General features: G+C 48.2%; 1 protein-coding gene across 1 annotated transcript; it reads left to right on the top strand.

The window, feature by feature from the left end:
- The first annotated feature begins 24109 nt into the window (after positions 1-24109).
- On the top strand, positions 24110-59926 carry Lzts1 (leucine zipper tumor suppressor 1). The gene is made up of 4 exons (XM_090354269.1): positions 24110-24254; positions 51526-51992; positions 53729-54532; positions 56781-59926. Exons 2-4 carry the CDS (start codon positions 51648-51650, stop codon positions 57441-57443), a joined length of 1812 nt encoding a protein of 603 aa, XP_090210395.1. The 5' UTR covers positions 24110-24254; positions 51526-51647; the 3' UTR covers positions 57444-59926.
- Positions 59927-71296: the final 11370 nt, after the last annotated feature.

Here is a 71296-nt window from a genome sequence, read left to right as displayed (position 1 = left end):
TGAGAATGCAGAGAGCTGCTCTGGAGGATTTTTACTCCATCCTTCCCCTTATCAGACTATCCTTAGATGTCAACAGAACGTCAATAGTATGCATGGTGCCACCATCCCTAGCTTACCTCAAAAGGTTTGTTGTTTTGTTGGGTTTGAATGGGGTTTTTTTTGTTTGTTTGTGTTTGTGTTACTATTGGGGCTTGAACTCAAGGCCTTGAAGTCTCTACTCCAAGCACAACTGACACTACCACTTGAGCCATAGCTCCAGTTCTACACTTTTGCTGGTAAATTGGAGATAAAAGCCTTGTGAATTCGTCTGTCTGGGCTGGGTTGAACTTCAATCTCCAGGTTTTCGCCTCCTGATTAGATAGGATGGTAGGCTTGAGCCAGCAGCCCTTAGCTGACCTGATCTATTTAGTGGATGGTTTGCTGTTTGGGAAAGTAATAATAATAACTGAAATTGAAATACTCACACAAATTGATAGTTCAGCATAAGAGAACTCGGCTCTCTTGGGGCTGGGAGTTTGGCTTAGTGGTAGAGTGCTTGCCTAGCATGCACGAAGACCGGGGTTCGATTCCTTGGTACCACATACGTAGCAAAAAGCCGGAAGTGGTGTTGAGGCTCAAGTGGTAGAGTGCCATCCTTGAGAAAGTTCAAGGACAGTGCTCAGGCCCTCAGCCCAAGTCCAGGACTGGCAAAAAAAAAAAAAAGAGAACTCGGCTCTCTTTACAATTTTAATTCGTTTTCACTCAGCATTCTCTCTGCAATGAAAGCTAGCACTAAACAATAGAAAATTCACAATAGCCAGCATTGCTAGGTAACTGGAGGACTACAAAGAAATTTATAAACTAGGCCTTGCAGTCAGGAAGCTAAGAAGTTAGGACATCATGATGAACACACTGGCAACACAAATAACCATGCAATCTCAGTGACTCAGGATGCAAATGTCTCCCCATGTACAAGCACAGACACACACGCTATTTCACTACTGAAACTGCCACAGACCAGGACCAAAAGGATTATTTATTGTTTAGGATTATTTGCTATAGAAAATTGGCAGTTGCCAGTTCAACAACAACAACAAAACCTTGCATTTCTGAGCTATTGGCCAATCCCTGTCTTCCGTTGTGTCTGTCCCACTCACAAGGCCAAATGACTGGTAAAACTGTTCCATGTTCTTGAAACACAGGATTTGGAGGGGAGCTAAGATCCTTAGAAGAGGAGGAAAAGGAGGAGGCCACTTGAAAAGAACCTGTATTGGGAAGTAAAACACTCTTGTGCTAGTGCTCTTACCATTAATTTACTGCATTGTGTCCAGTACAATGCTATGTTGTGCCAATACCTCTGAAGAGAAGGTAGGTAGGGAAAGTTTAAACTCAACATTTGTTATAAGTATCCAAGGAAATGCCCTGCTCCCCTGAGTGCCTGTGGACAAAATTGGAGCCCAACATTACAGTGTGTGTGTGTGTGTGTGTGTGTGTGTGTGTGTGTGTGTGTGTACCAGTACTGGAACTTGAACTCAGGGCCTCACGTTCTCATTTGGCATTTTTGCTCAAGGCTGGTTCTCTGCCATTGGAACCACAGCTCCATTTCCAGCTTTTTGGTGGTTGCTTGGAGATAAGAGCCTCACAGACTTTTCAGCCTGGACTAGCTTCATACCTGGGTCCTCAGATCTCAGCTTCCTAAAAAGCTACAATTATAGGCATGAGCCGCCACCACCACCAGGCAGAACTCTGAATCACAGAACCCAGAGAATAAAGAGGGTAACATAACCTTCTGTTCCAACCCCAAGCCTCACTCTGACGAGATGGTCACCCACCGGTCTGACACATGGAAACTCTGAACATAAGTGGAAGGCAGTCCCCTAGGGTACTTGCTCAGGACCTTGCCCTGAACTTATCAAAACCCCTTCTGGCAGGGGCGTTGTGCATATGAGGTTGGCGTTCACAAGGCAGGCTCTGCACAGGAAGGAAATTTCCCACTGGAAGTTTACTGCTCAAAGCTGTGGGTTTGGATGGAATGTTACCCAAGGAAGAGTCCCCAGGCACCCAGCCCTCCTCTTCTGCCTGGGTGGATGACAAGAGGTCAAGTGTGACTCAAAAGAGTGCTATGAGCACAATGACCCTGGATGCTGGGGGCCTGAGATGTTTATTACATTTCCCTTTCATTCTGTGCTCGGCTGGGCTCTTGGGGAAGGGAAGGAAGGAAAGAAGCCCACGCCAGCTCTGCAGTCAAGAAATATTGATGAAGTGTTGTCCATGTTCGGTGCACACAAGGAGAGCGGGAGGCAGCTAACTGCTGTCTAGAGCTGCTTAGGGACTTGGTTAAAAGCCTGGTGTCCCAATTTCCTTAAACAAAGCCACAGGCTGGGAGAAGAAACACTGGCTGTTAGAGTGTGGGGGAGTGGAGAGAGGCTTCGATCAGAAAGCATGGAAATGTGTTCCTAGAACAGACCAGACTTCTCCAAGATGAAGCGATTTACCCAAGTGACCTGGGCCAAATAGGTGGTTTTCAAAAGAGGCAGGGATGAACGCGGAGAGTTTGGAACTGTACACTGAGCAGCCTTTTCTTCCCTCTTCAAGTTCAACCTAAACAACTCATAAACCTAGGAGGGTCCCAGTCACTTGTACTGCATTTGGTGTGTGTGTGTGTGTGTGTGTGTGTGTGTGTGTGCGTGCTGAGTCACTTAATCCTGGTGAACCTTTATTTCTCACGCTGGTACACAGAGATGATTAGAGCTCCCTGGGGTGGGTAGGATGTTGCCCAAGATTAAATGAGATGCTACACGAGGCCTTTGGCATGGTGGCTGGTTCCTGGTGAGTGGTCTGCAGTTGGTACTAGCTGTTTTATTTCTTCCTTAGATTGGGCAGGGTTGAGATGCCCCACAATACTGAGCCCAGACCCTGCCTGCCTGGAAGATGGAGCATCAGTTCCTGTAATTATGAGCAGAGAAGACTCTCTCAGTAGATTGCATAAACATGCGGTCCTGAGACAGGCACCAGCAGTTCCTGCCTGAGATCCCAGCTACTCAGAAGACTGAGATGGGAAGATCCCGGTTCAAAGCTATCCTGGGAAGGAAAGACTGTGGGACTGGTATCTCTAATTAACCATAAAAACAAAGCCAGGGCTGGGAGTTTGGCCTAGTGGTAGAGTGCCTGCCTAGCATGCACGAAGACCCGGGTTCAATTCCTCAGTTCCACATACATAGAAAAAGCCAGAAGTGGTACGGTGGCTCAGGGTAGAACACTGCCTTGAGGAAAGCCCAAGGACAGTGCTCAGGCCCTGAGCTCAAGCCCAGGACTGGCAAAAAAAAAAAAAGGAAAAGAAAACTTAAAAAAAAAAAGCCAGAAGAAGTGCTGTGGCTCAAATGGTAGAGTGCCAGCCTTGAGCGAAAATGCAAGAAGACAGTACACAGGTCCTGAGCTCAAGCCCTAGGACTGGCACAAAAGAAGTGGGAAGGAAGAAGAAGATGAGGAAGAAAAGCAAGAAGAGAAGGAACAAGAAGAGGAAGGGGTGAGGAAAGATGAGGAGAAGGAGGAGGAGGAAGAAGAAGAAGAGATGAAATCAGTTAGCATGTCCTTGCTCCAGAGTTTCATTGATATGCTCCACCTTGTCCAGAGAGAATTGAAGATTGAGGCAGGACCCATACCCCTGTACCAGGGTGAGTACTGGCGACAGTAACAATGAGTCCATAGACACAGAGAAGGCAAGGTGGGTCAGTCGTGCTGGCCTGCACAGAAGCCCCAGGCACAGAGAAGATGGACTGGCCCTTTGTGCCGGCTACTCTTGCTATTTCTGGAACCCATCTTCTCCAAACACCTAAGTGGCAATAGAGAAGAATGAGCCCGGACAGGAGAACTCTACCTCTGACCAGTGCCATCTTTGAAAAGCCCAAGCTCTTGTTTCCAGTGCTCTCACACCTTGTTTGGTCAGAGGTGAGTGGTGCGTGAAGTTGGTGTTGATACCTCTCTCTCTGTTCTGAGTGTATTCATCGCACACGGAAGTATGGAACATGCTCTCTGCCGTCCAGAAACATGTGATTTCTGTTGGAGTTGCTTTGTTTTTCGAGAGCTATATTGAGATATGACATACCATATAATTCACCCAGCTAAAGTGAAGCATGCAGCGTTTCCAGTACACTCACGTAATTATGAGTCCATCACCACAATCAATTTTAGGACATTTCATCAGCCTTAAAGAAACACTATATCCATTAGCAGGCACCCCCACCATTTCCCTTCACATCACCATACACCCCCACTACCCAGTCCTAAACAACCACTAGTCTACTTTCCATCCTCATTGATCTGTCTCTTTGGGGCATTTGGCATAAATAGGATCATAGAATAAATATGTTATCTTTTGAGACTGATTTCTTTCACTTAGTATGTATTTTCAAAGCTTATTTGTATTGTAGCATACATCATTCCTTTCAAATTTCATTCTATATATTCAGTGTGTGTGTGTGTGTGTGTGTGTGTGTGTGTGTGTGTGTGTGTGTAATAGAGCTTGAACCCAGAGCTTTATACTCTTGCTTAGCATTTTTTGCTCAAGACGGGTGCCCTACTACTTGAGCCACATCTCTGCATCTGGCTTTTTTTGGGTAGTTAATTGGAGAAAAAGGATCACCCCAATTTGTGTGCCCAGGCTAGTTTTGAACCTTGTTCCTCAGATCTCATCATCCTCTTGTATAGGTAGGATTTCAGGTGTGAGCCACCAGCACCAAGCCATTCATTCATTTTTGTTTTTTTTAAACAAATCATATCCCATGATATAGATCTATATATCCTCCTCCCTTTAATTTACCCTTCATCCCTCCCTAGATACATGATTTATCGCCACCTTTTGGCCCCTGTCAACAGGGAATGCAGACAACAAAACTGATTTACAAATTCTTCTGTGGATGTAAGTTTGCATTTCTTGGAGTATATACTTAGAAGTAAAGCTTCTTTATGTAATAACTCTATATAGAGCTTTCTGAGAAACTAACTGCCAAAGGCTCTTTTCTTAAATGGCTACGTCATTTTAACCTTCTCCTCAGCAATGTAGGAGATATTAATTTATCTACATCCACACCAGTGACATCTGTCTTCTTTTATGTAGCTATCCTAATCAGTATAGTATCTGATCACATTTTAATTTATATTTTCCTAATGAATGAAGATGTTGAATATCTTTTCACCAGGGATTTTTTTCTATATCTCTTTTAGAAAAGATCCCCTGGACCTTCATTTTTTTAAGAAAAATACTGGGTTTGGTTTTTTTTTTTTGCCTACTCAGGGTTTTTTATTGTCATTTTGTTTTTTAAAATAGTCTTTGTTGGCTGGGAGTTTAGCCTAGTGGCAGAGTGCTTTCCTAGCATTCATGAAGACCTGGGTTCAATTCCTCAGTACCATATATAGAGAAAAAAGCCAAAAGTAGTGCTGTGGCTCAAGTGATAGTGCTCTAGCCTTGAAGAAGCCCAAGGACAGTGCTCAGGCCCTGAGTCCAAGCCCAGGACCAGAAAAAAAAAAACTTCAGACAAAATTGTCTTTGTTGTACAAGGGAGGAGCCATATAACAAAGAAGTTTATGAATAAATGCTTTTTGACCATATCACTTCTTCAACATTCTCACTCCCCGTTAACCTACCTGTCCCCTTACTTTTCTTAGTTTTGTGGTATATACAGTAAGTTCTTGATCTTTTAGATCTTTTGATGAAGTCATTTGTCTTTTTATTATTTAGTTGTAAAAGTTCCTTACATATTCATAGTTTGACATCTTCTATCTCAAATATTTCCTTCCATTCTGTGGATTTATCAATTTGTTTTCAAAAATCTCATATAACACAAAACTTTTCATCTATTTTAATCAAGTATGTGTCAGCTTTTATTTCATTACTGTGCTTTAAGTATCATATGTACACAATTATGTCCTATATTTTCTTCTAACAGATTTGAAGCTTTAGTTCATACATTTAAATCTATTATATATTTTGTGGGGTATGGTATGGTATAAGGCAAAGAGCCAACATGTATTTCCACATAGATACCTACTTGTCTATTTTATCTGTATAATATACATATATATATGTGTGTGTGTGTGTGTGTGTGTGTGTATATATATGCATGTATGTATCTCCTTCCCTGTTGAACATCTTGATGCCAGAATTATCCAGTGTTTTACCACTATTACAAAATATCTCAGATAACTTAACTGTAGGTGAGGAAAAGGTATATGTGGTTCACAGTTTGGGAAGTGCTGCAATTAAGATGAGTCAGTTCAATGGTTCAGTCATTGGTGAGCCACAGAAAACACAGAAGGCTGGGTGGGGCCAGCCTTTTATGGCATTTTTCACTAAGGAAATCTACATCTACAGAGTCAGGACTCAATTATGAACTTATAATCATAGCTATTCAAAAGGTTCATTGAGATCTGATAATCAGTGTTCAAAGCCAACTTGGGTAGATGAACTTTCAATGTTCTTTTCTCTCCAACTAACCACCACCAATGAAACAAAACAACAACAAAAGAAAAAACAGAAGTGGAGGTGTCGCTCAAGTGGTAGATTGCCAGTCTAACAAGGGTAAGGGCCTGCATTCAAACCAAAAGAAAGAAGGAAGGAAGGAAGGAAGGAAGGAAGGAAGGAAGGAAGGAAGGAAGGAAGGAAGGAAGGAGGGAAGGAGGGAAGGAGGGAAGGAGGGAAGGAGGGAAGGAGGGAGGGAGGGAGGGAGGGAGGGAGGGAGGGAGGGAGGGAGGGAGGGAGGCAGGGAGGACAATTGGCAGCAAGATGGGAGAGCAAAAGTTAAGGTCTCCTTGATCTCTCCACACTCCTCAGATAAAATGGCCCTGAGACAGCATTAAATGTTGGAGTCTGCAAAGGTCATTCTGCCTGAGAGAAGAACTGGAATTCACTGATGTTCCTAATTGGAAGCATGGGAGTACCTGATAATCTACGTGTCCTGATAACTGATCAAGCTCTTTCAAGCAAAGTGTCTGGCATTGGATTAAATTCTGCAGGCCCTAAAGGAATTACCCAATCTAGTGAGAACTTAGGTTGTGGCAGAAGAAGGAATCCTACCTCAACCCACCTATTGGGAACTCTGGCTTGAGTCTAAGCAGAATAAGAAAATGAAGAGCATGAATCTCACACTTTAATTTCCACTAACTTAAAAGTCATCAAAGCAAGCAAATTTGATCATGGAGATTAGCTTTCTTGAACTTTGACTTGGCATGGAAATTTGGTCTTTGAACATTAAATTGCCCTGGAAATTCAAGAATGAGGAGGAATTAATAATCAGATCTAAGATGCTCCTAAATTTTACATTTTATTAAGGACTTTTCTTCAGGCAGTTTTTAATTGGGAAATCTTTGTGGATTATTGAATTCCATTGAAAATTTAGCTGATATATGAGATTGACCAATTTAGTTACACATAATTTGGGATAGAAAAGGAGGCAATTTCCAGCCATAGGTACAGAGCACTTTGGAGTTTATTAATAAACTATTATGTCCCATGTTCCAGCCTGTAGGGTGAAATCAAGGTTGTCTTGAAAAGGTACTAGGAAGATGGTACCCAGAAACTGGGTCCGCTCTCCTGATTGGTTCTTGGCTTAATTACCACCACTCTCCTCTGCCTTCTGTGAGCGAGGATAGCCACCTAAGAGTTGTTAGGGAGAAATGCTTTGTACTTGTTCTTGATATTTCCTTCCATTCTAAGTGTGATGTTCCTTACTGATTTCTCCTTTTCTTCTTGGGAAGATTTGTTCAAATTTTTCAAATTTTCATGTACTTACACTGTTTTTCTCTTGTTGATCGACTAGTTTTAAGTAGTCTAGAGGCTGAGGCAGGAGAATCATTAGTTCCAGGCTAGCCTGGCTTAAAAACAAAGACCAAAGGAACAAAAGGCGCATGGTTTCCTTGATTTGTGGATGTTAGATCCAAATAGTAGAAGAGCAATGACTCAATATTCGAGTACCCAAGGTTATTGGCATGGTCTTGGAGATATACATATAACAATATAGACGGGGCCGAGAGTTTGGCCTAGTGGTTAAAGTGCTTGCCTAGCATGCATGAAGACCCGGGTTCGATTCCTCGGTACCACATACATAGAAAAAAGCTGGAAGTGGTGTTGAGGCTCAAGTGGTAGAGCTCTAGCCTTGAGAAAGTCCAAGGACAGTGCTCAGGCCCTAAGCTCAAGCCCAGGACTGGCAAAAAAAAAAAAAACAAAAAACAATATAGACGTAAAACATCTATGATGGGACTTATACTCTATGGACATAATGTTATATAGGTCGATATGTATCTATGACAAACAAACTCTCAGCTAAATTTTAATTATGTTCTAAAATTTATGCGCCAGTGTTTGCTTATAGAGATTCCCTTCTTGAATACTTGTTTGTTAGATGTGACATCTGAAATATGCTGTAAAAATCAGTATTAATAAAATCTTTTAATTAAAAAAAACAATAATAACAACAACAAAAAGCACTAATCTCCAAAAGTCCACTGTCATCAAACTGCACAGTAGTTCACAAGCCTCCTTAAGTGGTTAAAGACATTTATATAAATAGAACATATAATACATAATTACATAAATACATACATATGAAACTCATTTACAAACTTGCATACATGTGTATATGACACACATAAAATTTTGTGTCTTTTGCCGTTAGAGACATTTAGAATGCATATGTATTTTGCCCTTTACCTTGACCAGTGATATTTATTTGCAAAAGCAAAACAGGCTCTAGCTACTCAGATTGAGAGCCGCAAGGCTCCCACCTGAACATGCAAGACTTACTAAAGCCAGCCTAAGGGGGCGGGGACTGGGCTAGTGATTGATGGGGTGAAATCAATTGGAGTTCATTGTAAACATGCATGGAAATGTAACAATAAAATCCCTTCCCCATAACTAATGTAAGCTAATAAAAAACAAACAGTATTGATAGGGCCCACTCCCCAGGTTTCTCTATGTGCATAGGCCGCTCCCTGCGTGTATGTGGGGGGGGGGGGGCGGTGGGGGCAGTGTCATGGGTCTTGAACTGGGCCTGGGTGCTGTCCCAGAGCTCTTCAGCTCAAGGCTACCACCTTACCCTTGAGCCAAGCCCCCCTTCCTGTTTTCTAGAGGTTAATTGGAGATAAGTCTCAGTTTCTTTTGTTCCCTGGGCTGGCTTTGAACTTTGATCCTCAGATCTCAGCCTCCTGAGTAGCTAGGATTACAGGCATGAGCCACTGTGCCCGGCCTCCCTGAGACTTTGTACATGCGTGTGAGTTTGTGTGGACCATACAGCAGCTTCGAGGCATCATGAAATGTGTTCTCTGTGAATGCGGATGCCAGTGGCTTATCTACTCAAGAGAATAAGATCTGAGGATCATGGTTGAAGGTCAGCCTGGAAGGGAAAATTCATGAGACTCTTTTCTCTTATTAACCACTAAAAGCCTTGAGTGGAAAAAGCTAAGGTATAAGGCCCACGCTCATAGGATAGACAAATAAATAAATAAATAAAAGAAATAAATGCTATGCTCTAATTTCATACTTAGAGATCATCTCTACCATCTCAATCAATGGTGTGAGATTATTGCCAAGCTTAAAATGTTGGAGTCCAGGGCCAGGAGTATGGTCTAGTGGTAGAGTGCTTGCCTAGCATGCACAAAGGCCCGGGTTCCATTCCTCAGTACCACGTACATAGAAAAAGCTGGAAGTGGTGCTGTTGCTCAAGTGGTAGAGCTCTAGCCTTGAGAAAGCCCAAAGACAGTGCTCAGGTCCTGAGTTCAAGCCCCAGGACTGGCAAAAAAAAAAAAACATATGCTAAGAATCCAGCCATCGTTGACTCCCCCTTCATTCCTTGCTTTCAGGCAACTAGAGGAGCAGCTGTACTTCCTGTCTGAAGCTGGGGGTCTCCAGTGGACTCTTGGTCAGGTACCATGCAGAGTAGAAGTCCGTGGTTGTGTAGATCCTACAAGGCTCCGCTCAAGGAAAAACAACGCTAGAATGTGTGACTGCCCAAAGCACAGATGCACATACCTGCGGCCTCTCAGAGAATCGGCTTCTCTGAGCCTCCCCTCTTCATTCCTCATCAAAGGCTAGATGTAGAGACAAGAAGAGAGGGAATATTGCATAGAATGAACGACTGCCAATTCCGCCACAAGTTTGGACAATATCTTTGTTGATGCACAAGACATTCCTGTTACAACAGGCATCAATTAGATTAAAAGCAATAAATCTTCTGGGGTTCAAGTGACAAGTGTGGTGGGTCTCATGAATTTCCCTTCTAGAACACACAGGAAGAAGGCTGTAAGATGGCTCATTTTGCAAGGAGGTGCCAGGTCCCAAACTGAGATGAAACCCAGGAAGCCCAAAATAAAATGGGTACTAAAGCCTGATATAAATGAGAAGCTCATTGGGGCACTTGGACATTTTTAGTGCATTTCAGACATTCATCCACACCGCTCAGATGAGAAATTCCTTATGCGTCAGTGAGTGAGCTTGTCCCAACATGATGCCATAGTGCTGTCTATAGCTGATTAGATCAGGGACAGTGTCTGATTCAAAGGGCAAGGGCTATGCAGACACAATAGGCTGTCTGCCTGTCTTTCTTTCTTTCTTTTTTTTTTTTTAATTACCAGAGGTTAACCCTGGGCCCCATTCATGCTGAGCACAGCGCTTCTGTTTTGATATTTTGATTCTGAGACTTTGTCTCCTTACCCCTGCCTGGACTGGCCTGGAGCTTTCAGTCCTCCTGTCTCTGTCTTCCAAGTCTCTGAGATTACAGGCCCCCACTCCTGTGCCTCAGTGGGCCCAAGATTTTTAATATGTGTGACTGCCTTAATCAGATCTTCTGGACCTTCCAATGCTGCAAAAGCAACAGAAAGTATAGTGTCCAAATGAAAAGACACAAAGAAAAAAGCAGCAAGAAAAGATGAAGGGAAAGAAAGCACAGACCAAAGGGGAATCCTTTAGTGGCAGAAAGATCTCCAGGGTCTATCTCCTTTCAGTAGCTACAATCGCTGTTCCCTCCTGGCTTGTGTGTGTGTGTGTGTGTGTGTGTGTGTGTGTGTGTGTGTGTGTGTGTGTGTGTGTGTACTGAGGCTTGAACTCAGTTTGAACTGGGTGCTGTCCCTAGTCTTCCTCTCAAAGCTGACCATTTGAGTCACAGATCCACTTCCATTTTTGGGGGGGGGGGGTGGCTGTTTTGTTCTTTGATTTCTTTGGTGGCTAATTGGTGATCAGAGACTCCAAACTTTCTTGCTCATGCTGGCTGCAAAATGCAATCCACAGATCTCAGCCTCCTGAATAGTCAGTGATACCCAGCCCTACTTGGAATTAATACCGCAGGACTTGTCACTTGTCTTTACTCCTAGGAATTAAGATAACCTGAACATGTTTCTAGTTCTTTAAAGCATGTATTTAACAGGAACCAAAACAAAAAGTGATTGTTACAGACTAGAATATTGGACCAAGCCCCAAAAGATGAAAGTGGCAAATTGCTTCATTTTTCCATCAAGGCATCAAACTGTTCTGACTAGACAGTGGATGGTATGGGTTTTAGTGGACTTGGAGCTACCAGGAGTCCACAATACAATGCTTTTAGGGAAAAGCAACTGGGCTGTAACTTCCCTCCACAGCGGTTTACAAAGGGAGAAAGAGAAGAGAATGGTTGCTCTCTGTCCTGAGCAAATGATTGGAGTGCTGTGACCTCTTTAAAGGCCCAGAGTTTATGGAGGTCTTCACAAGACAGCCTGTGTCACTCATGTACCAAGGGGGTGAGGAGGGGCCCGAGTCAGGAGCTTTACCAGCCATGATCAGCAGATGGCCTTGTGCTCCCTGGAGTGTCACACTTGACACCCCCCGCCCCTTATTTCCTGCAGCTTGACTCTCACCATGACTATTTCATTTGTTCAATGGTTGTATGTCCTGGCAGATCATTTCCTGAACTTACATGAAGCATAAATCTGTCTCATTGATTCTTCAGATACTCAACGCTAATCAGAAGCGGTTCTCCCCGCCACACACTCCTGTGGCTTAAGCTCAGGGCCTGGGCACTGGGCAGCAAGACTTTCAGATGGAGGCGGCAGAGGTTTATTAGGGCTGCTCTAGTGAGTAGGTAACGTGATGTGGTAGGCTGATAGGGCCAGACTTGTAGCGGGGGCCCTGAGCTCATCAAGGTAAACCCATCCCTTACATCAGAGCCATCGTGACATCATTGCGAAGCTCTGCTTCATCACCAGCATTTAATGAACCACTGAGTGATGAGTCTGCTTTATTGGAAGTGAGTTTTTATTTTCCCTTCTTCAACACTCCCCAACATTTACAGATGTTAAAATTAGAACAGTCTGTCTGGGAACACAGTGAGTTCTTTGTTAATACAGATCTTCACGCAGAGTTCAATAACCACCTGCGGTGTGAGCTTTGGTGAGAATTCTTACGGTGGCCAGACCTTGGTCAGGATGACATTTCGTTTTATCCAATTCTAACTTTAGTCTGTGTGCTTCAATTTGGGTGTTAAGAATGTAAGCTCCAGAAAGAAGCAGTTTCTGCTTTATTCTGTGGTTTGGGAGGTATGTGACTTAACCTCATTGGAACCTCCATTTTCTCATCTGCTGAGGGTAATAACACCTGCCCTTCCTGTGTTAAAAGGACAGCCATGATACCAGGTACTGGAGACACACCTATAATCCTAGCTACTTAGGAGCCTGACATCTGAGGATTACAGTTCGAAGCCAGCCTGGGCAGGAAAGTCCATGAAACTCTTATTCTCCAATTATCCATTAAGTCTCTGCTACCTAGGGAGGAGAGAAATGTAGAAGAACATGTTTCCAGATACCCACATTGATATTCTAGAGATCTCAAACAAGAGTGTTTCCTTCCCAAACCCAGAAACCTCTCAGAGATCATTTGTTTCTCTCTCTTTCCCTGCTCAGTGATAATAGGGCTGTTAACTTGTTTTTTTTCCCCCAGTGGTGGTGATTTTGCTGGCTACATAAATGTCAAGTTCCACTTGACTAGAAGTTAATATAGAATGTCTCTTCTCTTTCCTCATGAGTACAATCCCGTTAAATTATCCCTTTATGTGCACATTGATTTTTTTTTTCCTTTTCCGTTTTAAGTCCTAAAATAGCATATTTCCCCCTAACTGCTTTACTGCTTTCAAGGCAATGAGGATGGTGCCAGGCATTGTGGGAGTTTAATGCAAATCTTACTGAAGTTGGCTGTGCTTCAAGATAACAAGAGTACTGCCATGGCATTTACCAAGGACAGTCTGACAGTCCCAGGGGTCTAAATTACCTCACATTTACAGCAGCTCATTCAGTCACCTATCAACAGAAAGAAGAGATGTCATTTATGATCCCCATTTTATTGAGAGGAAAACCTAAGAGAGAAAACAATTAAGTGTCTTTGCAAAGCTAACTCACCCAATCAGAGTTGATCCTGAGTTTCTTCTTGATGTATTTGCTACTGAATCTGCAGAGGGCACTAGAAAGATACTGCTTTTCCCATTGCTCAGTTCTACCCCAGCAAGGACCAGTATAAGCTAGATATGAGGGGAAAGGAGGCCCGGAATAAAAATGATACATCTACTCAGTGTCTTATGGGTCACCTCATTTGGTCTGGGAGGCAGCAGTGAGCTACACAGGACAGGGCTGGGGCATTCTCTCCACTGTACAGGTTAAGCCAGCTAATGTCAAATCATTTATTCATAACTCATGAATGTCAGAGCTATCCATGAACTCTGGTTTGCTGACAACATGGAGAGAATTCCATCTTGCTTACAGATTAATCAAGAATTTACTCTCAATAGTAGGATTAATCAGCTCAATACCAGTGGCTCATGCCTATAATCTTAGCTACTCAAGAGGCTGAGATGTGAGGATCAAAGTTAGAAGCCAGCCCTGGGGGAAAGTCCTTGAGACTCCAATTAACCACAAGAAAAACCAGAAGTGGTGCTGTGACCCCAAGGGGTAGAGCACTAAGCCTTGAAGGGAAAAAGCTCAGGTACAACCATCAGGCCCTGAGTTCAAGACCCACGACCAACAAAAATTAAAATAAAAATGAATAAAAATAGCAATATTAACCATCAGACCTATAACTCTCCCAATAACAGGGAGACATTTAGAAAAGCTCCTTTTGCCTACTCAGAAATAATTCCATAGCCAGGCCCTAGTGGTTCATATCTGTAATCTTAACTAGTCAGGATGCTGAGGTCTGAGAAACAGTGCTGAAAGTTAGAAAAATCCACAGCATGCTTATCTCCCAGCAAAATACCAGACTGGAAGCGTGGCTCAAGTAATAGAGCACCAGCTGTGAGCAAGGAAAGTCGACATGAGATCACCAGGCCCTCAGTTGAAGCATTAGTGCCATCCAAGGTAATGGTTAGAAAGACAGAATAATACAGAAGCCACCAACCCTAGCTGCTATTTATTCTCTGCAAAAAGCTGACTCCATTATTAACAAGTCCATTCACACCTTTTTCCCTTTGAGGGAATTCAGCCTGCTTTCCCCAGGACCTTACTCTTCTAAGAGAACTCCAAAGAAAGAATCTGTGACTATTTGTTCCTAGCTTATAAAACCTGCTCCACCTCCCCATACCCAAAGGGACTGAGGCTGTCCTAGCAATTACACAAAAGCCCCCTTAGGTGGTTGGGGTTTTTTTTAAGTGGGGGATCTCCACCCCTTTCCACTTCAAGAAAGAATCGCTTACCTTCCACCATATCTCTTCAGAACAGTCTGCCTGCCAGCTCACTCCTCCTGCCTTCTCAGCAAACAGCTTCTCCCTCCACCAGGGTCAAGCCAGGGCTCAGGGGAAGGGAGGCCTCAGTGGCCCATTCTTCTAAGAGGCAGGGACAGACCTCAGCAGTGGTCCTGCAGCCTTGGAGGTGGCAGAGGTGGCAGAGGTGGCCACAGGGAATTTCCTCACTACAAGTTGAAACAGGACTCCCCGCCTCCCCTCACAAGCAGCCCAGCTTTAAATAGGATTAATGAGAGAGAACAAGCTAAACACTGCTCTGAGAGGTTCCAGAACAGGCAGCCGGTTACTTCCTCTCAAGCTGCCATGTTGGATTGCTTTCCTTGGCTGCTTCCAGACCCCCCAACTTCCAGCAGCGAGGGCTTTTGCACTTAACCTTCCAGCTCCTCTCCAAATCTAACCTTGAGATTTCAAGGATGAGATGAAGTCCCATTGTCTTCCCTGATGTCTCCTTTGAATGCTGGGAAGTTTACTCTGGCCTTTGCTTTTATTTAACTCCCTTGATAACATTCTTAAGCCTGGAGGCAGGAGGAGGGAAGCTCGGAAGCATTAAGCTATCACACCCCTCCTCACAGTGGAAGCAATCACCATCTTGGAGAATTGTGGTCAGTCTCGATTTTAGACCACTGTGTATCTTTCCAGTATTCAATCCTGTGGAGTTTATGTTGTTAAAGGTACTAACAGGAACAAGAAATTGAGCAAATGACAGCAAGACCCAAAGCCAAGATCAAGGCTACTAATACAGGTTAGCAGAAAAGCAGGTCTCTGCAGCTTGCAAGATGGCCAGATAAGCTGATAAGCCAAAAGCTGCCAGACAAGAAGGTGGGGGCAGGGGCCACAAAAGAATGAGGAAGTAAGGATGCGATTCAAACTCCTTGGTACCTTGTAAGAAATATAAGGAGGCCCACCATCAGAAAGCTGTGTCCAGTTGTCACCCACTAACGCAAAGCTAAGCTGTGTATAGTGGCAGATGGCCACTAAGAAAGCAGAGATGGGCCATGAGGAGCTGAAGCGCTGTCATCTCCTATGGACTCCATGCCACATGCACTCTTCCTCTGCCATATTTCTTTCCAAACAAACACTTCTGTCATCTTCCTTATGCTCATGGCTTGCTTGAATTATTCTTTTGCGGGATGCAATGACTACCCTAAACTTTCTGGTAACTTATTAGCTGTGTTGGCCAGAAAGTTAGGGATGAAGCATGTCTTTTCTGACTCTGACTCACTGAAAAATTCTATGTCCAGAATAGAACTATATCCGTGCCTCCCACTCCAGGTCTACAGACTGGACAGAAATGTGCTTTTCTCACATGTGGGACATGAGCCCAAACCATGAGCCCATTTCTAAAGGGAAGAAACAGAGTATCAGGCATCCAGGTTTCTGACCAGTGTATGGGAATAGCAAAGAGAACAATTAACACTTGTAACAGAGCTTTCTAACCCACTGTGACAGCATCCCACCACTCTGGAAGCAAGAGGGTCATGAGCTTGAGACCAGCTTGGGCTACAGAGTGAGACTGTCTTATACACAGAGAGAGAGAGAGAGAGAGAGAGAGAGACAGACAGAGGGAGGGAGGGAGGGAGGGAGGGAGAGAGAGAGAGAGAGAGAGAGAGAGAGAGAGAGAGAGAGAGAGAGAGAGAGAGAGAGAGAGAGAGAGAGAGAGAGAGGCTGAGCAGTTTCTATCAATTCAGCACTGTTTGGCAGCTTCGTGGTAGTTACACATTTGAGGTCCACAGCAACACTGAGATAGAGATAGGTGCCAGGAATCCATTCCAAGACCCTCCAAGAATATCAGACTGCACAGATGCTCAACTCCCTCATATGAAATGGCATAGAATTTACATGTAACTTATGTACATCCTCCTGGGTACTTGACTTTCTGGACTACTTTGTGTGTATATATGTGTGCTGGTACTGGGGCTTGAACTCAAAGCCTAATAGGCACTGTCGCACTGTTCCTTAGCTTTTTCACTCAAGGCCATTTCTTTACCAGCTGAGCAACAGCTCTACTTCCAGATCTTGGGTGCTTAATTGCAGGTAAATCTCACAGACTTTCCTACCTAGGCTGGCTTCAACTCCGCAGATATCAGCCACAGGAGATTATTGACATAAGCCACCGGTGCCTGCCTTCTCTCTAGTTTTTAATAGCACCTAATACAATGTAAATCTAATTTTTTTAAAAGTTGCCCTACTGCTGTGTTTAGGAAAGCCTTCACATGAAAGTATGCACACCTTCAGTACAAAAGCAATATGTATTGTTTTTGTGTTTTCAGTCCACAACTGGTTGATGCCAAAGGACTTAGAACCTGCAAATGCAGACGGCTGTTTGTACAGTTACTAGAAAATGTCAAACAAAATGATGCTTCTTCACAATTCTGTCTCCACTGCACTTAGAAAACAACATGGGGGGGAGTTGGTGGTGGGTGGGGGGAGGGTAATGGGTACCAAGACATGTGAAAGGGTATCAGTGTATGTGAATTAATGCACCTTCTATCTGGCAAATATCATTAATTACAATAAAAATATATAAAAAAAGAAAAGAAAAGAAAACAACATGGGCCACCTTTAACCCAGAGCTCCTTTTGGATGAACTATTCAACCTGACCATGACAACTACTCCTTTCTGTCTCTTGGTTCCTGGGAAACAATGCTAGCAATGACCTCAGAGAGTCCCTCATGTAACTAGACACCAGGTCCTCTCGTCTGCCCCCTCAGGTGTCTACCCAATTTTCATAGGTGATCATATTGAGTACATTCTTGTAGAATAGGAGAGGAGGAACACAAGCAAAGGATATGGTCCCTAACTGCAAAGAATTTGATATCCCAAGTAAAGAGAATACATAGTTAACACCAGAAGACAGGAGAGACAAATAGAGGAAGTAGAGAGCTCAGTTAGAAAGCTAGGCAGGCTGACAAGAACATGAGTCCAGGGAAGTTTTCCCCATCCGCAAACTGCCAGCCTCAGATCCCATAATTCTTTCAGAACTGCACCAGCCTCTACCAGTACTCCTGGGATGGAGACCTGAAATGGGACTAAGTGAGCAAATTAAATTGCAGCACACAGGGCCTTTGCTATTTTTTTCTTCCCCCTAGGGAGAGAGAATGAATGTGCCAACATTCCCTATAGGGGAACTAAATGATTTTTCCAGAAGCCAGGGTCTCATATGCTCTATTTGTTTAAATGCATTTAGGGCTATGAGTAAATGTGAGCGTGACAGGTCTCATTTGCAAAAGGCCTCCCTCAGAATTGACAAGGATGGTGCCAACTTTTTTGTCTGCATGCCATTTCTGAGCCCTGGGGAGAAATTAGCACTAAGTCAATTAGTCCATTAGCCACCAGGCATGTGCTCACAATAGGCTGTCATTAGGGATGTGAAAATAAGAGGTGGTCTTTGCCCTCATTTATTCATTATGTGTTCCCAGAGTGCCTGCCATGCGCCAGGCTTTGAGCTCAGCACTTAAAATCTAGGAGGAAAGTAAGTTTCATTCGCCATAGTGTACAGACTACTAAGTGTCCAGTAAAGGAATGATTAGGATATGACATGCTGCTCAAAAAGGACTTCACTGGTGTTGGGGGTCAGAGGCACAGGAGGGAAAACAGAGCTTGAAGAGGTCCTAGAAAGAAACTGTGCAATTCTAACATGGAGTCAACGGTCACTTCAATGAAGTAGGGGACACAACGTGGGGTTCTGGACTAGCCATGACTGAAAAGACAGCTAGCACCCTGAGGAAATGGGAGACTTTTGAGAGCTGTGCTAAGCATTTGAAAGTTTTGTATCTTATTCTTTCCCTAGTCCCAGGAGATTATCATTTACTGAAGAGTGGGCTTTAGAAAGCCAGGAGAGAGCAGCGACTTTAGATAGACATGAATTCCAATCCTTTTTTCACTCTCTGATTAGTAATGGTAGAATGGGGATAAATAATTTAGATACTCTCTGAGTTGTAACTTCTTCCTTCAGAAGTTTGAGATGATGATTTCTATGATTTTTTTAATAAGGTATTACAGGTACATGTGCGGCAGAAATGGTATAAAATCTGTTTGCAGTGACTGTTACTTTGCTGCAGGCTATCTCACTTTCTGGAGGATAAAGGTAAGATGTACAGGTAGATTATATGCTAATCTCTAATCTACTCTGGAAACAATTGGATAAAACCAATCAGAGTAATTGCATTAGGTCTGGCCAATAACTGAGCTGTGTGGCTGAAGTTTCCTTGAATCTAAGAAAGAGATGGAGGCGTGGCTCAGTTGGTAAAGCACTTGCCAGTGAGCAAGTGTCTGGAGTTTGAGTGTTGGTCTCAGTGGAGAGAGAGGGAGAGAGAGAGAGAGAGAGAGAGAGAGAGAGAGAGAGAGAGAGAGAGAGAGAGAGAGAGAGGGGGGGGGGGGCTCTCTTCTTCTGTCCACCAAAGGTTCTGAAAATGACAACCTGATTGATAGTTCCAGCCCGGCATCCAGAAGAAAGAGAGCTGAGAGGCAAAGACCTGAATCCTGATGACCCTAATACCAAGTTACTAGCAAACTTGGGAGCAGATCTCCAAAGTCATTAACCACAGACGGTTGTTCTGTTGTTTAAGCCAGCTTGAATTGACCTTTTCTGTTCTTGTAAGGTGGAAAGACCACCATGATTCTCAATTTCAGACAAGCTTTTCAAAAATCACACTGGAGACACACTTCAGAACAGGTGACCTTTCTGAAACTGTATGTGGGATCACAAATGGCTTATCACATCCTATTGGAAGGGGGATGGAGAGGCAATCCAGAGTACTTCTTTCTCCCTTCTCTGTAGTCTGGTTCAATTCTGCATTTACATTGAAGGGCTTGCTCCAGGATGATCACTGGAGTCTTAACAGCCAGTAGCTGACAAAACACATTAGTACCATTTGAACCCTGGAACTGCATTAGCCAGAATGGCTAGTTCTCTGGTCTCTGCCGAGTGGAAGGCTGCTTACTTGTGGCAAGAGTTCTCTATCTCAAAGCACATGTAGGCACTGCATTAACTATACAGTTTCTGGGGCAAGTGTAAGGCCTGTGTTGTTAAACAAGGCGATCTAGCTCTGATGAAACTAGGCCTATTTGTGTGTATGTGTTCATTTGTGGAACTGAAGATTAAATTTAAGGCCTTGAGATTGCTAGGCAAGTACTTTGCCATTTGAGCTATGCTCCCAGTCCTTTTTTTTTTCCCTGTTAATTTATTTTTCAGATAGAGACTCATGCTTTGCATAGGTCAGAGTTAGACTGATGTCCTCCTAGCTCCATAAACCCAAGTAACTGGGGCCACAAATAAACCACTGAACCCAGCTCATTGCTTTTGTCTTACTGAGGTTTTAACTCGGGGCTTTGTATTTGCTAGGCTGGTGCTCTGCCACTTGATCCATGCTTCTAGCTCTGTTTTGGTTTGGTTTCTATTGTTTTGTTTGAGGTATGGTCTCATTAACGTTTCTTTTTTTTTAAAGAATTTTTTTTATTTTAATGTATAGAGGGGTTACAGTTATATTCACCAGATAGCAGGTGCATTAATTCTCATACATTGATATCCCCATTTCCCCCTCCCCTCACTAGCTTTTCTAATGATGCTGGATTTGAACCACAATCTAGAGTGGCTAGGGTAGATTACAGATATAAGCCACTGGCTCTGGCTTCAGCTTCTTTGGAGCTAGGATCTCAATAACTTTTGTCTAGTCCAACCTTGAGCAGCAATCTCTTTCCTGAGTAGTTAGGATTATAGGCTTGTGCCACCATGCCAGCCTCCTGAGTCAATTCCTTATCTTGTTCTTGGGTACAGTGTCTTTTCACTGAGTGAAGGGACAAATGTCCTAACAGCACCCGAGAGGACAAGGCTCCTGAGTAGATGGGTATTCTGATGTCAGAATGTACTCCCAGAGTACTCAGATGTATTTGTTCTGCTACAGCTGCTCTGGTCTCCCTAACCTGAATTTAGGTTAAAACAGTTCCAGATAATGATGGCAGTGATAATAAAGAAGATGATAAGCAAATGTTTAAAATTGAGCTATACTTCATAGGAAGGAAGAAATAACACTTGCATTTTATCTCATTTATCAAGCAAAGGAGGCAGGGTACCATTGTTTCCCCAATTTATTGCAGAGATAAGAGGCGCACTGTGGACTTACAGCTAAGAAATGTGAATTTTGGTTTTAATAGCTGCCCAATGGGCAGGACACCGGTGACATAGTCTCTAAGGCCATTAGGGTATAGCTTGTTCTACAGGAAAAAAAAAAACTAGACTTCCTTGTCCTTTCCTTGCAGATGCAGTAAATGCCACCTGTTGGTCCCTTCAACCTTCAGTGCTCCATGGCCTAATAATATTTCCTCACATGCTTTTTCAGCACCACTTAAGTGCAGTCAACCTAGACTAGATGCATGATTCAAATGGTAGAATGCCTTCCTAGCAAGCGAAGTGAAGCCTTGGGTTCAAGCCACAGTACTGCAAAACCAAAAAAAGAACAAAAACAAAAACAATCCGAATATAGTCAGCTTTCTCTTTGTCACCCAGTACAAAGCCTGGATTTTTATAGACATTGTATTTATACCAACTGCAAGTTTATGTGTGCTTTGTGGCATTGTTACCGGATAAAAAGGAAAATGTTTGATGCAACTGGGTCTCAAAAGTTTTGTGGCAATGCTACAAGTGTGCAGACCTGGGAATAGATGTGACTCTTCTAAATTTGTATTCCTCTCTCTATTATCACAATATTCATTCAAGTTGTCTACGTCTCAACAGCACCCTCCCCAGCTTTGAGAGAGGGTTTCGGTCTATAGCTCACACTGGTCTTGAACTCATAATCTCCATGCCTCTACATCCCAAATAATGAGCAGTGAGATGCCTTTTGAGGTCATGTGCCACCACTGTGGTAGATTCTGGCAATTCAGTGTCGAGTAACAGAAGACTTGGTCTTTGAACAAGAAACTTACACAAGAGACAAACAAGAAATCAACCAATTATTTCCATTGCCATAGGTAAAAACACACTGAGGAAAGCAGAGTTTATGTAATCCAGACAAGCTATTGGCTTAACTATTGGTCCATGGCTCTAGCCCTGTGGTAGGTTCTAAAGAAGAACGATGGATAACAAGCCTGCAGTAAGCCTTGTGTCTCAGAGGATGAATAGAGGATGGGTGGGGTGAACTTTCACAACAGAATACTTGGTGCTCCATCTTTCTGGTCCAGATTTGACACACACAAATGCATAAATGCATTCTTTCCATCATGGCTTTCATTCCTCACTCTTTCTCCTCACTCCCATTTGCAAGAGATTCTCTACTTTGTCTCTAAAGAGTCTCTTCCCCTAGGGTGTTCATGTTGTCTGATCATTTATTTCAGTTCCACACCAACACATTGCCCCCATGCTGCTGACCTCAGTCTTAAAAGGGCTGTACAACATGCAGTCAGGCGTGCTTAGTGCATATTTATCATCTCAGCGCTCCGTTGGCTGAGGTACAGAGATAAGGAGTTTGAGGCAAACCTGGACTGCATAGCGAGCCCCTATCTCAACAGATGAGGCCTCACAGGTTGCTCAAGAGAGATTAAAAATAGCCAGTAGCAGGGACAGAGCCAGAAGTAGGCTTTCAGGGCTCTTTACCCAGTTCCATGGAATGCATGACCTAAAGACACAAAGATGAGTGTGACTGAAGTCTGAAGCCCACACATTCCTTTATTCTACCTTCTACTGTTACCTGGAGGTGCTGCAATACCTCACAACAAAAATATCTATAGCTACCCATTCAGCAAAAAGCCATGACATTCCACCTGTGAGCTCATCTGTGCGGTGTTGGTGAGTGGAGCAGAGACACATAAAGCTTTTGATAAAGAAAGCGTCGTTCTCCTTACGGTTTTATGGGAGAAAGGTAGAAGCGTTGCAGTATAGCTTTTAGACTTTGATGAGTGGAGTTAGAGGAGCAGAAGATAAGTTTTGTTTTGTTTTTTAAACTGAATAACAGATGTATACAGAGGTGGGGGAAGGAAAAGGCTGAAGTGATTTTGTGGTTGACATGCAGAAGTTGTCTTATCACGTGTACATAATGACTGTGCCTACCAGGTGCCAGGGTTTCTCATCGAATCCTAGCAACACATCCAGACCCTAGGAACTCATTCATTTCACAAAACCTTATCAAATGCCTGCCACTGTGCCTGGTGAGATCTAAATGTGGAGGAAATGTCCACGCATAAAATAGACCAAGTTCTCAGCCATTAATGAGAGGACAAGTCTCTGCACTTCAGGAATTCATATCCTGGGAATTGTTTGTGGGGTGTGTGTGTGTGTGTGTGTGTGTGTGTGTGTGTGTGTGTGTTGCTATACTGGGATTAAGTTCCTGGCTCAAACGGTGATTATCAAGGTCTAATCCAGCTGTGTTCCTCAACCCCCCTCCCCCTCCCCAGTGAACAGCCTTCCAGAAAGCCTAGAGTTGAAGGCCCCGGGGTCTTGGGGAACAAGACCCAGAGGCACTATTGAAGATCACCTACCGGTAGTCTACCCCCCACCTTCAGGGGGGGGTGACGAGGAACAAAACGGTTTGCTTCCCTTTGGGCAGTCTTTCCTGGGTCTGATCCCCTCGGGCTCCCCGCAGGCCTCCTTCGGGGACCCAGGCTGACACCCCCCGGGGCAGAGTCCCCGCCTGCCACCCGGCCTGGCTCCAAGCACGGCGCCGCAGAGCCTGACGCCCTCCAACCCTGTCATGGTCCCTTTGGTCCGGGCCCAAACTTGTAGGCTCGGCTGCCCTTCTGGCTCAATTACCCAACCGTTCAAAGTGAGGGCGGGAGCGAAAGGGATAGGGTTAGAGCGGGGCTGAGGGCGGCTGGCGAGGCGGAGGGCCTCGGTCCTCACCTGAGCCCCCCCGGGACCGAGGTGGGAAGTCTGACTGGAGCGGGGTGGGGCGGGGGACGCCGCTGGGCCCCACTTGGTCTGGTCCAGTCCAAAAACTCAGAGATCCAGCCTTTTCCTAGGGCTACGGGGTGGAGAGATGGTCCCGGGGAAAGGAGACCGGGCAGAGGCCGGAGGGACCCCGAAGGGGTGCGGGCAGCGAGAAAGAGGGGTGGGGAGGTGGAGGAGAGGCGGCCACGAGAGGGATGAGAAACACTGAGCAGGCAGGGCTGCGGCGAAGGGGTCTGATGGGAGCGAGCGTGGAGGCGCGGGACAGCCGGGACGCGCGCGGGCCCGCGGGCACCCCGGAGCCCCGAGGTCGGAGCGGCCCGCAGCTGTCAGCCGGGAACAAAGGCCGAGGAGCTACGGGGGGCCGGGCGGCCCGCAGCGCCGACCAATGAGCGGCTCCGGCGCAGGCCACGCCCCCTCGGCCACGCCCACACGCCCGCCCCGCCCCGCCCGTGGCTCAGGACCCCGCGCCGCGGCCGGCGCGCAGCGAGCGGGCGAGCGGGCGGCGCGGAGGCCGAAAGTTTTTCTGGTCCAGCGAGAGAGAACGTGGAGCGGCAGCCGTCCGGCCCCGGAGCTCTGGAAAAGCAGAGATCGGGAGCTTACCTCAAAATACACCGGCGGAAAAGAAGCCGTCGCGAGGCGCCGGGGGCAGGTGAGGTGCGGCGGGTCCGGGGCTCGCCGGCTCCCGCCGAGGGTCCGCGGCGGGGCCGGGCGCCCGGGCGTCGGGAAGGCTGCGCGCCCCGCAGCGCGCGGGTCCGGGCGTGGGGGGGCGGCGGTCCGCGCGTCCGTCGGGCTTTGTCTGTCTGTGTCAGTGTCTGTCTAGGTGTCTTTGTCTCTGGAACGATCCGTCAGGGTCTCCTCCCCTGCCACCGCGGGTGCCACCGCACCCGCCCCTGCCCCGTGCAGAAGGCGAAGGGGCCGTCCGTCCGTCCGTCCGTCCATCCGTCTTTGTCCCCCACCCCAGGCAGGCGCTCCCGAGCCCCGAATCTGACCTTGGAGACCCGTGTTAGGTGACTCAGGTATGGGAGGCGGTGAGGAAGGGGGCCGAGCCCTCCCTCCCCACCCCACCCCACCGCAGCCCCGCTCGAGCCGGAGGTCCGCCAGCGAGGACCGGCCGGCCACTGAACTTTGCTGCCTGGAACTTTGGAGACGGGGCCGCGTCCGCACCCGGCGTGGGAAGGCGCGGATGCCGTTGGAAGGCTTCGAATGTCTCCCTGGAGGGAGAAGTCGCTTGGGTTGAAGTGGCCAGGAAGGAAGGCGGCGATGAACCGGGGTGTCTACACGCACACGTGTGCACACGACACACACACACACACACACACACACACACACACACACACACACACGAGCTGCAGGTCGCCAGGGTTAATCCTGGAAATGTGCAATTCTGTCTCTGTCTCTCAGTCTCTCAATATCTCTCTCCCTCCCTCTTCCCCCCCCCTACACACACACACACACACACACACACACACACACACACACACACAGAATCATACACTCCCTTTCCTCACCCTTCACGGGCAGACAGTCCCCCCTCTTCCCCTCCTTCCTTCCTTCCCTTCCTCCTACTTCTCTCCCTCCCTCCCCCAGCCCACCCTACTTAAGGCTTAACTGGGCTTCCAGCCTGCCTAGCACACTTCTTGGCAGCAACAGGCACGGAGAAACACCAAGGGCCAGGTGATGTTTCTCTTTCCGGTTCCAAGTGGAAAGGATTGAATTCAGCTCGCCCACAAGTGTCAGGCTTGGGAAAATGCTGCAGACCTGATGTCCTCAATTTCCCAAGAACAAGGGAAGCGCTGGATCTGAGCACCTAGCCAGTTCCACTGTCCTGTGGGTACTGGACAGCCCTTGGTAGCAGCTGTTCCTCCAAAGGATTCCCCCAACTCCTCTTGGGGAAGTGATGATACTAGGCATTCTGGGAGGGAGGTGAGCTACCTGGCTTGCAACCTTTCATGTATGGAGGCTCTGAAGAGGAGGTTGTGGGTGAGAACATGCAGGGTTTGTAACCTGTGCTTTTTTTCCCAGTTCAAAAGCAATTTTCCCACAGGCATAGAAGGGAAAGAAAGATGTTTGAAAGGTGTATTCATATGAGCAGTGCGACGGGCATTTATACAGAAGAGTTTTTGTGTTTGTTTGGAGAAAATTGGGCCGGGTGCCGTGGCTCATGCCTGCAACCCTAGTTACTCAGGAGGCTATGATCTGAGGATCATGGTTCAAAAATAGCCCTGCAGGAAAGTCCGTGAAACTCTTACCTCCAGTGTACCACCAAAAAACCCAAAGTGGAAGTGGGGCCCCACTTGATCTGAAGCTAAGTTCAAGCACCAGTACTGGTGTATACACACACATTAACACACACAAAGTTTGGAGAGGAGAGTCTGTGGGTAGAGTCTGTGGGCAGCACATACACACTAATTAGGCGTGGCCCACACCTTGTGCTTATCCAACACCTTACTTCTGAGCACTTTCTGAGCATCATAGACGTTATCTCATTTGTTATCTCCTTTATCCTCACAGTGTAACTACCAGGCTGGCATGAGACATGTTTTACTCTCTGTGACTGCTAGTGAGGAAACTGAGACAGCCAAAGGAAAGGGTGTTTCTAGGGATGCCCCACAGTCCAAGAGAGAGGTCTCGGCTGGGTAGATGTGAGTGTGGGCACAGGGTTCTGCCCTGCAGTAGCTAAGAAGAAATCCAGTGGGTAAAGAATGAAGGGCATCTCTTGAAGGTGTCTCTGAGCAAATGAGAGGGAGAAAGGGATTTGCTGTTGCTCAAGATGACTGTTACCTAACACTTCTAGAAGGCACTGTGCACTTTGCCAGGGGGAACCTGCTTTGGCAATTGGATTTGTGTGCTTTGGGAGGTATCCCTGTCTGTGTGGGCATCAGTAGATGGTAGCAGGGACTGCCACAGACAAGATGTCCTAGGTAGGTTATGCTGGGGAATGCCAGTGCTTTAGGATTGTGTGAAGGTAAGATTTGCCCTTCAGTGCTAAGATGCCAGAGGCCTGCATGTGTGGGCGGGGGAAGTGGTAGATAGGTTCCAACCACATACAAATAAATGGCTTAATAAATCGTGAAAAGTTATTTACATGCCTTTGCACTTATTCACCACTCATTTAATAGCTTTTCATTGGGTGATCTGCTAAAGGCCTTGGATTGGGCAGTAAGGCTACATGAGTCTGTGGTTAGGGCACTTACAAATTGATTAGTGTAACAGACAGCACTGTAACAAGCTTTAATGCCATCCACTAAGTTCACTGTGTATCCAGTACTTTTTACTCAGTGTCTCCTTTCATTCTCACTGTGGCCCTACAGGGCATGTGTGACTTTCAGAGGAAGCTTAACTAAGTTGAGGAGATGAGAGGATAGAGGAGTGGGGATTTGAACTCAGGTCATTTGACTATAGACTCTGTCTCTTTCCACATTCTCCTGCCACCTTCAAACCCAGAAGAAATGCATTGACACATGGTTCCTTCCTTGTAGAGGATCTCCTTCCATTTTCCCAGTTAGCCCTCAAACCCACAGGGATTGACTCCTTCCAAGACATATCTCTGTCCTTTCCTCCAGTCTGGATACTGTATCTTTCTCTGAGTTCCTATCATGATCTGAAACCATGAATTCCCAGAATGGTGCTTGGCTGTCTGAGTAGGCCCTTAGAAAGTGATGGGCAAGAGGAGAGCTGCCCAAGACCATGGCAAAGAGCAGTGTTCCTATGGTGGCTCTCTGGCTGGGCCATCTTCCAACAACCATACAGGAACCTTACAGAAGCCTAGCCCCACCCTCTCCATCTCCTGGTCCATCTGCCGACAGAACAATTCAGTAAGGGAAAGTGCTAGACATGGTTTAGACTTGAGGCTTAGAATTGTGTGCTCAGAACTTCAGAGGCAGATGATTCTTGGGCAAATGATTAGGTACTTTTTGTCAACACAAAAAGTATGCAGTAAATGACCTGGTCTGGGGGAACTTTGCGCCATTTACGTCTTAGATCTTTTGACTTTGCTTTTGTGTGGATCTTGATGTCGATGCAGTTTGGACACTCGTGCTGCCCTGGAGAATGCTGTGGTCATCTGGCCGTGCTTTCTCCTGGCAGATGGCTGGCTCTATTTTCTTGCCTTGTTTCTCTAATGTGGTAGCCACGTGTTCTCTCAAGGATCTTGATGGTTTTAGATTTCCTTTCAAAGATGATTATTCAAGCTTGAAAAACTCTGCTTTTTCAGTATTTATTAATGGTCTTATCTAGATGAGTGATTAAAAATAACCCCCCCTAAAAAACAAAACCCTCCTAAGACCAGCTCTTATGAATCAATAACAAGCACTTTGAAATAGACGACACTAACTTGAATATAGCAGCTGCTCATCAAGAGGGAGGTGAGCTGGGGATGCCAGGGAGGAAATGATCCTTGGCTAAAGCTTGAAGTTGAATCTGAGGAGGGATAAAGAGGAATGGGCAGAACAGCAGCCAGTGTCAAAGCTCCCACATGCACACTGACAGCCCAGGAGACAAGGCTTTCCCTTCCAGCGGGATCCCTAGCAGGAGCTATCATTCCTTCTCGGACAGAACTGGTGACCAGAAAGTAGAAAGCCGCTCACCTTCTACTCTGCCAGCTCCCTATGTACAGATTGGGCCCAGGGAGCTCCTCCTCCAAGGATTAGAGGGAGAAGACCTTGACTCAATGACTCAGTGTGGTCAGCGTAAGCTCCATACACTGCAGTTTTCCACCCTGTCTCCCACCCTGGGCTTCCTCCAACCCAGACTTCCACTACTTAGACTTTCCAGAGTATATTTTAACAGCAATTTTTGTGCTGAGCTGTATTTACACTTTGACAGGGGACTTAGCATAAGTACCTCAACACTGAAAGATTCTTCTTGCCATCTGCCAGATAAGAAAACCCAGTGACCCCTGCTGGAGAAGTTTACCCAGGATTTTCAAAGGAATGCTGAGCTCCAGCTGGCTCAACTCTCAGTTGTAAATCCCAAGCTTTGGGCCCTATATCCCTCTCCTCTCTTCTCCCTCCTCTCCTTCACCTTTCCTTCCCCCTTCTTTTCCCCTCCTCCTACCTCTCTCTTTTCTCACTCATTCAGACAGCCCTCTCTCCTTCCTTTCCTTCTGGAGGTAGAACTCAGATCCTTGTGTTTATGAAGAACATATTCTGCTACTGAAACTACACCCACAGCCTCATTCATTAAACTCATTTGAGTCCACAGTTATTGACAACTGTTTGATAAGCATAATGAAGACATTTTTGAATTCACAGAACTCAGTTCCTTTCATAATTAGGATAGTTGGAACAATGGAATTCTGTGTGGCCATCAGAAAGAGTGACATCACTCTATTCCTAAAGAAATGGAAATACTTGGGAAAAATAATATTAAGTGAAGTAAGCCAGACCCAAAGGAGCATAGGCTCCATGGTTTCCCTTATTTGTAATAATTAGTACACATTTAGGACTCTTCTAGCAGAGAATCACAATAGCTCCAAAGCTATGTACGTATGGTCATATAGGATGAGACTGAGCAAAATGAACTCTATGATATGGAAACAAGAGGTTTACTTTGTGATTGTTGTTCTCAATGTACTATGTGCAGTTATCTCTTTTCTCTTTTTTTCCCCTTATGGTTAATCTCATATGGTTACTGTATCTGACTTTGTTATTGTCTATACATTTATTTGTTTATTTGAAACAGGGAAGGGAAGGGGGAAAACAAGATGATTGGGAGGGGTGGGGGGCAGGAAAGGGGGACAAAAACATGAGAAGTAATGCACCCACTACCTGATGAATGTAACTATAAACCCTCTATACTTTACTGGAATAATAAAAATTTTTAAAAATGCACTGAAGAATATAAAAAAGACAGTTGAAGCATGAGGAAGACATTAGAACTTTCTAGTTTTTCCATGTCTCCCTTACTACTAAGTACTGTCTGTCTGTGTATTTGTTTGTACCCACAAGCTAGGATGTCCAACCAGAGTTTGCTTTGAGGGAATGAAGCTCATCACATGTCAGTTCTTTCTTTGTAATGAATTCATGAGGTTTGCCATCTAGTCCACACTGAAGTTTAGAGCAAGGGAGCCCCCACAGTATCTGAATTAAGGACATTCTATCGGAATACCGAGCTTTCTTCCCTCATATGTTCTGCCTTGTAATGTTAGGTACATTCCAAACTAAAACAGGATCTCCTCCCTTCACTGAACTTACAAGATTGGTGGAAGCCATCCTTGGTAATTGAGGGTGCTGAGGGCCATATGACATGGAAGGAGGGGCAAAGGGAAGCCTAGGGAGAGAGGAAGGAGGCAGGACAGATAAGAGAGGGAATATTTGTGCTAGTTAACTGGAGCTAATCATTCTAATTAACCCAGCAGAGGGGTGATTTTTCCTGCTGAGTGACAAGGCAAATTGGTGTGTGAACAGATGCAGGTTGTGCCCAGTACCTGGGACAAAGACAGCAAAGAGCTGTCCTCGGCAGCTTTGTTTCCGGGTCAGCTAATCACTGTGAGAGGCAAGCCTTAAGTGTGAATGGCAGCATGTGCAGGACCAGAATTCATTCGTCTGCTGTCATTGTCTCTCACCCCAAGGTGTGCTGTCTTGTGACACCAGGCACACACTCACAAGTACATCCACAGTACAAACAGTCAGACTCCCAGACTGGAAGACCCACACCCCTGTCTGAACTGCCTCCCTAGTGCAGAATTTGAGGTATGCTCCAGCAGCCGCCCCAACACCCCAGAACTGAGCTTTAAATCCTCCCTACTCAAACAGCATCTACAAGGGATCAGCCTGACTCAGCTTGAGGACCTATGTTAAGCCCTGCAGCGGTGCTGGTAGCTCATGCCTGTAATCCTAGCTATTCAGGAGACTGAGATGAGGCTGTGGATGGAGGTTCAAAGACAGCCCCAGCAGAAAAGTTTGTAAGACCCCTATCTCCATTTAAACCAGCTAAAAGCCAAAGATGTGGTGTTATTCTTGAACAAAAGAACCAGCTGAGGTCAAGCCCCAGTTTTGACAGGAACACACACACACACACACACACACACACACACACACACACACACACCTACCCCTTTTCAAGGGTCATGCAAAGAGAGCTGAGATCTGCTTTGGGAAAAGGGGGTGGGGGAAGATTTGTCATCCAACACTGCCATGTTCCTGTGCGTGCATATCCCTCTGCAAACTCCAGGTGCCTTCCCTACCCCAGGCACCCAGGGCAGGGTTGTACTCTTGGCTCACTGGCCCCAGGCATTGGGGGCATCTTCTTTCCTCTTGCTGTTGCAAAGCTATTTGCTGCTAAATCACCCTCCTTCTGGCACCCTGGACTGCTAAATTGGTCTCGACTTGCTGTACTTCCACCCACCACCTTAGTCATTATTCGCTGGCAGTGTTCACAGAGTGGGTGTAAAGCAGCCGAACATTATATTCCTGCTGTAAAGAGAGAGAATTGAATATAGACGGGCTAGGAGAGGGGAGAGAGGGAAGAAGGAAGGGGGCAGGGAAGCAAGGCAGATTTACCAGCACCTTCCCCTGAGGACCCCCAGCCCCCGTGTCACTGGCTGTGGGGGGGATCAGAGTGGAGTGGGAGGACATCAGGATCCAGGTACTTCTCCTCAGAGGCTATACCTGGCTGATCTGGAAGGAGGAAAGGAGCCACCGGGAGAAAAGGAGCCCTCTCTCTCCTGTTCCTTGAACTCTGTAATGTGTGCCTGTCAGTCCTGTTGGGGATTGAGCTCTTCACCTGGATCCTCCCTCCCAAACAACATAAGGGCTCCTTGAGAGAAAGCCTGTCTTGTCCCCTTGCTCTCCCCATGTGTAGAACCAGGGCCTGGCTACAGTCAGGGCTGAGGCTTAATGCCTGGCGTTGTTGATGGTGAGGGCTGTGGAGGCCATCCCTACCTTGCTGTGTTGGAGGGAACATGGAACCCAAGCAGGCCAGAGAAGGACTCCTGAGAGAACTCGCTGGGCTTGGTTTACCATCCCAACAAGAAAAGAAGGGGGTTACAAACAGGACATGGAAGCTAATGAAGCAGGGACTGAGAACCTGCCACCCTGGTGCCCCCAGTGGCAGTGGTGGTGACCCCACTACCTAGGGCTTGGAGGTTGCCCAAGGTCTGGCAGGAAAAAGAGGTCAGGGTCAGTTCTCTTTTCAGGCTTCAGGCACATGAGGCAGGGCAGAGGAATGACCCTGAGTATCCAGTGCCATGTGTTTGATCACCCTGGAAGAGGTTGGAAGGGAAAGACAGCACCAACTTCAGCTGTCTTGGGAACCACTGTGCTCCCCAGCGGGTTTCTTTTCTCCCACCTTCTGCTTGAGGAAAGTAATAGGAAGCCATGAAAGCGAGGGAGGCAGGGACAGTAAGGGACAATGCTGAATCTGTCCAAGGATCATTGCAGTGTGTCCCAACGAGGCTGCCCTTGACCATCCATCACTCCTTAAGGGACAGCCCCATCCAGAGTGTCTGGATCCACCCCTCTCCGGAGTGGCAAGGCCAAGGGCAGCAGCAGTTCAGAGGATGGGGCAGCCCCCTGTTGAATGCAACCCTGAGTGACTCAACCCCTGCGTCTCCTAATCCCCCAAAGGCCACCCATCCTGCAGTGGAAGGAGGAGAAAGGATTGGGCTGCCTTCATTTCTTGAGGAAACAATGCTCCCTTTCCACTAATCTGATTCCCCAGTTCTAATGCCCTCATGGCTCCAAAAACCACACTGCAGGCAGGTGGAGACAATCTGAGAAGCCCCACAGAACTGCCCCCAACCTCCACCTGCTCTGGAAGGGAGCTGGCCACTGAAGGAGACCCAGCATGGAGTCTCCAGCTGGCTTTGGGCTCCTCCCCTCACCCGGCCCCCAGCTGCCCGTGCAGCTGGTAGGCAGGTGTGGGCAAATACATGACTTTTCCTGACACTAGCCTTTCTCCTTTTCTGGAGGAGGAGTGTGCCAGGCTTTCAGCTCCCCTCAGCCCTCTTACAGACATCCGTTGGCTTAAAAACCACTTGGTGTGGACTTGTTTCTATATCAAAGCTACTGCCTAGCACGCAAGTCTCAGGTTCCACCATTGATCTGGAAACTAAAGAGCCTGCATTGAAGAAATGTCAGGAACTTGGCAATAATCACAAGCTGCAAGGTTGAAAGGATCCTTAAATACCATTCTATCCACGGCAACCTCTCCTTTCCCCATCCCCACAAAGATAGGGCAGATGAGTGGACCCAGGAAAGGCTTCTTCAACTGGGGCTACATATTCCTTAAGAGGAACACTAGTACGAATTCCATGAAGCAAGTCTAGCATTTAATGTACCTTTACAAGAGCTAGGTATTATCTTCCTTAAAAAAAATTATTAGCATATGGGCTGGGAGTTTAGCCTATTGGTAGAAGGCTTGCCTAGCATGCACAAAGACCCGTGTTCAATTCCTCAGTACCACATACATAGAAAAAAGCTGGAAGTGGTGCTGAGGCTCAAGTGGTAGAGCTCTAGCCTTGAGAAAAAAGTCCAAGGACAATGCTCAGGCCCTGAGCTCAAGCCCAGGACTGGCAAAAAACAAAACTTACTAGCATACCTTATACGCTAGTATATAAGGAAGTCAAATGTGACATTTCCTTACAGTGCGTTTATACACTATATCCATCCAACCCCATACTTCTATCCTTTGCCATTGACTTTCTCTTTTTCCCTTTAGTGGAGGAAACCTTTCCCTGTTAATGATGTGGCGCTGAGTGTTGGGGTGACTTATTTAGAGGCACACAGCGATTAGGATGCCATCTGATGGCCACTGAAGTCCAGCAGTGCTTCCTTCTAACTTGATGGTGTCTCTGGGAGAGAGGGCGGCACCTCTGCCCCCATGGGGCTCCCTGGGCAGATGAGGGGTTAGGAGAGGGACGCTGTGGTGCTCCCAGAGGATCCTTCAGAGTGTCTGTTTGCAGATGGGAGTGGGGCTGCCTAGAAACAAAGAAGCCAAGGCCTTTCCCTCCAGCCATTCTCAGGCTTCCCCCCCTTAAATTATGGGGTGGAGGAAACGCCTACCTGTGGGATTGGAGCTGGAGTTCAAAGGGCTTCCCTCCACACAGTTCCAGGAACAGCTATTAAACTCCCACTTGACCTTGCTTCAGATTCCCAAGCTGAGGAGAGATGAGAAACTGGTTAAGGAAGCCTGGAATGCTTTCTGGAAGCCAGCCAAGACTGAGCAGCCTGTCTCCACACCGAGGGCCCCAGGGACGTGCACCCGGGACAGGAAACACGAAGATGGCGACAGGCCCACCCCCCTTTCTCCTTCCCTACTTTCCATGGGTAACTGCGTACTGCTCCTCTGCCCCCCCTTGGGCAGCTCGGGAGAGGGAACCGGAGGCAGGTGAGGATCTTCTAAGTGATGCCATTTGTGGGTCTGGCTTAATTGCAGGGCTGGTCTCTTAAGGCCTTGTCCAGACCTGTGCTTCACAGACTGCCAGGCCAGGAGTCCAAGGGGCAGATTGGCAGGAAGCCCGTAGCTATCTGCCACAGGTCTGGTTGGCCCCTCTCACTGGGAAGGTATTCAGGAGCTCAGTCTTCCCAGGTAAATCCAGTTCTACCTCCGGAAGAGATGGAGCCTGGTGTCTGAAGGTAGTGACTGCAGATTTCTCCACAGTCCACGTGAATCAGGCCCAGTACTGAAAGTCAGCACTGGTTGGTACAAATGAGACCCTAAGTGATATCTCCATCAGTCTTTCTGGCCCAGCCTCCAGAGGGAAGAAGAAACCCAGGGTTACCTCTCTTTTGAGTTCTTTCTGATCCAAAACCCAGATGGAAAGGACACCCTTGGGTACTTGTTGTAGGCTTTCTCAAGGAGAGGGTAGAATTTGGGGGTGATTTGTGAGGTAAGGAACCAAAAGGCTAGCCAGTCACTGGATGGGATAGCTCATGCCTGTAATCCTAGCTACTCAGGAGGCTGAGATAGAAGGATCGATGTTTGAACCAGCAAAAAGCTGGAAGTGGAGCTATGTCTTAAGTGGTAAAACAACAGCCTCAAGTGAAAAAGCTAAGGGATGGCAACAGGACCCGAGTTCAAGCCCCAGTACTAGCAAAAAAAAAAAAAAAAGGAACAAGAGGCCAACATCTTCTGTCATCTTCCCTCTCTGTGGGAATGATGTATCTATATCTGATCTTACTCATTTAGGGATGGGCTGCTGTTACCTGGCCAAGACTTAAGAATAAGTGGAAGGCAAAGAGAAGGCAGCGCAAACTCATAACTCAGATCTCTCCAGCCTCCAGTTCTGTGTGCCCTACATGCAGGAGCTGTTGGTGCTTCTTTCCTGTGGGTTCTTCCCCCTTCCTTCCACTTCCACAACAGTACTAGGCCCTGGACACTGTGCAGTGAACCAGGTCCGCAGAGCCCTGTCTTTGCAAATTTATGATCTATTTGTTAGATCACTGATTTAGGCACTTTAAGAGCAGTTCTTCCAAACTGCAAATTCTAATCTTTTATACTAATGCATTTTTGACACTAACATTTTTTTTTCCTTTTTCCTTTTTCTTGTTTGCTTTTTGAGTGAGTTTCCTTTCTAAAATCCCCAAATGTTCTAGATCAGAAAGACAAAATGTAGAGCCCAGGACTGGGTGAACCTGGGAAGCTGTAGAAAAATTCATCAAGAATTTGATCCCTCGCATCCCTTCTGTGTTGAGACACGAAGCCCCATATGTTGGAGGTAGACAGAGCTACCCTGAATTGAGCTCTTAATTATTTCCTGGTTCCTTTACAAATGAAATTTTACTCAGGACTTCCAAAACGCTACGAGGGAGGTACCACTGTTCGCTCTAAAGTACAGCCAGGAAACCGAAGCTTGGAGAGGTGGTGGGCTTGTTCCCAAGGCTAAAGGAGGTGCTTACAGGGATTACAGTGAGGGAGGCAGTGGGAAGGTAAACGAGGGCAGAGGCTAGAGGGTTTGTAGGAACTGGGAAGCCTATAGGAAGAGAACAGGGACCAGAGCACATCACCAGCTGATGGCTTCATGGCACTGTATGACTTACTTCACTGAGAGCTGTTGATTGTAGCCCATGTTCAAAGCCAGGCCATGTCACTTGCTGGGTGAAAAGTGTCAACAATTCAGGAGTTTGTGGAGAGGTTTCTGATCAAATGGTAGAACGATTCTTGATGAGACTGAGTGCTGAAATTAGCACCTGAAATGACCTTTGGACTGAACAGTTGGAGGCAGAGGAGACAAGCATGCCATCCCAGGAAGATAAAATATAAACAAAAATAATAAACTCTCGCCACCCTCAGCTGCTCTGTGGGAACGCTCTCAGACGTCCAGCTCTAGTCACACAGGGCCTTATTAATCCTCAGAAGGGCTTCTCTGTTTAGTTCTCCCAGACGTGACTGCTCTTGCCTGTGCCTTTCCGGTCAGCTTAGTCGTGTCATGCAATGACCCCTGTGTGTGTGGTGGGGGAGAGGCGGAGGGACATGCTAGTGTATGTGCACTGTTACTGGGGCTTGAAATCATTTGGATTTTTTTGCTCAAATCTCACCTGAGCTATACCTCCATTCCCACTTTTTGCTGGAGATAAGAGTCTCATAGAATTTTATGCCCAGGCTGGCTTTGAACCAGCATCTTCAGATCTTGACCTCCTCAGTAGCTAGGATTACAGGTGTGAGCCATTAGTGCCTCCCTTTTAAGTGTCTGGCCTGGCCTTGATATCTCAATGAGAGGATGCACAAGGGGTAGGCATCCCCTTACCAAAGCCTGTTCAGTTGCTCTTCTTACCTGAGCCACTTCACTGTGTCTAGACTAGGGAAAGTATACACTGCCACCCAAGAACAGCTAGTGAAGAAAGCCCCGGAGAGTATGACTCGTTCATCCACACAGCAAGTGGATGGTCCAGCAGCGTGATGCCAGGGCATCTGGTCTCTAGGTCATGTTTACTGCTTCACCACCCTCAGTGAAAGAGGGACTGGACTGCTATTCCTAAGTCCCTCTGAGATCCCCTACACAGTCAGTTGGCCCAGTGTATCTGTAGCTTTTACTTCCATGGATTCCATCAACCTTGGACCAATGTATTTAGGGGGACAAGTTGTATCTATACTGACCATAGGTAGACTTCTCATTATTCCCTAAACAAAACAATTGAACAGCTGTTCACATGGCATGTATATTGTGTTAGGTCTTATAATCAATCTAGAGATAAAACATGACCAAGGAGGAGGTATGTAGGATATATAGCGTATATCATTTTATAGAAGGGTTTTAGCATTCATAAGTTTTGCAACCAGAAGGGGGCCCTGATCCATCCCTTGAAGTACTGGGAGATTACTGTATTTCACTGTCTTTGCCTCTGATAGAAGCCAGTTGTTAACTTTAAAGGTCCCCATCCATCCTGGGCTGGCAGGAAGTACAACCCCTAGAGGATTCTCTTTTTGTCTCATTAATCGTGTACACACAGCCAGCCAAGGTTCTGGGCAGATGGGACAACATATCTCAACACAGGCTAGATTTGCAGTGAACTCTAGCCGGTTGCAGCTGTAGAGCTGTATCTTTCCTCCTAGGCCCCAGCCCTGCTGGCTGGTGGCAGTCTGTCCTCATTGCCCTTGCTGTACAAGCTACCACTCTGTGGAACCATGCCTCATCTAGCAAGGGCCATATTTTCCCCCAGAACAGCCAGGGGTGGAGGAAGGCTTGAAGCAGAAATACTGTTTACTTGGAAATCTCTCTCCCTCTCCTCTCTCCCCTCTCTCTCTCTGTAAGCTGCAGAACCCATGTCTCTCTCTGAGCCTCCAACTATGTCTTAAGTCTGTTGGAGCTGCTATTTAAAAAAAGAATTACCATAGACTGGGCGGCTCATAGGCCACAGAAATATGTCTCTCCACATTGTAAGGGCTAGGAAGTCTACGATCTGGGAGCTGGCATATTCAGTGACTTGAAGTTGTTCAGTGGTAGAGTGTTCGCCTGGCTTGCATGAAACCCTGGGTTCAATTCCCCAGTATCATATACACAGAAAAAGCCAGAAGGTGGCACTAGCCTTGGAGCACAAGGAGACAAAGAGATTCAGGGACAGAGCCTAAGCCCTGAGTTCAAGTCCTAGCACTGGCAAAAAAAAAAAAAAAGATCCTTAGGAATTGGGACAAGGCAGCCTGCTGCGTCGGAATACTAGTCCCATTCTGGAGGGCTCTGCCTTCCTGACCTACCCACTTCACTTCTCAGAGACCCAATCATATTGGTGATTAGGTTTCAACAGATGGGTTAGAGGAAGAGTTAAGACCTTTGGCTCCCTCTCCCCATCACATATTCCAGACAGGAAAGATGCTTGTTATTTTTCAGCCCTAAGACCTGGGAAGGCGCCAGAGAGTCCACACACTGGGGCTCAGATATTTCCTCAGATCTCTTCTCTAAGCTTTGTCGTGCTGCTCCCATTTCTGACCCCTGGAGACCCTCTGTGGTGATTTATCATGGAACAGAAAGCTAGTATGCTCTACTTAAATTATCAAAGGGATTAAATAATGGTGGATGCACCCTCGTTCACTTTATCACCTGATTCAATCTTTAGAAAAACCCCAAGGTTTATACAGCAATGGTTTTCAACCAAGGAAGATTTTGCCCCTCCCCTGCAAGCAGGGACTATTTAGCAATATGTTCAAATGTCCCGCTGACCATGCAGGGGAGTGGGTGCCATTGGTATCCAGGATAGCATTAAACTTTCTACTGTCCACAGAACAGCCTTGCCCCTTAGAAGGCATTGCTGCCGCACGTTGTTTAACTCCAGGGATGTTTTCTGAGAAATGCATCCTCAGGTGATCTTGTCATTGTGCAAACATCGGAGTAATGTACACAGACCTATACAGTATACACCAATCAATCACTCCACACCTTTTGATTTAATCAGGAGAGGTAAAAGGGCTGGGGGTGGAGCCCCAGGGAGAGTCTAGCATAGATGAGGCTCTCATTCAACCCCCAATATCGACCCATAGACATCCCCCCCAAAAAAGATGGATATGGCAGCTCATACCTATAATTCCAGCACACTTAGAAAGATGATATTGGAGAATCTTGGTTTTAAGTTCAACTCCAGCCTGAGCAACTTAGTGAGAGCCTTTAAACACACAAGATGTGCCAGGCTGCTGCCAGTGTAATATATGAGCTTACTGATTTATAGCAAATATCTTATTGTAAGTAGCTCTAAAATAATGATGACAGTACGACCAGTAAATAGGTAAAGCTGTTTATGATGACATGGTATGTATATATAATCACAAATGCTCTGCCTTCAGAGGACCAGTGGCACAGTAGTTATTTACTCTATTGTTGCCACCCACACCTACACCAGTAATGGTGCACACTACATCATTAGCACATTACCAGGTGAGAAGAGTGTATAATCTTGTCAGGCACTGGAGGTTCATGCCTGTAATGCCAGCTACTCCGCTGAGATCTGAGCTTCTCCATTTAAAGCCAATCCAGGCAGAAAAATCTGTTAGATTCTTATCTCTAATTAACCAGCAAAAAGCCAGAAGTAGAGTTGTGGCTCAGGTGATAGAGTACCAGCTTTGAGTGAAAAAGCTAAAGGACAGAGTCTAGGCACCAAGTTTAAGCCCCAGCACACACACACACACACACACACACACACACACACACACACACACACACACACAATCTTACAGCTATAAATTACTTCATTTTATCCTTATGAACCTACTTTTGTATATTCATTCCACCATTGACCAAAATCTCCTTATGTGGGATATAACTGTATGTAGCCCATGTTACCAATGCCATTTTGTCAGTCAAAGCTGAGAAACCCAAGCCCAACTTGCAAATGCCAAAAGAAAAACTGCAATTTGGAAACAGCTAAGTGGCTTCCCCACAGTCTTCTGTCTAGACAGAGCTGGACGTTGCAACCTACCTCTGTATACCCAAGTCTGCCTTTGGGGTTACAGAAAAGTCTTATTCATGAGCCATTGCTCTCGTGCCCTCTCCATCCTGGGAGATAATGTGCTGGGTTGTGTCTCAGTAGACAACAAACATCATTGGCACCCAGGGCCTCTGGATCAGGACGGAGACTCCATCTCTGCCCAACTGAAACTTGAAATCTTCTCTGAATGGCTCATACGTGGGCCATGAAGGACCTTGGAAGTGGTGGAAGGTCATGAGCCTCTAGGGCTGTGCTAGTACCCTAACCAAGGCAGGCTCCTTCAATGAAGAGAAAGACTAACAGACATAGCAAGGTCTGGTGGTGGGATTTCGCACTCAGTCTTAACATTGGGAAGGATTGAACCTGATTCTGGGGAGATAAATCACACCATCCTAACACAACTCTTTTCTCTATAATCTCCTGTTTTATGCTGTCCTTTTCCTCTCCTTCCTCTAGTAATTTAATTTTCATATTTTTAAACAACTATGTTGTCCATCATAACCTTAAAATGTTGAAAAGGGGTTAGGAATTATAGCACAGAGGTAGAGCTCTTGTTGAGCTTGTATGAGGTCCTGGATTCCATGTTTAGCACAGAAAGGAAGAAAAAGAAAAGGGAGGGAGGGAGGGAGGAAGGGAGGAAGGAAGGAAGGAAGGAAGGAAGGAAGGAAGGAAGGAAGGAAGGAAGAGGAAAGAAAGTTGAAAAAAACAGCAGATTGGAGGTGGGATTGTTGTAGGGATAAGGAAGAAGAAAAATAAGCCTGGAAGGCACTAGAGAGTTGTCTTCCAAGGCTTCACACGCTAGGCTGACAGAGGAGTTGCATTTCCAGAAGTGATGATTTCTGGGCTGGGAGTCTGGCCTAGTGGTAGAGTGCTTGCATAGCATGTACCAAGTCCTGGGCTCAATTCCTTGGTACCATACCCACAGAAAAAGCCAGAAGTGGTGCTGTGGCTCAAGTTGTAGAGCTCTAGGCTTGAAAAAGCCCAATTCCAGTGCCTAGGCCCTGAGTTCAAGCCCCAGGATTGGGAAAAATAAATAAATAAAGTGATTATTTCTGGGAAGGGTGGCATGGACATTCAGTAACTGCCTGGAGTCCCTGAGAGGAGAAGGAGTTGCTAGCATGGCCCTGTCCCTTCCCTGTCTGTGCTCTGCAGCAGTCACCAAGTCTCCTGGTACTTCTTGAAATAACATTCGTGTATCCTACTTCCTAGCTATTAGAGGGGAGGGTAGAACCCCATTCAGGCAGCGCTGTTCTTTATTTCAAGTGTCCTCACTGTTAATGGGATGGGGTGGGGGTGGGAGCTGAACACATGTGCACGTGCCTCTGTGTGTGTGGCAGCAGGAGGAATTATCCCCGAAACTGTCAGTGAATGGGCAGGGACAATGCAGGACAGTGAATAGGGGAGTTGTGAGAGGGCCTTTCATGCAGCCTGAATGGCAAGCTGATGCCCAAGGAAGGGTGCCAGCAGGAACACTTCCATATTCAGGAACTCAGAGTCAGAACCAGGCTGTGGGTGGAGCTCAAGTCCTTCCAATTAGTGGGATCGCTGGGCAGATGAAAGCAGGAGGCAGGACGTGCCCTTACTGGAGGATGCTCAGAGAGCCGGCCAAGGCTTTGAAAGAAAGGACTGAGAGCAGGAGGGATATTCTAACCTCATCTTTATTCTTAGAAAACTTGGACTAGCATATAGTGTTTATAATGGGCTCTTTTTGTTTGTTTTTGTGCCAGTACCAGGGTTTGGACCCAGGGTCCTGGCACTGTCCCTTAGCTTTTACTGTTTAAGAGTGGCCCTCTGTTATTTGAGCCACAGCTCCACGTTTAGCTTTTGGCTGGTTAGTTGGCAATGAGAATCTCGTGGACTTTCAAGCACAAGCTGGCTTTGAACTGCAGTCCTCAGATCTCAGCCTCCTGAGAAGCTAGGATTACAGGCATGAGCCATAAGCACCCAACTCAGAGGGCTTTTTTTCCAGGCTCCCTTACAGTTTGATTTCAGTTGGGTGCAGCACGGAAAGTAAGGGGAAGAAACTAGGATGAGAAAGATTATAGCTGGCTCCCTTTTTGCCTAAGATTGCTAGCACTGAAACAGCGTCCCAGCCTCTGTCAGGTAGCCCTTTCCTCACAGCCCTCTCTGTAAGATTGTGGTAACTTATTTAATTCTGCTCCATGGGAGAGGGGTTGCTGTGAGTACTTCCTCTGTACTAACCAAGAATACATAGACTCTCCTTGTGTGGTTTCCTTCCTAGATGCCAAAACCTTTACTTCATGTTTCTCAAATGACCACATATAATTATACTGTGCTATACAGGTGCTCTTCAGGAGGCTGAGATTTGAGAATCATTGTTCCAAGTCAACCAATGCAGGAAAGGCCATGAGATTCTTATCTCCAATTAAAAGAAAAAAGGAAGCAGAGCTATAGCTCAAAGTGGTAGAATACTAGCCTTGAACACAAAAGCTCAGGGACAGTGCCCAGCCCCTGAGTTCAAACTCCAAGAACAAGATAATAAAAATAACTATATAAATATTTATGTGTGTATACATATATACACATATGTGACATAGTAAATTTTATGTGTGTACACACATCTATGTATGTATGCAAATATATATATATATATTTATCTGCTGTCAGATCTCTGCTAGGATCCTGCAGATTCTCCTATACCAGGCTCCTTGAGCCTTCCTGCTTTCTTATCTCCTTCCTAGGACAGTTTAGCTGGGTATGTGAAGACAAATATATCAGTGTCAGTCTTCAAGAAATCCAAAGACTAGTAGTAAATGGATAACAAAGCCAAAGGAAACATCGAGAAATGGAGGAAGTCAGAGCTGGAATCATTCTCAGTTGAGAGTGGCTAGACTGAGCAGCAAGGCTTGCTGGAGGGAACAGCACTTCATAGCTGCTATCAGAAGAGCAAGTTTTTACCAGCTCGGAGGCTGGGGCCCTGGGACAGGTTGTAAAACAGATTTTAGGTGCACATTACCTTGAGTAAAGTTAGGAGAAGGTGCTGAGTGATGTTCAGAGGGGAGGAAGGCTAAGGGCAAGGAAGAGAGAAGCCTAACAGCTGAAGAGGGCTAGGTAACCAGTGCCGGGAGCATTGTAGGAGTGACTGCAGGTTTCTGAGGAAGGAAATGAAGGGAATTATTCCAGAGAAGACAAGCTGAAAGGCATTTCAACCAGAAGCAGCCAGGCCTGTATTTTAGAAGGGTAACTTCTAAGACTGCACAGTGGAAGATGTATTTCTATTAAAAGAGATGTTAAGGCAGGAAGTTCATTCACTTTTTCTTTCTTCCATCCATCCATCCATCCATCCATCCATCCATCCATCCAGTGAGCTTTTATTGAGAATTAACTATGTGTCAGGCCCTGTGCTAAGTGGTACAGGGGTAAGGGAAACACAGTCTTCAGTCCACATGGTGAAGTACTATTTCCACTCCCAGTCTCCTACTGCCAGCTTCCTTCCACTACCAGAGTTTGTAGACTCTGCACCAAGCCAGAATTGGCAGCCGACATGGACAGCCCTGCTGGGGCGTTGCCAGGGTGCTGACAAACTCTGTTGTTGTACATCCTGCAGCAGATCCCTGGCTCTGTGATGGAGGAAACAGCAGAGGGTGTCTTTAGGACACTGTCCCGGTGCTGCTGGGAATTCTTAGTGCTTTCCCCATCCTGCTTTAACTCTGAGAGTGAAATCCATTCTGAGGGCTTGGTTCTCAGGCCATTATTTCCCTTCCCCCCTCTGTTAAAATGAACTGCAAGCTTGTATCCAACCCTGATGTTCAGTATTTAGTAGTTATTCACTCCTTAAACCTCTGTCTCTTGAAATGAATTCAATACATCAAATCCCAGGATGAAGTTAGCTTATAATTATTAGAAGAAGGCATCTTTTTTTGGGGGGGGGTGTCCATCATAGGGCTTGAACTCGGCCTGGGCACTGTCCCTGAGTTCTTCAGCTCAAGGCCAGGACACTACCCCTTGAGCCACAGCACCACTTCCCCATCTTTCTTTTAGGAGGTGGGGGAAGTGGATACCCCCTCCCCACTCCTGATTTTCAGTCTTCTATCCCAGGCCCCTTCCTTTGTGAATTGTTTCTTCCTTTATCCAGCAGTGCACTGAGCTCGTACTTCCTTGTGGCCCAGCACAGGGCACGTGGCATATGCGCAGAACAAATCAGATCCCCAGCAGCAAAGACACGCTAATCCCCCATTCAGCTAACACCCCTGCTTAGATTGTGCACCTCCCCTCAGCTCCTTCCCTCCCTCCCTCCCTCCCATCCCTACCCTCTCCTCCTCTGCTCTCCTATGGGTAGAGCTGGGGAAGTGGGAGGAAATATGGCTACCTGGTCTGCACAACTCTTCCAGCCAAGGGATTTAATGATGTACTCATTCAAGCCACACACAGTATTCTTTGTCCCTCTCCCAGTACTGCCCAAGCACATACACACACACACACACACACACACACACACACACACACACACACACACACACACACCACAAGTAATCACCATATCTTTTTTTTTTTTTAAATCACATCACCCCCAGGGACTCACCCAGAGAAGGGGCCAAGGGTCAGGTCAGCAGGTCACTGTTGACTAATTTAATTTTCTTCTGTACAAATCTCAACTTCCTGTTAGGTGATAGCAGCTGATTTGTGGCCACTGACCTGCCCCCCCCCCCCCCAGTATTCCTAGAACTTGCTCTACTGTTTGACCCTAAGCCTGGCCTCCAAGAATTCCACAGCCCCAGGCGAATCAGGACTTAGGCTTGCTCAACATACCCTAGAGTCTCTCCAAGAAATGGAGCTTAGAGTACAGAAAAGCTCATACCTCAAGCACTTGTGCCCACACCTGTTCTTTTGCTGGCTGTCACTCAGCAGTGATCTTACCTCTCTGGGCGAAAGGCCTGACTCAGGCCTGCAGACTCCAGTTCCTTCTCAATCTTGCTGACATGCTCTGGCTAGGGCAGTTACTGTGACCCACACAGTAAAACAAGCTCATCCCGGGGCCATCCGGTGTATTCCAATGACTTCCCTTGGCTGGAGTTAGGAATAGAAAAGTTTGTAAATACCCGCTACAAAATCTGTTTATACTATTGTGTTAGGAAACAGGAGCTCATGGATCCCAGCACCCATAAAAATGGGATAAGATTTTAAAACACATCCTTGCTGGCTGCTGGTTGCTCATGTCTATAATCCTAGCTACTCAGGAGGATAAGTTCTGAGGATCCTGGGTCAAAGCCATCCTGGGCAGGAAAGTTTTTGGAAGTGGTGCTGTGACTCAAGTGTGCTTGCCCTGAGCACAAAAAGGTTCAGGGACAGCACCTAGACCCTGAGTTCAGCCCCATGACTGGAAAAACAACAACACATTCTTATCCATTGAACAAACAGGTATTGAGCCGTGGGCCAAGTACTATATAATCTTAACTGTCTGTCCAGAAACAGACAGGAGCAGCTGAGTATGATAACTTATACCTATAATCCCAGCACTTAGGCTGTCCAATTTGAGGCCAGCCTGGGCTTTGTGGCAAGATATTGTGTCAAAGTATGTGTGTATGTAACCCTCTCCCCCCCCCACACACACATACCCAAAAGAATGAGCTCACAGAGGGTACCTTGCAGACAGCAGAGGAGGTGGCCTGGGAAGAGGAAGGGAAACTGCTGCTATCAGGTTTGAAGATGCAGAGTTAAACCTTCTACTCATGAAGGCCTCTGTACCTTGACAGGAAATTTGGGCTTGATTCTTTGGGCAATATGGAATTCTTGAGAAAACATAAAACAAAGAGCAATTAACAGTTCTGTGAACGACAGCATCATACAGTAAGGCAGAGGCCAGAGGCAGTGAGGAGGGAGAGAAAGTGGAACGGGGCTCCAGGTCTGGTCAGCTGTGGTGGGATCATCTTTCCAGTGCACTGACAATTGTGTCATTTGGGGATTCTGGAGGGGAGAGGTGTATGATGGTTAAAATTGGTCATAAATATGCTTGAGTTTAGAGATGCCTAGAAAAATACCAAAGCTCACATCTGGGTATACGTGTGAGGGCTTTTCCAGTGACAGGCGTGTGAGTGAGAAAGACCTGCCTTGAATGCAGGTGACACCATCCAATCTGCTAGGTGATGAAAAGCTTACATACAGGAATAGCCAACTCTTTGGGAGTAGGTGTAGTTTTTTACTCCTCCTTTCTCCCGTAGGCATCATGGGTTCACACCAGTGACAATGCCAGCAAGGTTCAGGCTGTTAGCTCAGACAGAGAGGCTGTCTCATTGACTTCTCACTCATTCTGAGGCCCTCAGCCTCTTGACTGAGCAGATACTAGGTTCCCTGGCTCTCTAACCTACAGACAACTTTTATGGAATTATACAACTTCTGCTTATGTGACACAATGCAGGAAATACCCTCTTCTATAACTAAGTAGGCTTAGATCCATACTACCAGGATGAAATTGTTGTTGAAGCAATGGAAATTCAGCCTTTCTGGGTAGGAACCATCTTCTTTGGAAAGAAGGGTCTGTTAGGCTTAGCTACATCTCTGGCAAGAGATGCTACTGGTGTCAATAGAACCAAGGCTTATATGGATTAGAAGGAAAACTGGCAACCAGCACATAGCAATGTGTGTATAGATTTCTCTCTCAAAAGCATGTGTGTGTGTGTGTGTGTATGTGTGTGTGTGTGTGTGTGTGTGTTGTTTTGGAGTGGGGAGGCACATGCATGATTCATTGCAGAGCAAGAACTTGGCACAGCGGGTAGAGAATGTAACTCTTGGAACAATCCATCTGAGAAGGCGAGAGGTGATAGGATTCGTGCCATATTGGAAGGTTAGCTTGATGAGGGCAGAGTTCTGTTCCATGGTGACAGACACAAAGAAAGCAGGAATCATGTAGTGGGAGGCTTATGAGTATAGGGAAGGGGACAGTTGTGTTTTTTTTTTTCCTCTTCAGCTCTGTATTATAGAGTGGAAGTGGTCTTCAGATAATAAGACAGCAGAGGTGGGTCCTGGGCATGGAATGATGGAGATTTGTCAGAAAGTACTTGAGGAATGCTAAAGAGGGACTCTCCCAGAGTTCTGGTACTCTGGGAGATCCTGATGTTATCCTGTGTCTATCAGGGTCAGCTCCTACAGTTAATTACATGGCTGATGGGCCATCACTCTCCTGGAAGGAGTCAGGAAAGTGGGGGTTGGGGAAGGTGTCCCCTGTTCTCTGCTACCTGGCTAGGATGTCACAGGATACAATCAGCAGGCTCCTCCAGTGTCCTGTGTGAAAAGGAGTTAAAGGCCAAGCATTCCTGCTCTGTTTTGTTGTTGTTGTTGTTTGTTTGTTTTTCCATTTATAAGGACAGCTCAGGCTTAAGAAGTACCTAGAAGGATTTAGAAGTCTTTACAACATTTCTAGGGGCAGGGACAATATCTTATACTACCCTACTCGAGTCCTGGGATTTATCTGGAGCTTCCTGATGCTCCAGAAAGGACCTAACCCTCTACTTTACCCTCATCTCCAGTCCCATGAGCCCTGAGTGGATAGCTGGGGAAGGAAGGAAAGAAGTGTCAAGGGAGGGAGGGAAAGAAGGAAGGAAAGGAGAATAGGAGAGAGGGAAAGAAGAAAGGAAGGAAGCAATAAAAAGAAGGAAAAAAAGAGAGGGTGGGGGGGGATAGTTTTACTGAGGCCAGGTCAGATTTCCTCCAGATTTTCTTCCCAGGGTAGGTAGATTGAAAGGATAGCCGTGGGAGGTTCAGAATTATTCAAATGAAATCAAATTAAAATGCACATCTAATTCAAATTCACAAGCTTAACCAGAATTTGTTGAGAGTATAAAAACAATGTTCCTACCTCCAGAAGCTCATAATGATAACTCAGCTATGATCAGCAAACAATACAGGGTCAAAGAAAATGAAATGGCTTCTCTGACATTTGCCAGCATCTGAAGCCACTGCTCCGAGCCATCCAGCAGCAGCGGCTGGGGTCCCGCCATTCTCCCAGAAGCCAGCAATAATCTTAGCCAGGCACAGAACTGGTATTGCTTTCTTCAGACACGGTCACCAAGGCAGAGGAAGGGGCCTCACAGCAAGCAGTGTGGGTCTGAAGAGGCCGTTTGTGGAAAGTTCCTGAGAGGCCAGGATGGCATGTTGGAGAAGCACAGAGGGTTCAGCATCACGGGACTAGAAGTTCAAGGAGGCCCAGTGGTGAGGCTCCAGTGATCTTCTATGTGACTTGACCAGAAGGGGTCACAGAAGCAAAGGGGACAGAATCAAAGGTGAAGGGGACAGCCCCGGGGTGGGGAGGGCGGGACAGTCGGCCAGTACCTTGGGGTTTTGAGATGTTTAATTAATTGTCCAGCAGGGCTCAGGCTTCCTCCCTGTATGAGGTTCTGGTTTACTATGGAAGCAAGCTCAGAAGTAGGGTGGAGGTTGGGAAAGAAGGCACATTCCCAGATAGACACATCAACTGGCACCCAGGAAGTTTTGACTCACAACAAATAGAGACTCTGGAAATGCCCACCACCTTGTTGACTGGGACTCCCGCACTCCCAGCAGACAAGTCCAGGCATGGAACACAGGAAAACACAAACGCCTGGGTCATACCCAGTACCCAAATCTGCCTGCACTGAGGGACCAGGTGAAACCCAAGGCTTCCACTGTAGTCCATTTCCAGATGCAGAGGCAGGAGTCTGAGTGGTGCTGTGCCCAATGCCAAGGCTTCCTCAGCCCCTTCCTAAACTCTGCTAGTCTACCCAAATCCCTGCCTTGCTCCCAGCCCCAGATAATGTACACACAGGCACGCACACGCTGTGTGCATACACTCTGAACACTGGGCAAGTTCTCCAGATAGCAGACTGCTCACTGGCAGGGGCCTCTCCGCTGCCTTTTATGTCTGTCTCTTGGCACACAAATGCATCAAGCAGACTTACAAGAGCCAGTGTTCCACTCCAGTTTCATAGAAAGGTATCGCCTGTTACCCCACCTCAATCCCTGTTCATGACGAGTTGATGACACTGGCAGTCACAGGTTGCTGGATGTCCTGGGGAACACTTGGTTTCATCTCTGCCCTGCTCTGAGTATTTTTAAAGTAGTACCTCTCAGCCTGAAGTAATATTCCCACCCCACCCCTTCCTCCTACCTGCTCCTCTGTTAAAGAAAGACACAAGTAGGAAGTGCTGGGGAGGAAGCTGGAAAGCCTGCCTTGCTGGATGGCCTGGCACTGGGGGCTGAAGCTCCTATCCCCTGGGGACTCCTAAGGAAGAAGCTTGGAATCATCTCTGGACTTACAGCTTTCTTCCCTTCTAACCTTCCATCTGTGTCCTGGAGCCAATGCACCACTTCAGGCACAGGTGGAGTGGGGGTAGGGCATCGCTGCAGCTGTTCTGTTCCAGGAGTGCCGTCAGCCAGGACTCCTTGGCCATTCCCCTGCCTCTAGCTCTGGGGATGCACTGGACCATGTTAGCTCACTGGCATTCTTTCCTCTGCCTGAGGGACCCTGGGCTGGAGTGAAGAGGAGCTCAGTGTGGATCTGGGGATGGGTGAGTGAAGGGTCAGAATGTGGGAGAGGGAGTCACCCACACACAGTCATTCTTCAGAGTGAGAGATGCAGAGGGAACTCCAGACATTGCCCGACCAGGTGAAGATGCTAGGCTTGTTTCATTTGCCACATGTTATCCAAGGGATGGCTGTCTTTGGTACCTGGGCCATGAATCTCACAGAGCTAGCAATATGTCACCACTTCCCTTCCCCACGCCTGTGGCTGGCATGGCAGTTTTTCACAGATCCTTCCCAGTGCAGTCTGCACTTGGCCCTGATCAGGGTTTCTTACAGAATCTGTTCAGGAGAGATGTGGAGTCCAGTTAGATGCCCAGCCTTTCTCTGAGATCACATCTACAAGACCCAAGTCACAGTTCTTTGTCCATTGCGGTCCAGACCACCAGCCTCCTCCTCTCTTCCCCCTTGTATTAGCCACAGCCTGTTAAATCTGCATGAGCTTCACATGGAACTGAGGCTTTATTTTTGGAATGGGGGAAAGGCAGGTTGGGATTAGTCGGTAATCATATTCCTGGGGAGAGATGTCAATCAACTCTCCTGAGACACAAGCTGCCCACCGGTATGGAGGAAGGCTCAGCCAGCAGCTGACGGCTGCTGACCTGCACACAAAAGCTGCCAGGCTGAGTGGCTTTTGATTCCTCCTGAGCAGTGGGAAGTGGAATTGCTTCCGATTGTTTGCAGGATGCAGTGACTCAGCCTGCCAGCGATTGCCCTTTCACTTTCTGCCTTTCCTGGGAGTGCAAGTGCACTTAATTGAGAGCTGCGTGGGCTTTTGCTCCCAACCCACCAGCAACCTGCGCGCGCTCCCCCCCCCCTCTTTCTCTCTCTCTCTCCCTCTCTCTACACCCTTAGCCTCTCTTCTCACTGCCTACGCTCCCCCCCCCACTTCCTCCTCCATTCTTGCCTTTTTTTCATTCATCCATCCACTGAGAAATATGTACTGAGCATTTGCACCAGGAACCCTCCAGGCCTCTGAGGTTTGCAAACTGGACTTGGATGATTAACCAGCTCAAAGGCTCACCCCTGCCCTGGCCTTGCTCCCTCTCTTCTCCCCACCCACCCAAGCCCCTCCTACAGCAAATGGGAGGAGGGGGTCAAGGACAAGGAACACAAACACTGGGAGGAATTCTAGATAAGGAGAGCAGAACCAGGTAAAGTGAGTTCTGGGGTGGGGGTGTCTTTTTAAAAGAGGGCAGCTCTGGCCACAAGCCGGCCCTGTCCTTTTAGCCCCAGAGAGACCCCATCCACAGGCAGAGACGACCTGTCCTCAGAACTAAGGCAGCAGCCAGAGCTCCCCAGATCCAGCTGGCAGGGCCTCCAGTGTGTTCTCACATCTCTTCCAACACCAGCTGCCCTCCTGCCTCAGGGGAAGAGGCAGGTCTGGCCTAGAAGGTCCCCATGTCCACAGCACAGTCAGCCACTCTGAGATGAGCAGGGAGGCCTTTTCTGACAGACCTGCTCTTTGAACTTGAAGACATGTGAGGATGGTATTTGCCCACACAGGGAAGGAGGCCTCCAGCAGTATCTCTGAAGCTACAGTTCCCACAAGTAGGTTACAGTATGCTCATGGTGTAGCATGAGGTCTAGTCCCCTTGTTGGTGCCTGGCTAGCTGAGTTACTGGGGCTAATGTCTCACTCCCCTAAGTTGGAGCTTCCTCCTTCTTCTGAGAGGTCTAGATATGAAGTCATTACTCTCACAGGACTCATTATGGCAGATCTGTCCACAATACACAAGGATTCTTAAAACCAAGAATATTAGAGGTCAGTGTAAATACTACGTAGGAAATGAACAGGTGTGTAGAAGAGAAAGTTATGGAGTAGAGCTTGACTATCTCTGTAGTATCCTTACAGGTCAGATCTAAATGAAGGGCTGAAAAAGCATTGTAGAGAGGGCAAGATGAGGTGCACAGGGTTTAGCTAGGAAGTGACTTCTGTGCTCCATGATGAGAGGTAAGTATGACTGCTTGTGGATGTGAGCAAAGTATGATGGGGTGAGTCTGTGAGGTAGGGTCATGCCCTTGTGTGGCCTTTGGGACATAGAGAGAAGAATGTCTTCCTCCGAGGATGATGGGAACTTTTGAAGGGTATTCAAAGGGAGTTTTATACTTGCTTTTCTGACTCATGGCTCTGAATGCAGGAACACTGAAAGCCAGGCAGCCATAGCTGGTATGGACATTCTTGTGGGTGCCAGCTAGCGTCTCTCTCCCTCTCTCTCTCCCTCTACCTACAGAGCCACTGATGCCATCTGGAGGGCCTCTCCTTCCTGAGCTCACCTAATCCTGCCATAGCCAGCCCCCAAATGCCATTAACATATGACTCTGGGGGATTAAGTTTCCAACATAATTCCAAACCTCAGCCCTTCCCCAAAGGCTGTCCCTATGCTAGTTCCCCGTGCAGCGCAGATCGGGTGACACTACACCACACACAGGTCCTGGGAGGACAGTGGTTCAGCCAATGCCAGACGCTGTTTCCCCAGCATCCAGGTCTCCTGGTCAGAACAACTCCTGCAGTCACAGGACAGTTCAGTGACTCTCGTCTGCCTCCTTCCAGGTCCATGGCTGGCCCAGGCGCAGTGAGGATTGTGCTATGACCACAGCCCCCTGTGGGAGCTAGGATCCCCTTTTGCTGCCACACACAGCCCCCACCCCGTGCCACCTTGGCTGACGGTCATCATGGGCAGCGTCAGCAGCCTCATCTCCGGCCACAGCTTCCACAGCAAGCACTGCCGGGCCTCTCAGTACAAGCTACGCAAGTCCTCCCAGCTCAAGAAGCTCAACCGCTATTCAGATGGGCTGCTGAGGTTTGGCTTCTCCCAGGACTCCGGCCATGGCAAGTCCAGCTCCAAAATGGGCAAGAGCGAAGACTTCTTTTACATCAAGGTCAGCCAGAAGGCCCGGGGCACCCATCGCCCGGATTACACGGCACTGTCCAGCGGGGACCTTGGGGGCCAGGCTGGGGTGGACTTTGACCCATCTACCCCACCCAAGCTCATGCCCTTCTCTGGCCAGCTGGAAACGGTGAGCACTGGGCTCTGGCAAGGGAGGTGGGGAACGGCAGAAAAGAGGGACCTTGGTGACCCCAAGTTTAGATTGTTGAGGTAGAGCTGAAGTGCTTGGCCACACTCCAGAGATAAAAGTTGGACATGAAAGGAAAGCAAGCTTAGGGCTGGTGGCTCACACCTGTAATCCTAGCTATTCTGGAGGCTGAGATCTGAGAATCACAGTTCAAAGCCAACCAGGACAGAAAAGTCAATGAGATTCTCATCTCCAATTAGCCAGCAAAAAACCAGAAGAGGAGGCATCACTTAAGTAGTAGAGTGCTAGGCATAAGCACTAAAAGCCGATGAAAGCTTGAGGCCCTGAGTTCAAGCCCCAGTCCAGCATGCCTGTGTGCGCACACACAAAGAGAAGAAAAAGAAATGAGAGCTTTGGCTAGTCCCCTAAGCTACAGTGACAAGGCAGCTCTGTAGCAAAGAGCAGGGAGGAAATGCAAGTCCTTCTGAACTCTACTGGAGTGAACTTAGATGGAGAAGGGAGGGCAAAGGTCAGCTTGTTCAAAGACAGGAAGGGGAGGAGTCTGGAGGCGAGGATGCTGGAAGGGAGTGTTTCCTTCTTTTTCTAGCAAACTCTGGCGTTGGAGGGGAGCCCTCTCCTTTGCATCCTGGGCATAGCAGATCTTGGCTCAATCCCAGCATGGAGGTGGTTATTTATTTATTCTGGGGTTTTTTTGTTGTTGTTTTTTTCTTTTTTCACCTCAGCTGAATAAGGGCTGGGATTTTGTCCTCATTATGAAGTGAACTAGGATGTAGGCAATGAGAAGCGGCTTTTCTTATCCGTCTCCTGTGGGGATGAGTTCCTGGCTTTGATACACAGGTTGAGCATCGTTTATCTGAAATACCTGAAACCACAGGTGTTTGGGATTTGGGATTTCTCTCCCCCCACAGATTTTGAAGTATTTGTATGTATATAATTTTATATCTTTGGGGTGGGACCCAAGTGTAAACATGAATTTATGTTTCCTGTACACAGCAGTTTCACACAACATATTAAGAGAATTTGTGCACGAAACAAAACTTTATGATGAGACATTTTCCACTCAGTACATCCTGTCAGCATTCAAAACGTTTCAGATTTTTGAGCAATATAAATTTGGGATTTTCAGATTAGGATAATCAAGCTGGACTAGAAAAAATGTTTGCATATTGCTTTGAGGTCTTCGAACAAAGGATTTATGAACTGCAAGATGTTCCACTAGTGGAAATCACAAGTTTAATTGTTAGCCAGGGACCAGGGGCTCATGCCTGTGATCCTAGCTACTCAGGAGACTGAGATCCGAGCATGAATGGCTGTTAGAAGCCAGCCTGGGCAGCAAAGTCGTCTGTGACTTATCTCCATTTAACCAGAAATTCAGGGCACAGTACTGACTGGTTCACACATACAGGAAGTACTGTTTCAAAGTGATCTTCTGACCGCACCAGATACCAGTGGAGACTTCTCAGCCCATGAACCTCACAAGGGTGGGGACCAGCTGGTAGGAGGGTGGGGGGGGGAGCTACCACTGAGGACATTTCCAGTGATGCAGAGGGACTCCTCTCTCCTAAGTAGGACACCCAACACCCTGCTCCTCCGAGCCCCGACAAGGTCTCCATGGCTGCTGACCAAGAGGGTACAGAACAGGAACAGGAGCCTGGTGGGGAGGGAGAGTGCGATGCGTGAGCAGGGGACACACTTCCATGTGGTTCTTTGTCTCCCAGGGATCTGACAAGGGGGCAGTGAGGCCCACAGCCTTCAAACCCGTGCTGCCACGCTCAGGAGCCGTCCTCCACTCCTCCCCAGAGAGTGCCAGCCACCAGCTGCACCCAGTACCTCCAGACAAGCCTAAGGAGCAGGAGCTGAAGCCGGGCCTGTGCTCGGGGGCCCTGTCCGACTCTGGCCGGAACTCCATGTCCAGTCTTCCCACACATAGCACGGCCAGCAGCTACCAGCTGGACCCACTGGTCACCCCCGTGGGGCCTACCAGCCGGTTTGGAGGCTCCGCCCACAATATCACACAGGGCATCGTCCTGCAGGACACGAACATGATGAGTCTGAAGGCTCTGTCATTCTCTGATGGCGGCAGCAAGCTAGCCCACCCAGGCAAGGCGGACAAGGGCTCCTCTTGTGTGCGCGCCCCCCTCTCCACAGATGAGTGCACCATCCAGGAACTGGAGCAGAAGCTGCTGCAGCGGGAGGGCGCCCTGCAGAAGCTGCAGCGCAGCTTCGATGAGAAGGAGTTTGCCTGCGGCCAGGCTTTGGATGAGCGGCCCAGACGCCACAGGGACGAGATGGAGAGCGCAGAGCCCAAGAGTAGCAGCAAGCTGAAGCCGGCCTCCCAGAAGAGCCAGCGTGCACAACAGATGCTCCACCTGCAGGTGCTCCAGCTGCAACAGGAAAAGCGGCAGCTGCGGCAGGAGCTGGAGAGCCTCATGAAGGAGCAGGACCTGTTGGAGACCAAGCTCAGATCCTATGAGCGGGAGAAGACCAACTTCGCCCCTGCCCTGGAGGAGACCCAGTGGGAGGTAAGGCAGTACCACACCCTAGGCTGGGAGAGGCCCAATGTTTGGCTCATCTCTCCCATGTCCACCCATGCAGACCAAGAGGGTAGCCACAGAAAATGCTGAGGAATGCAAGGGGTGACGGCCCAAGGAAGGCAGGCCCTCCTCCATACACCAGGGTGGGGACTGCTCAGCTCTGAGTAGACAGCTCCCCTCCCCCACCCCACCTCCATGATCCCCAGAATTGAGTTTCCTGGCCAAGCCTTTGATTGTAGAGCCAGAACTCAGGCAGCCAAGATCCAGCCAGACTGAGGACTGACCTAGCTTCATTTGCTTATTCAAGACACAAAGAAAAGCACAGTGAATCTTGTGTTCACCAGGGCCCAGGGACTCCAGAGAGAACATAGATTTTTTTTTTTTTTTGGTGGCTTTTGTGGATAGGGAGCCTACCCTACTCATAAGAGTGACCTCATTAGTGGCAAATCTCAATGATGAAACCAGCCCCTGCTTGCAGAAATGTAAGAGCAGCTTCTACCTGGTGAGCTGAGATAACAACAGGACAGGAGATAAAAGCACCACACATGCTCACACATACACACATTGTATATATACACACTCAGCCTTTTTTTTTTTCCCTCAAGACTTGAATTACTGCTTTTTATTGTGTGTATGGTTAATTGAAGAGCCTTTCTTTCCTGCCCAGGCTGGCTTCGCACTGTGATCCTCAGATCTCAGTCGTCTGAATAGCTAGGATTACAGGCATGAGCCACCAGCGCCTGGCAAGAGGAAAGATTTCGACCACAGTTTGGGCAGTTTCCGTCCAAAGGGATGGGGCCTATGGTGAGGCCGCATAGCATGGGGGGAGTAAATAGTTAAGCAAAGCTGCTCACCCTCATGGAGGCTAAAGCTGGAGTTAAGATAGGGCCTCTGTCCCCTTCCAGAGCACATTACTAAGGACCTCAAGACCTCATTTCTTAAAGGTCCCACCACCTCTTTGTAGTGACTCCCTGGAAATTAGGCCTTTAGCACCTGGGCCTGGGAGAGGCATTCAAGATGCAGATTTCAGTACGTGGCCTTCAAAAGAAATTCTTGATTTAAGGATGCATAGTGGGTGGGCTGAGTGAGTCTTCTCCAGATCGTCCACTATTGCAGTGAAAGCAAAGAGGGAGTTCTAAAGGAATAAGAAAAGGGAAGAAATATAGATGTGGTTTCCAGCCTGGTTCAAGTCCATTCTGCAGAACCCAGGCCCTGGCCTTCTTTCACCACTCTTGAAACACAAGCAATCAGACTGCCTTGGTCTCTTCCTCTCTCTTGTTCCTTCTCCCTCCCGCCCCTTTTCCTCAGAAAAAATGAAAATGCTTTCCCACTGTGTGCCACATTCTCAGCCCAGCCATGTCCCCAGCCCTTTGGTGGTCTTTTGGCCAACACCCCAGAGGCAGATGATCTGACTCAGTGGCTTTGGTGCTCACCATTTCTCATGGCCCAAGAGTGAGCCAAGCTGGCATGGAAGTGGTAGAAGAACAGGTCAGGAGGAAGACAAGACTTTGTCATTTGGCAAATGCATATTGGCCACAGCCTGTGTTCTAGGCTGCACTGGCCACTGGGGTCCCGCAGGGCATCGTGGAATAGCCTTACTCGGCAGACAAGAGAAGAGAGCTGGTATTGCAGGGGTGAGGATAAAGGTGTGGTCCCAGAAGCCAGCACGTTTGGTATTAAAGACAAGCAGTGGAGCTGTGAGCAGTGGTTACAAGCAAGCCACCAATCACTGAGCTGCACAGATTTGGGCACAGACCAAGATTTGGACTCTGATGAAGAATGAGACCAGGCACACAGAGAAACCATACTGCAGATGAGAATAAAAAGAACTGGATGTCCACATCCGTTATTCTAGCTACTCAGGAGGCTAGGTTCTGAGGATTGTGGTTTGAAACCAGCCAGGATAGAAAAGTCCATGAGACTTATTTCCAATTACACACACACACACACACACACACACACACACACACACACACACCCTCACCCTGAAGTGGAGCACTGGTTGAAGTGGTTAGAGCACTAGCCTTGAGCAGAATGCTCAAGAACAGGTCTCAGACCCTGGGTTCAAGCTTGAGAACCAGCACCAAAAGAAAAAAAAAAGTGGGGGTGAAGGAGTGGTCCTCAACAAGGGGCTCCACCATCCCAGATTGTCCAGGCCGCCATGTTTGGTGCCCCCTTGCTTTACCAGTGTGAGGGCATTCACCTCTGCGCCTCTCTTTGCTCCCACTTTTGGCAGGTATGCCAGAAGTCAGGCGAGATCTCTCTTCTCAAGCAGCAGCTCAAGGAGTCCCAGACAGAGGTGAATGCCAAGGCCAGCGAAATCCTCAATCTGAAGGTGCAGTTGAAGGATACCCGGGCCAAACTGGAGGGCATGGAACTGAAGACGCAGGACTTGGAGAGCGCCCTGCGCACCAAGGGCCTGGAACTGGAGGTCTGTGAGAACGAGCTCCAGCGCAAGAAGAATGAGGCAGAGCTGCTGCGAGAGAAGGTGAACCTGCTGGAGCAGGAGCTGCTAGAGCTGCGGGCCCAGGCCGCCCTGCAGCAGGAGAGTGCTGCTCTGGGGCCCCTGGTGGCTGGACCTACCTTCTCTGAGGACATTCCCGCTCTGCAGCGCGAGCTGGAGCGGCTGCGGGCAGAGCTGAAGGAGGAGCGGCAAGGTCATGACCAGATATCCTCAGGCTTCCAGCACGAACGGCTGGTATGGAAGGAGGAGAAGGAGAAAGTGATCCAGTACCAGAAACAGCTGCAGCAGAGCTACTTGGCTATGTACCAGCGCAACCAGCGCCTGGAAAAGACGCTGCGGCAACTGGCCCATGGGGACGGGGCAGGGGAGCCCTTTGAGATTGACCTGGAAGGGGCTGACATCCCTTACGAGGACATCATTGCCACTGAGATCTGACAGGGCTGAGGTGGGGCGTGGGGGTGGAGGAGGCGGAGCCTGTTCAAGAAGGGACGTGCGCCCCCCTCCGCCCCACTTCCCCTGAAGCCCCTGTGCGGGAAGCCACCACCTGGGCAGAAAGCCAGGAGCCACCATGGATGGGCAGGGCCCACTACCTGGCTTCTCCTCCCCCTCCCCTGTTTCAGCCCCATAGCACAGCAGCCCCCAGCACAGATGGATGGCCCACTTCTGCCCGAAATGGAGCCGGGATCTGTGAACTGCTTCTAGGCACTCCAGACCTACATCTTGGTTCAGAAGAGTGAGAGGTTCTCCACCAGGAAAGGGGGTAATGCTGTGGCCTTGGCCTTGACCCTTGATCCCCCAGACACATTGGGATGTCTTGGGAATAGAAAGAAGCCATGTCTAACCAGAAGCCTTTGGGGTCTATCCCCGCCATAACTGGAGCTGTGGTCTTGGCCCCACAGGGATTAGGCTGAGAAGCTGGCTCAGCCCTGCAAGCCTCAGGAGTAAAGGAGATGGGAGGGAGACACTGGCTGTCCCCAAGACCCACAGAGGGCAGAGGGGGAGCTGTGAGAACCATGGGCCTCACACTGGAGTTGCACAGCCTCTCAATAGCCATAGCCTTTGAGTTCAGGAAGCCCTTTTTTAAAGCCATAGACAGTGAGGCGAGGCATTAGTGTGGGGTAGGGGTGGGGGACCTGGTTCTCCAGTGGTCCCAGGGGAGCCTCCTGATCTTTGTAGATGGGATGGATGCAAGGGTATCCCTTCTCAGCTCAGAGATGGCCAGCAGTCACTGTGGAATTTTTTTTTCCTTCCCAAGCAACTAACCTGTCCACTCAGATGAGGCAGGTGTGAGCTGGGCATTTCCCACCCTGCAGCCCATTTGGTGGCATCTATTCATCCAGGGTATCTCCAGGGCTAAATCTGGAGTCTTGAGGATCAGTTGTAGAGTGGCCATGGGCCAGAGCTGAGCCCCCCGGGAGAAGGGTAGAGGCTCATCCAGACTGTGAATAGCTGGATCATCTGCTGCCCTCCACCCCCAAGGGGCCTGTGCCAGCGCAGCCAGCGCAGGGCAGGTCGGTGTCCACCTGGGGAGACTGGGCTTTCTCTTTTGAAGATGTCCAGCGCCTAGACAGAGTGAGAAAAGTGGAGTTGCCTGGTTGTTTGGTTCAGGGAATTGTCCCCCCCGCCATCTACTTCTTGTCCCCTACCCCCCCCCACCTTGTCTTCTCAGAAGCCAGCCAGATGGAGCAGGCAGCTAGGCTCCGTGTTCTATTTCTGACTCTCACCACAGCTGCTGTGGGTAGGGCAGCCAGCCCTTGCCGGATTCCTGCACTGTCTGCCTGCTGAGAGGGGGCCCAGGGCACAGAAGATGGGAACGTGTGGCAACAGTCCCCATTCTGCCTCCCTGACAGGCACTGGCCCTTCGAGACCCCCGGTGGGCACAGGAGCTGCTCCCTAGTACCAGCCCTTCCCTGGGAGTGCAGATAGGGCATCTTCTCTGGGGCGGTGTCTTCCGTTCCTGAGGTCAGGCTGCTCTCTCCCACCATCCTCCAATGACAGGATGTCTCTGGAATTCCAAACCAGTGCTCTGAGTCACAGACTCGATTTAAACCTGGGCTGGACAGCCCGGAAGCCTCTCCCTGCCTGAAGAATACTCTCCTTTCTCAGTTCCTTCTTCTTCCCAATGAGATTGCCCTGAAGAGCCCTGCTCCAGGCTCTCCCACACATTCACCCAGGCCTTCCCAATATCCAAGGTGTCACATGCCCTTCCTGAGCCTGAGCTGCCACCAGCCCAAGTCCCCAGGGTGGCCTTAGGTGGAACCAGAATACAAATGTGCTGTAACCTAGCAACCCCACCTTTCTACTGGAAAGCTCCCTCACTACCCATGGTCCAGGCCATGCCTGGCTGGTCTGGAGGAAGCCTGTGGACAGCAGAGGCCAAGCCAGGACTGGGCAGGCCAGACTCAGGGTAGGCAGGCAGCGTATCCTGCCCGCTCACATCACAATCCTTGTGCCTCCTGAAAGATGCTGGGCTTGGGTGAGCCCGAGCTCTGCAGAAAGCATCACTAAGGGGATGATGGCAGGCCTTGCATGATCAGACACACCAGCAAGGCACCCGAGCTCTGGTGGGAATTGAGTGTGACACATCCCCCTGAGTCTTGCCAGCTGTCTTGTCTCTGGCTGCAGCCTGGGCCATGGGAGCCCTGTGGCCTCGGCTGCCCTGACTGTCCCCCACAGGAGCCCACAGTACCCAAGGAGCCCGCTCTCCTGGCCTGTCCACTTGTTCCTCTGGAGGCTGGCTTGAGATGGACTGGCATTCGGTAGGCTATGTACATAGTTCCTTTTTGTTGTTGCTGGTTTGGTTTGCTTTGCTCTTGACAGCTTTGTTTTATGTTATTTTTGATGTCATTTTTTGGCTATGTAAACTATTTCTGGAAATTTTGTTTTTATTTATGAATAAAGAATGCCATTTCTCATGCCCTTCATAGCCATTTTCCTCCCCCCTTCCAAATAGCCCCTTTACAGCCTCTGTCTTTGGAAGCAGAAAAGCCACATCATCCCTTGCCATTTTACCTGTCAACTCTCTGGGCTGACCCAAAGAAAGGAAGGGGGGACCAGGGTGCTAAGCAGCTCTGCAGAGTCAGAGGGCCATCTCTAAAATAAGAGGTCCTCCCATTCTGGCTACACCTTTCCTCCCTGCGGCAGATGCTCCCCCACAGCCAAGCAGCAGCTTCTTGCATATGGCCTCTTGGCATAGTGCAGCTATTGTTGGCACTGCCTGAGGGCCCTGATGGGGCGGAACTGCCACTATAGTGGCCATCTGTCCAGCCTGCCTCGTTCACCTTGACAAGCATTCACTACGGCTCCAGGCTTAGCTCCTCAGCTCAAAGGGGCTGCCACTCGGATGCAGGAGACGAGATGAATGAAGAAGGAAGTTAGACATGACTAGAACCAGGCCTGAGGTGAGCAAGGGCAGCTGGTGTCTCAGCATGAGGACAGGCAGGAAAGGGCCTGCAAAGACAGAAATGTGTCTCCATGGCAGGCACTGGATGGGAAGGGGTTTGCTCCACTGAGGAGTGGCACTTGCTGTCCACTTAAGGGCAGAGAGGTTCTGGGGGTAGGGCAAGGGAAGGGCTGGACAGACAGGAAGGCTGGGCACAGTGAGCACCTATGCCAGGGGCAGTCAGGCAGCTGAGAAGTGGCCAAGCCAAGAAGGGGCCATTCTTTGGTAAATTCAGGAGCCCTACGTTTAGGACATAGGGTCCTGGGTGGCATGGCATGAGCCTCCTTTCGGGTTCTCCTCTGGACTTGGTCAGCAGCTAGGGATCTGTCATAGCAGTACCATGGAGTCAAACCTCCATTCATCACCCCCGCCCCCCAGCTCCTCTCCTTATTGGTGCAGGGGCCAGGGAATCACCAATGGAAATCTGCCAACGTGATGTTCTGCATTTCAGCCTAAGTCCTGAAGGGCCTGGAGGCTTCCCTGTTTACATTATGGGGGCTGAGCTACCATGTCAGAAATACCTCCACCCTGCCAGGGGACACAGGGAGCAGGAATGACCACGGGTCCTCATGTCCCAGCCTGGTCCATCTCACAGCCAGCCAAGGTCATGTGTGTGACACAAGTTCTGCCAGAATCCTGACACTCACAACCACACACCCTGCAGGGGCAGCACACTGAAACCACTCAGGTCAAGGTGGTATGTCATGTGGCATAGAAAAGGGGCCCTTTTATGGGTCTCCTACTGGTCTGCTTTCAAAGCACCCCTAGAGAGGAAGGGTCAGAGTCAGAGCTGTTTCAGGGGGAAAAGGGTAGTCTGGGAGCAAAGATGGCTCCTAAGAGTTCCATACAAATCTGAGCTTTCCTGGAACTCCCTGTCTTTCTTATGATTCTAGAATTGAAAAAGAGAAAAAGAACAGGAAGGAAAGAAACAGGAGAGAGAAAGCACCTCTCCCTTCCCCTGACTACAGCTCAATCTTCAGCCTTCACGGCTGCCACCCTCCGTCTGCAGCCCCACTCGAGGTATTTTTATCCAGCCTCAGACAGACTGGCTGTGCCTGCGAGGAGGGGTTCAGGGCCAGCTCACAGCACCCTGAGTGCTTCTACATTATTTCATCAAGCTCACCCTCTGCCCAATGTATCCTTACCCAGTGCCACCAGGCCTGAACTCTCCTCATCTCTTTCATTAATTCATGCGTACACGCATGCATACATGGGTTCCTTTTATAAATAGACAAGATGACAATGACTGCAGGGTGAGCTATGCCGGCGTGTTGTGTGGTGGGACACATTAGTACAGGGCAAGCCACACAGGTCCTCATAACAGCCACTGAACTGTCCTGCCTTGGCTGCCTTCCAAGTCCTTTCTCTAGGGAATCCCTTTGTCTGGGTTCTCAGCAAATTCTAGTAAAGCTCGTGTGGCTTTTCTGCTCTGTCCTTGGCTTCTCTGATGCTGCCTCTTAAGTCTTAACCTGAGCAAACCTCTAAGCCATCTTTGGACCATTTGATGCAAGCTCCCCCCACTGCCTCCTAATTAAGACCTTTGAGGAGCCAGGACCCCGACCCTGCTGTTCCATGTATGTGAGTTAAGATGGCACATTGTGAAATGGTGCTTGGGCCGTTATCCCTGGGGTTCTTCTGTGACAGTCTTGGAGTTGCTTCGGTCTTCCTCCAGGATGGTAGCGATGAAAGCTAGGGAATGCAGGCCAAGACCTCCCTGCCCCCACCCCACTCAGTAGCCAGGGAGAAATCAATATGACCTTGACCTTGAACAGAAGTGCACGTTTGCTTTCTTGTCCTGCCTCTGGCCTGTGCATGCTCATACTTGTGAAATTTTAGTCCCTGCATTTTCTCTGACTCTGTCTCTGTCTCTGTCTCTCTGTCTCTGTCTCTCTGTCTCTGTCTCTGTCTCTCTCTCCTCTCTCTCTCTCTCTCTCACTCTCTCGCTCTGTCTCTCGCTCTCTCTCTCTCGCTCTCTCTCTCGCTCTCTCTCTCGCTCTCTCTCTCTCTCTCTCGCTCTCTCTCTCTCTCTCACACACACTTACTCTTCACTCTTTCAGTACTAGGCCTTGAGCTCAGGGACTCCAGCTTTCTGGGCTTGCTTGCTAAGCTGACACTCTTTCATTAGAACCACACATCCAGTCCAGAATTTTTCACTGACTATTTTTTGGAGGAAGTGAAATCTTAGGGAATTGGCTATGCAGGCTGGCTTCAAACTGGATTTCAACCTACTGAATAGCTCAGGTACCCGGTGTGATCCACCAGCATCTGGTGATATGCATTTCTAATGATAAGTTTTCAAACCCTGGGTTTGGGAAAGGGGAGGGGTGGGAGAGGAAGCCTTTGTGACAGGGTCCCTGGACGGACCTCGGAGTCTTCAGGAGTTCTAAGCAGACTCCACCTAGCGCTGGTCCCTGACAGCTGGGTCCTGGGTATTGCAGTTAGTGTGGAAGGAAGAGTCTGCCTGGTGCTGGAGTAAGAGGAAGATGGGCTACAGTTAGGCCTGGAGCTGCAGCTCAAGCACAGGAACTGGCTGCATGAGGCCATGACCCGACTGACCTCTACTGCAGCTTCCTCTCCAGGGGAAGGCAGGGATGCTTCAGGGGTGATCCCCTAATGACATCTACCAACTTCTCTTCCGCTTGATGTGACCCTGCCGAGGCTTATGACATTGTGCCTGGATGAGGTCAACAGAAAGGAACCCTGAACTTGGAACCTGGAAATCTCAGTCTATACACATCTGCTCACTCTGCCCTGTAGTGTAAGAGGGCTCCATCTGAGTGACAAGTGAGGAATTTAATTCACCTCACCCATCGCTGCTTACAAATGCTGCCTGAGTTTCCTTAGCTCTCAATTAGCTTAGCCGTGTGGGGGTTGGAAAAGGGTAAAAGGGAGAGTGTAGTGGGAGCTGTTTGAACATGTGTGTAGGCATGTGTGCGTGTTATTCAAATGTGTGGATGGAGGTACATGCATGTGCAGGTGTGTGCTCTTCAGGCCTGTGTACATCCATGTGCACATGGCTACATGTGTGAGTATATGTAGACATATGTGCATGGCATGTGTGTGTGTGCGCGCATGTGCATGCGTGGGCATGCTGGAGGGAGGGGAGGCTTTCCTTGGGGAGGCATACAGAATGTGACTGAGCAAACCTATATCCTTGTGGGCATTCTAGCCACCCTCAGCTCCACCCAACAGCACTAGGCCATGAAGGAAGCAAGTGCTTTCCAGGGAAACGCTGGCCCAGGATGTGGCTGGCAGAGCCTCAAAGACTAAACTTAGAAAGCAGGAGGGGCTGCAGCCATGCCAACTGGCCAGCTCAGAGTGAGAGCTGGCAGCCCAGAAAGACACAAGTTAGAGGGAAATCAGAGTCAGTCAGGTCCCCACCCCAAGCCCTGCTGCCCCTTCCCTGCCCATGCAGCACTCAGGAGACAAAAGCAGGCTCAGCCTGCTGAAGACTTCACACACACCAATCCCCAGGGGTGCAGCCCCTGTCAACAAAAGGGGGGCTTTCCCTTTTACTTCACACACACACACACACACACACACACACACACACACACACACACCATGGTAAATAAGAGTACATTTTCTCTAGGGCTAGAGATACGTGCATGTCAATATACGTGTGTGTGTATGTGAGGCTTGTGGATGTGTGTGTGAACAGGGAATGAGAAAGGATGCGGGTAGATACGTGCATGTATGTGTGAGTGGGGCTGTCAGTGTCTGCATATGTTGGTATAGGTGGATGCTTGTGCGGGAGTGTGTAAGTGTGTAGGCACAAACACATATATGTGTATGTTGATGTGTGTGCTGTATGTGTGTGGGTGTGTGTGAAGGTATAGTGGGTATGAGTGTGGAAGCCTGGAGGGTGATTTCATGCTAGATAATACTTCATTTACTTCCCAATCTCTAGACACAGGAGACACAGGAGGATGACCCCTCTATGGCCTTTTTGTTTTGTTTTGTTTTCTGTTGTTGTTTTGTCAGTCATGGGGCTTGAACTCAGGGCCTAGGCACTGCTTCTGAGCTAGTCAAAGCTAGTATTCTATCACTTTAAGCCACACTTCACTTCGGTGGTCAATTGGAGATGAGTCTTGCAGACTTTTCTGCCTACATTGACTTTGAACCCTGATCCTCAGATCTCAACCTCCCGAATAATGAGGATTACAGGCATGAGTACCTGGTACCTGGCCCCTGTGGCTCTTTCTAGAAGACCTCTCAGCCACTCTCAGGGAGTCAGCTAAAGAGTTAACATGTGGTTGACATGCCAGATTGGGATGGGAGGCTGGCGGCCTCCATAGCCCCGTGCCCTCCTCATCCAGGGACTCAGTGGCCCTGGCTGGGGGCTGGTCTCAGACAGGGGCTCAGGTGACCTGCAATCACTGCATTCCCAAGCAAGTGGGGAATGAGAGCCCCAGCCTCAGTGTGTGGGTGAGGGGTGTCTCTGGGCCACCCCCACGGCCTCCCACCTCCCCATTTGATACATTCTCTGCAGTCCCATCAGTCCCCACCCACCACCATATCATTTACAACTGGCACTAAGGTAAAACCCACCGAGGGGTCTTGAACTTGGCTGGGCCATGGGTTGAGTTCTGCACTCGGCATTCCTGCCTCCAAATCCAGCCTGCAGTTCAGTGACCCCCTTGGCCAAGCTCGTTCATGAAGACAGGCGAAGTTGGGGGAAAGAAGGAACCAGGGCAGAACTCCACAGTGCCCAGCTCTGATTTGGGCATGAGCAGCCAGGTGAACAGTGCTGGTTGCTTTCTTGGAGTAGCCCAAGATCCAGACTAGTTACTCAGCGCTGATTCCACTCTTGGCAAGGGATCACCATGATCCCCTGAGTTAGCATTCCATCAATGTAGGGAACCCCTCAGATCACCCTCTCGTAAAGAAGAAAGGCTTATTTGGCCTCGTGATTTCAGACATGTCAGTCCATGATCTGTTTGAGGTCACTTTGAGCCTGCGGTGACACAGCACTGCTCCCATCACCTAAGGCCAGGAAGTTCCACTGTTCCCTTCAAGGACACACCTCCAATGGCCTAAAGACCTCTTCCCTAGGCCCCATCGCTTAAAGGACCCAGCACTTCCCAGCCCCACCAAACCTTGAACACACAAGGCCTTTGTGGGGTCACTCCAGGTCAAACTATAACATCTTCGAATGCATCTGTCCAGTCAATCAGTACTAAGGCAAATGGGCTCTAGACAGGGTGCTAGGCTCCTCATAAAACACCTTTACCTCAGCTGACTTCAAGGACTTGACCTTGACTGCTGTTCCCTCTACACAGAGTCACAGGGATCCAGGTATTTGGCAAGCAAGGCTCTTGTCGTTCACTGTGAGGCTGTTCCTTCTTGGCAGTGGACAGCAGAGGAAGTGGCCATTTCCAGGCTATTGTGCTTTCCAGAGAATACAGGGAAAGGCCAGGGGGAATAGCCAGAATGGCAGTGGCCTGGGGGAGGGGCTTCTACTTAGCCATGGATGAGGTAAGGGGAGGTGGAAAGCATCTGCTACTTCTGCACCCTGGGAAGGTGGCCAGGGCAGGACCTTCTGTATTGTGTCCCCTCAGGGGACAGGGATCATGATTGACTCTGCTTTATTCTTCCTGTAGGCCAGGTGGCTTGTTGGGAGACTTTCTGTCTTCCTCACTATGCTTGGGTCTGCTGTGTATAGGTGGAAGGTTCAGGAGAGAGGGAGACATACCAGCGCCTCTCAGATCAGGCCGTGCAACAGAAACACAGGATGCAATCAGTATTTATGGAGTAGGATGATTGGAGAAGGGGTGGAGGGGAAGGGGGGCTAAGGAACTCCAAGGTCTTTCCCTCAGAATTGGCGTTCTGGTAGAGAAGACACAAACACAAGTCCTTACCACTGGTGCCTGCTGCACAAGGGGAGGGGGAGAGGAAGGGAGGAGAAATGATTGACAGGGCAGGGGAGGGGCACTCTGTTGAGCCTCCTTTCCATCTCAGTGCATGGCTTTGGGCCTTGGTCACAGCTTAATCACTACAGGTAATTATGAGGAAGAATGGAAGGGATGGGGAGAGTGGGGGAAGGGAAGACAGGCTGGTCAGCCCCTCCCCAACCACAAAAGACTGCTTCAGGCTATGGTGAAGGCTTTGTAAAACTCTGCATTGTGGTTTGTGAAATACAGCAGAAGCTCCACCAGTTTTTAGCATCCCTCCCCTGGGAAGGTCCACAACCTCTCCCAAGTCTCAGTTTCCTTAATAAAACAGGGACTTGCCACCCACCTTTCAAAGATCTATCCATTTCCTCAATCAGCAGCACAAGTCCTATGAACAGTGCAACTCAGAAATGGGCTCTGGGGTCTCAGCTCACAGTGACTGCAGGGCCGGAGGACTCTAGGAGGAGGCTAGCCTGCCTCTTCCAGCTGTGAGCCCCGGTGGATCCCTCTCTGTGAGACCCCATTCCCTGGCTTCACATCATTGTCTCCCTGGGTCTCTGTCTTCTCTCGGTGTTTCCTTCTCTGGCCCTCTCCTCTTAAGAACAGCAGCCCTACTGTCCCTGAGCTCTACAGCTTAAGGCCACCGCCATACCCCATTCAACCAGAGCCCCACTTCCCCTTTTCTACTGATTAATTGGAGCTAAGAGTCTCTTGGTCTTTAGTGGTCTTTACTGCCCAGGCTGGCTGTGAAAGTCAATGCTCAGATCTCAGCCTCCTGAGTAGCTAGGATTACAGGTGTGAGCCATCATGCCTGGCTTGTGTTAACAACTTTTATTCCCTTGTTAGTTCCTGAAACGTTCAGAAAACATGGAAGGACACACAATTGGGTATATATTTTCTTTATGTGTTGGTAAAAGTCTTGGCAGCTTGAACTCAGAGCCTAGGCACCGTTCTTAAGCATTTTTGCTCAAGGTTAATGGCTCTACCACTTGAGCCACAGAACCAATTCTGGTTCTTTGGTGGGTAAATAAAGAGAAGAACTTTAGAATTTTGATGAGTAACCCAAAAATGACTTGGTTTTTTTCCCTTTATATTGAATTAATCACTAGTGATATGTTGTGGGAGATTTTTTATTCTTGCCCATTCTGTTTTTTTTTTTCTGAGTTATAATAAAACACCAGTGTTGATGAAAAAAAAAAAAAGAACAGCAGCCCTGTGGATTGGAGCTACCTGGTCCTAAACTAATTACATTCACCACATCAAGGCCATTCTGCGAGGCTGGGGTCTTGGCTGTTGACATCTTTTGGGCATATCAGACTGAGGGTGTATGCGTGGGGAGTGGGCTTGCTGCGTGGGGAAGAGCCGGCCAGATGGAAACAGACCCCATTGAGAGGAGAGCTGCCAGACACTGGGCGGTCCCCGGGGACGTCTAGCAAGCGGGCATTAACTTCTGGGGTTGTTTAACACCGCCTTCTTTTAGGAAGGGGGTGGGGTTCACAGCCTAACTCAAACTAAGCAACTTGATTTTCTCCAGAACAGAGCCTGGTCCCAAGAGCAGGGGAAGGGGGGGGGGGCGTGGACTCCTTTGAAGTGCAAATGTGGGCCTGGGGTGCAGCCCTCCCCGAGTAATCAGGGCCTGGCAGCTGCTCCCACCGGAAGTGCACCCCGCCAGCTGCTCGGTTCTCTGGGTGTCCCTCTGGCTGAAGTCAGGTGGCGGGTCGGATCAGGCCCCAGGCGGGGCCCGGTAATCACCACTTAGCCGGGAGAGGGAATTAAGAAAACAGAGTGCGTAGTGTGCAGGCGGCAGCTGCGGCCCCTTTGCGTTTGCTCAGATACCTGCTGTCCCCGCGGGCCGGGCTGGGGGCGGTGGGGCCCCTTTGTTTAACAGCTCAGCGGACACAGGACACAATCGGTGAACTTGGGGAGAGCACCGGGCCGGCCAGGCGCCCCAGTGGCAGAAGGGTCCCAGCTGCTGCTCTAGCATCTCAAACTCCAGGGCTTTTTTCTTTTCTTTTTTTTGATATTTTTTATTGTAATTAATAAAAGGGTTACATGGTATTTGCCAGATAGAAGGTACATTACTTCAGCACATTGATACCCTTTCACATGTCTTGGTCCCCATTTCCCTCCCCACCCCACCACCCCCTTCCCTATCCAATTTCAAATAACCAAATACAAATATATCCAATATATCCAGATAACAAAGTGAGATACTGTAACAATCCAGGGCTTTTCTACAAGAGACCCTCCCTCCCCCCAACAGCCCTGACTGCAGGGGGATTCGATGGGACTAAAGATGACCACCCATCTGACCCCAACCCCACCTTTCCCACCAGTAAAGTAGGGGTAACAACGGCTTCTGAGTGGGTCCTAGGGCAGGCAAGAAAGAGCACCCAGAAAATGCCCTTCCTCTTTACACTATGGAGCCTATAAGTCCAGACCCAGCCCCACCCTCTGGCCATGGACTAAGAACAGTGAGAGGAAGGCGCATCTGGCCAGAAACCCTGGTCTGCCCTACTCAGTTATCCAAGGTTCAACTGTGCCTCAGGTTCAATCACGCCTAGTTCTGCAATTCATAAATAAAGCTGAATGGGAAATCCCAGAAATAAACAGTCCATAGGTTTCGAAGGGTGCCATGAACTCTCACACCAGCCCAATCCCTCATGTATCATCTCTGCCCGGTGACATTTCACTGAATAATGGCTCCAGCATGCAAGAATAATGATGCTGGCTGCTTTTGGAGATGCCAGCAAAGCCTTAAGGTGCTTCCTGAAAATGTAAAGGTGACAGTTCTTGGTTTAATGAGGAAAAGAAAAGGCTCTGTGCCATCTTGATCTCAGATACTTGTGTGTGTGTGTGTGTGTGTGTGTGTGTGTGTGTGTGTGTGTGTGTGGTGGGGGGAAGTGTTTAGAACACGACCCGTGACCTTCCCTTTGGGGCTCAAGGCCAGCTGGCAGGCCAGGCTTGGTCACCGGAGTGGGAACTGCTCTAAGTCTTCCTGAGGGCTGATTTAAAAGCCCAGTGACCTCACTGAGATGGAGGGAAAGGTGATTTCTCTTGAGTGGGTGGGTGTACAGCCCCTCTCCCTCTGGGACAGGCTGGGGGGTGGGGAACCCTTATGTGACCACAGTGCTGCTCCCAATCTCTCCATGCCAACTCCCAGAGCTGCACTGATAATTAAACTCGGTGATTGGTGTAAATATTTAGACTGCAGCCTGGCACATAATAAAGGCAGAAATACCAGCCATTGCTTTCCAACCCCAGGGGAGGGGGAAACCTGGTGAGATCTTTGGGTGCAAAACTGTTAGGAGCCACAAAGACAGATGGGATGGAGAGGATGAGGGAGGAGAAACAAGTCTGCAAGGAAGACTCCACTGCCAGAATATTATAGGAACACGGGAGGGGCTGCCCTCTACTGCCCAAAGGGACGCTGATGTGAAAACAGCTGCTCTGTCCTGTGTGGCACACTGACACCTAGTGATGAAAAAGGGAATCACAGTGAAGATCATACTTTTAACCTCTGATGTTAACAGGATTTCTAGAAATACACACAAGTCAGGCGCTGTTGGCTCATGCCTGTAATCCTAGCTATTCAAAAGATTGAGAGCTGAGGATCATGGTCCAAAGCTAAGGCCAGGCAGGAAAGTGAGATGAAATGGAGCTGTGGCTCAAGTGGTAGCCAGGAGCACAAAAGCTCAGGGATAGCACACAGGCCCTGAAATCAGAACCAGTTTGTATGTGTCCACATGCATCCTCCTAAACACACACACGCACACACACACACACACAGAGTCATCCCTATGTGTCAGTGGCTGACATGGACTTCACGTTGGGTGTTACTGCTGCTCTAGGGGTGTCTATAGAAAAGAACCATGTTCACTCTGCCAATACAACATGCCTAGAGCAAAATACGTAGTCCCCTCCCTGACAGTTTTCTCATCTACATCCTCCCGACTAGCAAATAAACCCAAGTTGAAGCTATAGCAGAGGTCTGTCAGACAGGGAACCTGAGTATTTAGAGGGGGAAGGGGACAGGAGAGGGAGAGAGAGAGCAGAAGGAAGAGCTCGAGGTGGCTATCTCTACCTCTCTCTAGGCATCTGTGAACCACAGTACTCCTTGGGAATGCCACTCATTATTTGCCTCAGGCTTAGAGGGAGCTCTTCCCAAATCCATTCTAAAAAACCATGGTCTGTCGAGAGCAAGCCGTGTGAATTTGGGTGAACTTCATATCTAGTTTCAACAGTAACATTAAGAAAATAAAAAACATCCCAACAGCTCCTTTTGGATGTAAAGCTACTTAGTATCACACATTCTGCTAGGAGATGTGATCCCATCCTTTTCACTTTGTTTTAAGCCTGTGCTCATCTGCTTTTGATTTCTATAACCACCTGGCAGGCAATGAGGGGGTGAGCTCTGCTCAGACTGTCTTACAGGTGGGTGAAGCAATCAAGCTTACATGACTTAGTCACTGAGGTGTGGGCATTGAATTTCTCAATAGCTGTGAATCTATTTCATCATCATCAAAAGACAGCAAGTTTCCTTTTAAAAATAAAAAAATATATGATTACATGGGCATGGAGGCTCCGAGATAAAGCGATTTGTCACAGCATTCAGTTAAGAAGGGTAAACTAGATGCTCTGGGGTGGGGGTAGGGGGTGTTTCATACGGCTCCCACTTAATACTTTAACAGAAGGATTGCTCCAGTTGATAGGATAAACAAGGTAAGAGATGGTAAATGTCTAAGTTCCCTCAGTTTGATCGAGTTGCTAGATGTCCTCTTAGATCTGTTGTTCTCTAAAGCCCATGATTTACCATTCAAGGTTAGCAGCCTGAAGACATACCCAGGGCAGGGATTCAGAATAACAGAAGGAGCTGGTCACTGGTGGCTCACACCTACAATCCTAGCTACTCAGGAAGCTGAGATCTGAGGACCATGATTCAAAGCCAGCCA

This window comes from Megascapheus bottae, chromosome 20, assembly GCF_031878675.1.
Source record: "Megascapheus bottae isolate mThoBot1 chromosome 20, mThoBot2.hap1, whole genome shotgun sequence".
Taxonomy (NCBI): Eukaryota; Metazoa; Chordata; class Mammalia; order Rodentia; family Geomyidae; genus Megascapheus; species Megascapheus bottae.
Note: the sequence above shows the minus strand (reverse complement) of the source record. Positions and strands in the feature narration are given on the sequence as shown.

Bases quoted from the DNA above. Each gene is read 5' to 3' on its own strand.
- Lzts1 (XM_090354269.1), top strand. From the start codon at position 51,648: ATGGGCAGCGTCAGCAGCCTCATCTCCGGCCACAGCTTCCACAGCAAG. The intron at 51,993-53,728 runs GTGAGCACTGGG...TTTGTCTCCCAG, and splicing joins TCTCTGGCCAGCTGGAAACG to GGATCTGACAAGGGGGCAGT. The intron at 54,533-56,780 runs GTAAGGCAGTAC...CACTTTTGGCAG, and splicing joins TGGAGGAGACCCAGTGGGAG to GTATGCCAGAAGTCAGGCGA.